Genomic DNA, 72,089 nt, shown 5'->3' with positions numbered 1-72,089 from the left:
CTCTGGTTATAGATTTTCCTTTCCTACTGTTATGCCCAGATTGTGGGGACCCTCAGAAGACCAACATGGATACCAAAACTTGATTATTAAAGGCTTGTTCTAATAAATGCACAACCTCCAATCCCTCTGGGGTCATTTATCTTTTTGATTTTGGATTAAAATCCCCTTTAAATATATCAAGTAAATGTTTTAATTGTCCAGTAGTTAATTTTAAATATGGCCTTACCCAATTTATTTCCCTTAGTAATTTTTGAAAATCATTAAGGATTTTAAGGGCTTAATATCTAATTTAAAGGTCTATGTATTATAACATCTTCTGTAATAATTTTGCCTAAATAATTATAAGGAGGATTCTTTTGTATTTTACCAAGAGCTATCTTTAAACCATAAAAGTGTAATTGAGCAACTAATTCTTTTAATGACTGCTTCAATACCTGTGTATCAGAGGTGGAAAGCAGGATATCATCCATATAACATCATATTACCACATGAAAGGAGTTCCTGAACCTTGTAAGGCATAGTCAACAAATTTTTGGCACAATGTAGGGGAATTCTTCATTCAATGAGGTAAAACCTTCTATTGATATCTCTAATAAGGTCTTTGCAATTTAATTGAAGGAAGGCTGAAAGCAAATATTTTTTATCATCTTGATGCAGGGGGATAGTGAAAAAACAATCTTATAAATCTATGATATTGATGAAAATTTTTTTAGTTATTACACTAGGGGGAGTCAGGTTGTAGGGCTCCCATGTCTTTCATAGTGGCAATTATATTTCTTAAATCCTGCAATAATCTCCATTTTTCTAATTTTTTTTATAACAAAGATAGGTGTATTCCATGGACTAGTACTTTCTTCTAGCTGTTCTTTTTGCAATTGTTACTTTACCATTCTTGTGCTGCCTGAATCTTGTCTCCATAAAGGGGCCACTGATTGACCCAGACAGAGCTGTCTGATTTCCAAGTAATCTTATCTGCTGTTAAAGTAGCAGCCTCTATTGAAAAGGCTGAAACCCTATTTCATATCTATCCAGTTTCTGATTAACAGGGACTGGTTTAATATGTCCTTGCAGGGTTTTTTCCCAATCTTTTTCCTGTTTGAAACTCCATTTTTTGCATCTGTCTGAGAATAGGGTCTGATGCAGAAATCAGATAGGTACCACATCAGATAGGGATCAAATGATCCAAGATATCTCTTCCCCATAATGTAAAAATCAAATAGGTCACCACATATAGCTGCAAAGTGCCAGCTGTTTTACCATCCTTTCATTGCAGAATGGTGGCACTCTGAGCCACACTGGATGCCTGTCCTACCCCTGTATGGGAGGCAGCAGTAGTCTGAACCAGCCATGATGAAGACCAGTCTTTTAATGAGATACAAGATACATTTGCACCAGTGTCCAAAAAACCACCTACCATTTTTCTGCCACCTCTAGGGTCTTTAATGGCCTTTTCTGTTCATTTTTTTCCACCCAAAAGATACAATCACTGGAGCCAAAACATGCATTGTCCCTAGGCTGCTGAGTAATATCTATACCTTTTTTAAGATAAGGAAGTATAAGCAATTGTGCAATTCATTGGCTTTTGTGAATCATAATAGTTTTTGAATCTGGTTGATTCATCATTTGCATTTCCCCAGTACAATCAAGAGTCAATCACCCCTGGGGACAGTTTTACTCCCTGTGTTGAAGTTGAGCTTCTCCCCAAAATTAATTCTATAGTTCTCTTAGGGAGAGATCCAAAAATTCCTGTAGGGATCTTAACAGTCCCTGAATCAGGAGTTAATATGAATGTGATGGAGGAACTGAGTTCTAATCCTGTGCTCCCTGGGAAGGCTCTATATAAGAAGTCAATGGTCCTTGTGTGAGAAATAGATTGTTGACTGATGTTTCCATTATTTGAGGGGCCTGGGACAGGTCCCCTTTCTGGTTTCCCTGGTAAGGCACAGGAGCTGCTTCCAGTGGCTGCCCATTCTTATGAAATTTATATTTACAATCTCTTTGCCAATGAACCCCCTTCTGATAACATGGGCAAAGTGTAGCAGAAACTTTTCCCTACTGGTGGTAACAAACTGAGTCCCCTGGCCTTGAGGACAGATTCTACTAATATGTCCAGTTGTTCCACACTTGAAGCAAGCTCCACATAGTCCAGAGAGTCCCCCTTTTTGTTTTAGTTGCATCCCAGGTACCCTTCCCTGGATTGCAGCTGCGAAAGTCATTCCTGTACCATAGAGGGAGAAAAATCAGAGCAGACCCTAATAAAATCATCTACCATCCCTCTCTTTCTTTTACGTTTAAGTAGTGCTTGACAAGTTCAGTTAGTATTTTCATTCACTAACTGTTTCAGTACTATATCAATGGCACCTGCATGCCCACTGATTTCTCCATAACATCAATGAGTCTAGCCCCCAAATATGCATATGGTTCATCAGCTCCTTGCTTAAGAGCAGACCGCAGCTTGGGTCAGAAATCTTTGGAGGGCAATGAGCACAATGTTTGAATAACAACAGAAGCAATTTCCTTCAGTTTGGACAATGGGATTTTAATCTGTTGGTCTACAGAAGCCAATTTTCCTCATCCCATATATAAGGGAAAGTCCAAGTCTTCCACCTAATCAGGATTAATATCTTTGGTGGCATGCAAGGCCCTTATCTCATCATCATAAGCAGACCTCCACAGAAGAAATTGTGCCCCTGTTAAACATGACCTGGCCAAAACAGTCCAATCTGTGGGTAGCATGTGGCTTCCTGGGACATTATCTATTAAGGAGAGGACAGATGGTGCTGTTGGCCCATTTTGAACAACCTTCCTTCAGTTCTTTTACCAATTTGTAGGGAATAGCCTCCCATTGGAGCTCCCTATCCATGACTATCATAGGGGAGGCCAGCAGCTTCTCTCCTCCTGCTTGAGCTTCTTTACCAGTGAGCCATAAGTGAGATTGTGGCCCAGCCATTTTCTTTTCTTTTTTCCCCTTTTATTTTATTTTACAATACCATTCGGTTCTACATATCAGCCACGGATTCCCTTGTTCTCCCCCTTCCTGCCCCCCCCCCCCCCCCCCAGCTCAGCCCCCATTCCCACCTCCTCCAGGGCAAAGCCTCCCCTGAGGACTGATACCAACCTGATAGACTCAGTCCAGGCAGGTCCAGTCCCCTCCTCCCTGATTGAGCCAATCGTCCCTGCATAAGCACCAGGTTTCAAACAGCTAACTCATGCAATGAGCCCAGGACCCAGTACCACTGACTAGATGCCTCCCTGTCAGGGACAAGGACAGAATCTCTAGTTTGTGGAAAAATACAGACCCCAGATAAGACAGGGAACTAGATCAGCTTACAGTCAGGTTGCCTAGCAACAGGACATTGAGTCAGAGCCCTTGACCCTCTCACCCTCTAAACATTCTATACAAACATCCTGTTAGCTTGCCCTACCTTATGCAGATGACAGCTTATTGCTCCCCCCACCCTGCAGGAACTATATAAACCTTTCTGAAAGGAAATAAGTGGCACCTTGATCACACTCTAGACTTGGTGTATTTTCCTTTGTATCTCCTGTCCCTACATTCCCTCCCTAGGGTGGTCGAGAACCCGTTGTAGCCCTGCAGGTGGGGCGCCTCCCAAACAGACCAAGCCAATCATCCATCTCTCCCATTCAGAGGGCCTGATCCAGTTGGGGGCCCCTCAGCCCTTGGTTCATAGTTCATGTGTTTCCACTCATCTGGCCATTTGTCCCTGTGACTTATCCAACCTTGGTTTCAACAATTCTTGCTCATATAAACCCTCCTCTTTCTCACTAATTCAGCTCCCGGAGCTCCACCCAGGGCCCAGCCGTGGATCTCTGCATCCAGATCCCTCAGTCATTGGATGGGGTTCCTAGCACAACCACTAGGTTGGTTGGCCATCCCATCACCAGAGTAGGTCAGTTCCGGCTGCCTCTCGACCATTGCTAGCAGTCTATTGTGTGGGCATCCCTGTGGATTTCTGTGGTCCTCTCTAGCAGTTTGTTTCTTCCTTTTCTCATGTGTGTTTTTAAGGCCTCTTTTTTGTTGGCTTTTATTTTGGGGGGCTGTCTCAAAGGAGGCCAGTCAGGATTAAAATACTTGGCCACTTTTTCCTCTAAATCAAAAGCATCCCCAGGATATAATGGCTCATCATCATTATTTGTGGAGTCAGATTCTGAGTCAGAGCTTGAAACCTCAACAATACAATCTTATTTTTCTTTTTTTCCTTTCACTGGTGGGGTCTCCCCGGCAGAAGCATATGAATACAAATTTTTTAACCTTTGTAAGAGAAGCTAACTTTCCCCCTACTGCTGAAGTTCACCCTCACATGGGTAGCTCAGGCAACTCAGCATGAGTCACTGTTTGTTTAACAATGAATCAGTAAAATAAAGCATTTCCTGGCATATCAGAACCACCAGTCTCCCATTTGTGCTCAGCCAGCCAGTTTCTTATATCACTTCCTACCTTTTTCCACAATTTAAAATCTAGAGTTCCTTTATCAGGTAAACAAGGGCTAGTTTTCCTAATAAAAATGATAAATTCTTCTAAACTGCCCTTTTCAAACTGAATTCCCTTTTTTAATAACAGTCTTTTTTAGTATTTTCTTGTACATATGATGTTCAGTAGATTATACCTGTCCCATTTTTATTAAATTCCTGTTGACTTTTCTCAGCCTTATTCTTTGACTGAGGGGTCCATGATTCTCCCAACAGGTCTTTACCAGGCAGTTTCCTTACCACACAGGTTTGTTACCAGGCTGGAATCACAATATTTACTGTAGGGTCTTCCCTTTCAAGCCCTACATTTTTAGGCACCAGTTGCCAGGGACCAGCCTCAGCAGTTTCAAGTGTCTCGAAGGGCCAGGATGTCTGGCAGGTGCAAAAAAGAACTAAGACACAAAAAATAACTAAGTTGGTGCAAGCTGACAAGTCTTGTCATATCTGGAGATATGGGTCTTCTCTGCCTTCTCCCGATCTGACTCAACCCCAGTCTTTTATTGTAATAAAAGAAGGAAATAGGGGATGAGAAAATTCAACAGGTGATTGGATTTTTCACAATAGTTTCAAAAGTTCTTTTTGGAAATCATCAAAATGTACCCCATGCCCTTCATTGCACATAGAAGTTCCCAGCAAGAAAGTCAAAGCACACCAGGTTATTCTTTTGCAGGTTAATAATTATCAGAAAAATCTGAGGTTATGACCCCAGAGGCCATCTACTTGTGGTTTCTCAGAAAGCACAAAAGCACAAGCAAAAATTTAAGGTGCCAGACTGCCAGCTTCCTCTCAGTCTAAGTCCTTCTTCATCACTCTGTAATTTGTCAAGTTGTCTTCTAACTAGTTCTGGACAACCGTTGTCTTTTGTTCCAACTATATGTCACTCCATCTACAGTTTTCTGCCACCAGCCTTCTGGGTTTTTCCAATGACCTGCAGAATAGCTTTAACTGCTGCCATTATCAAATCTCAATATTGTTTCTAATTCCATGGAAACCACCACGGGAGAGAGAAAGAAAATCATAAAGAACAAATAGGGTAGGAGGATTTCAAGAACCAGTAACAGTTGGATGTAGCTGGAGGGCTTCTCTCCAGGTTCCCCAAGCCCCGCAGTCCCACAATCCACTTATAAAATAATCACTCAGACGCTTATATCACTTATAAACTGTATGGCCGTGGCAGGCTTCCTGCTAACTGTTCTTTTATCTTAAATTAACCCATTTTTATAAATCTATACCTCGCCACGTGGCTGGTGGCTTACCGGCGTCTTTACAGGTTGTCTCTCCTGGCGGTGGCTGCAGTCTCTCTCCTCCTTCTTCCTGTTTCCCCAATTCTCCTCTCTCTTTGTCCCGCCTATACTTCCTGCCTGGTCACTGGCCATCAGTGTTTTATTTATATAGAGTGATATCCACAGCAGTTGGATGGGTGAGAACATGACGTGTATGCACCATAAAGTCTGCCCTTGGGACACAAGAATTGTTTTCTCACTGGCCCACAGAAGGCAGGATTAGAAGAACATCCAGTGGGGCAGGCCCAGAAAGATTGATGTCCTCATTCTCAGGTACCTCCAGCATAGATTCCACTGACGACACATCAGGCTTTTCATATGCTGTCTCCAGGAGTCAAGAAATCTCAGAGCTTTATCTCTCTGTCTGTAGGATGCAACAGTAAGAGCAGAGAGCCCCCGGGCCCAGGCAGGGGAGATTTTCATCATAGCAGACGATGGGGTGAGGGAATTTCCAGGGTTTGGGACCCTGATTGGCTGACATTTGTCTTGGGGTATAGGGAATATTTGGAATGTCTAGTACTTCCTCTTAGATGCAGGTCCTCAGGGTGGGATCAGATTATGGCTTTTCCTGGGTCCAGGTGTTGTCTGTCAGAAGCTGTGTCTGGGCCTCAGGTATTTCCCCTTAGAGGCAGGCCCTACTGGGTGTGGTCAACTTATGGCATTTCCTGTGTCTGAGTGTGGCCTGAAAAAAAGAAGAAGCTGTGTATGTGCCTCTAATCCTGTCATATCAGCTCTGCAGTCAAGCTTTTTTGGGTCCCCCACACTACTGTAATGTTTCTGTCACAAACACCATCAATGCATTCACAGAATATCTTAACCAGCAACATGGTATTGTATATAGAATTGCTTCTGACCAGGGAAATCACTTTACAGTCAGAGAAGCAGGACAGTGGGCCCATCATGGAATCCACTTACCTTATCCCACAGCATCCTGAAGAAACTGGGCTGATAGAAAGATGGAATTGATTTTGACCCGTTGAAGACATTGTTATAGCACCAATTAGGTGGCAGCATCTTGAGGGCAGGGGCATGGCTCTACAGAAGGCAGTATATGCTCTGAGTCAGCATCCAACATATGGTACACTTTCCTCTACAGCCAGGATCCATGGGTCCAGAAATCAAGGGGTGGAAAAGGGAATAGTTTCATTCACTACCTACCCTAGTGACTGACTAGGAGAGTTTTGCTTCCTCTTTCTGCAACACTAAGTTTTGATGTCCTAGAAGTTTTTGTTCAGAGGCCCTTGTACTCCTCCCATTGGCACAATAAACTTTCCATTGAACTGGAAACTCAGACTTCCCCATGGTCATTTTGGGCTTCAAATGCCCTTAAAAAAAACAAAGAAAGTAATAACACCATTAGGAGGGATAATATATTCAGATTACCGTAGGGAAATTGGATTGTCTCTCCACAATGGAGGAAAGAAGAATTATGTCTGGAATGCAAGAGATCTTTTAGGGTATCTCTTGGTGCTACTGTGCCCTGTGATTAAAGTTAATTGAAAACTTCAACAATCTGATCCAAGAAGGATGGCAAAGGGCACAGACTCATCAGGAATAGAGGTGTGGTCACTTCTCCAGGAAAAGAACCAAGATCCACAGAAGTGCTTGCAGAGGGTAGAAGAAATACAGGATGGATAGTAGAGGAAGGTAATTCTAAATACCATCTAAGGCAATGTGACTAGTTTTGGAAATGAGGATTATAACTGACATGAGTGCTCCTGTTGTATTTTAATAATGCACTTGTACTTTGTACAAACACTTGTATGTTCTTTCAGTTTCCTTATCATACATTGCAACATCAATTAAGAGAATATCAGTGGTTATCAGATGTAAGGTTGATATACTAGAAAGATGTCCCAAAATGGATATTGCCACTGTTCTAAATACATAATGCATTTGTGATTGTATGTGGGATAGTTATGTTATATTTATGCATAATCATGACCTGATTATTGTTTTTCACTTGGAAATTAATCATGACATAAAAGGATATTTATTGTGTGTCAAGATGAGAAGGGGTAGATTGTAATGGCTATCCTTGGTTGTCAACTTGACTATATCTGGAATGAACTATATCTGGAATATAATTCAGAAATGGAGGCACTGTTTTGATCTGGATCTTGAGGCAAGAAGATAACATGTCTTTGATCCATATCCTGAGGTTAGATGATACACGCCTGTAGATATAACCAACCGTCTTATTAAATAAGAAACACAGAACCAATGCAAAGAAGAAAGCCAAGAGATCAGAGCTAAGAGCCTTACCCACCTGTTGCAGATAGCCTCTTCAGCCAAGAGACCTCCCCGAAAGAGACCTACTTCCTGTCTGTTTGTCTTTATATAAACTTTCTGTTCTGCCTTCTCATTGGTTGTAAACCCAACCACATGACTGCCTCATCACTTCCTGTATGTACAGACCTCCAGGTCTTCTATGGTTGGTATTGAGATTAAAGGCATGTGTCTCCAATGCTGGCTGTATCCTTGACCACACAGAGATCTACCTAGCTCTGCCTACCAAGTGCTGGGATTAAAGGCGTGTGCCACCAATGCCCAGCTTTCACTATGGCTCTAATAGCTCTGACTCCCAGACAACTTTATTAACATACAATTAAAATCACATTTCAGTGCAAATAAAATATCACCATACACACCTTTAATCCAGACCTTGAGGCTGGAAGGCACACCTTTAATCTGGGTCACACCTGCTGGAAGTACAATGGAAGAAGTAAGGGTGTGTGTTAGTTCTCTCTCTACTTTCTTTCACCTTGTCAGCACATCCATTTCTTCACTGGCATTTAAGCCTACTTTGTTGGAATTCTAGCATATAAACAAACAACTGAGACACTCAACCTGGTGGGACTGAGCAGTTACTAGATTCTTAGACTTTACATTCACAGCTAGTCATTTTGGACTGCAGCATGTAAGGTATTCCAATAAATTCCCTCACACATATATGCACACACACACATATATAACACACACACATGCAAACACACAATTACATATGCACACAAACACTGTGTGTGTGTGTGTGTGTGTGTGTGTGTGTATACAGTCTCCCATTTGTGCTCAGCCAGCTAGTTTCTTATATTATTTCCTACCTTTTCCACAATTTAGAATCTAGAGTTCCTTTATCAGGTAAACAAGGGCTAGTTTTTCTAATAAAAATGATAAATTCTTCTAAACTGAGATAATAGAGCCCGGTTGTTTTCCTTAGAGATGATAGAGTTATTGGTCTGATGAGACCAGCAGTGGACAATTCCTATAGTGTTGGGGAGGTGGGAAGCCTCCAGCATGGCTATTATTTGTCCTGAGTTAGACATGGATCCCCCTTTTGCTGTGAGAAAGCCACGCTCCTGCCAAATAGTGACATGGGACAGGAGGATATGAAAAGCATATTTGGAGTCTGTGTAAACATTTAGAGATTATCCCTGTGCCAAATGGAAGGCACAGGTGAGAGTTATCAGCTCAGCCTGTTGGTTAGTGGTGTGTGTGGGTAATGCCTGTGCCTCTATCTCAGTATCTGACACTATGGCATAACCTGCTTTACAGGTCCCTTCATATAAAAATGAGGGGTTCCTGAAGGAATAGTGGATAGGAGAGTATAAGGGTTAGGCACTATAGAATGGAGGGGGACTAACTGCAGAGTTAATGAGCCAGAGGTCTCGAACCAGGTGGTAGGTTCCATTAGACTTTTTAACTGCAAATATGGGAGTGTTAAAAGGTGAAGAGGTTGGGTGGAGCAGCTTTTTCCTGAGAAGGTCAGAAATGATAGGCTTAAGTCCTCTTAGGCTCTGGAGTAAGAGAGGGTACTGAGCTTGAGTGATATATCTGGTAGGGTCCTATAACTGGATAGTAGTAGGTTGATGGTGCCTAGTGATAGAGGGTTTCTGGGTACCCCAGACTTTGGGGTCTACATGAGAGGCTGGAAAGGGAAAAGAACTGTTAGTCAGTAGAGTGAGTGGGTAGGAGAAGAAGAAGAGGAGCTGCTGGCACATCTGGGGTGAGGTGAATGCAGGAAGCAAAAGAAATGGACGCTCCTACCTTAGCTAGAAGGTCCCTTCCCATTAAAGGTACAGGGCAGCTTGGCACTACTAAGAATGTGTGTGAGAGGGATACCTCTGAAAATACAGTAAAGTGGTGGTGGTTCCTGATGAGGTAGATAAGGCTCAACCTTGACAATAGGGAGATGAGAAAGAGAGCTAGGCCCCCAAAACTCTCTCAGGACAGAGTAAGGAGCTCTAGTGTCCAAAAGGAACAAGATGGGGTGCCCATTTACTTGTATCACTACCCTAGGTTCCCTGTGTGAGATGGGAGTGGCCAGGGTGGAAAGTGGACAGTGTCAGTCATCACTGTAGGCCAAGCCTAGAAAGTCAGCCAGAGAATGGTCTTCATATGGCTTTCCTATGTCACTTGGGACATTAGGACAGTCAGTTGAACAGTGACCCTTTTGGCAATATTTTGGACAAGGCCCTATCGGTGCCCTTCGTGGGGTGGTGGAGCAAGCCCTGGCCCTATGGCCTTCTTTCCCGCACTTGAAAACAGGGGCCAAATGGCTTTCAGGGAGCCGGTCAGATAGTGTTTGCCAGTATCTGGCAGTTTTTTTTTTGGGGGGGGGGCGCTTCTCATCTCTCCCATGGTACACCTTAAATGCTATTGCTAGCACATCTGCCTGTGGGGTCAGAGGGCCATTCTCTAAATGTTTAAGTTTAGCCCTAATGTTGGGGAAGCTCTGTGAGGCAAAGTGGGTCATTAGGAGCTGCCTGCCCTCAGGGCTCTCTGGGTCTAAGCTGGTGAACTGAAGTAGAGCCTTGGTGAGCTGCTCTAAGAAATGAGACAGATTTTCATCCCTATCTTGAATTATCATTTTTAGTTTTTTTATAGTTTACTGGTTTTAGGGCAGCCTTACAGAGGCCTGTCAGGAGACAGGTAATAAACCTATCTCTGGTTAGAGAGCCACCCTGGGTGTTATAGTCCCAGTGTGGTTCTTAGTCAGGAACCGCCTCAGCCCCTGGAGGGCGTGAGGGATTAGTCTGGTAAACCTCATCTGCATGAGTCCTAGCTAAGTTCCCACACACACCTGTGCTCCTCAGGAAGTAAATTATTAGAAAGTACCATGTATATATCATGAAGGGTGAGACTATAAGATTGAGTTATATATTGAAACTGTTTAATAAAGGAAGCAGAATTAGAGGTATAATAACCCAGCTTGCTTTCTATCTGAGAGAGTTCTGCCAGACAGAATGGAACATGGACCTTAATCAGTCCATCCACACTGGCCACCTCTTACAAAGGGAGAATGGCTGACGGGTTTGAATGGCTGGAGTCAGGCCCTTTTGCAGAGTGACAGGAGCAGTGAAGGTTGGAGCCAGGGTCTGGAAACAGCCACTGCTGAGGAAGAAATAGCTTTAGAAGAAGAGGAATCTGGAAGAGGGGCTGAAGGAACAGACACACTAGGAGTAGGGGTGGGAGTGGAAGGTCAGATAGGTGGAGGTTTGTTAGCAGGATCTAGAGTCAGAGATTCCAAAGTCAGAGAATCATCCAGTTTAGGCATAGCTAGGAGCATATGAGCAGGAGGGAGGAATCCAGAAGAGATGGTTTAGCACTGAGAAAGAAGAAAGCTATGATATAGGGCAATACTTTCCATTTGCCTGTTCACTAGCAGAAATTAGATAATTCCTGTAAAATATCAGGATCTAAGGAGCCGCTCAGCAGCCATTTTTTGTTATTTTCTAAAGCATATTTGGGCCATCTCTTAGTACTGAGATGGATAAGCCCCAGGAATCTTTAAGTAAGGCATTAAGCTGAGAGGTTTTTGTTGGGCCCAGATTGTAACCCCCAGAGAGACCACCGAGGATGAGCATACCAGAATGGAAAAGCAAGGTTTATCTGTGACAAGGCATGACAGGGGACTCATCTCAAGCCCTCACTGGCAGTGAGGCAGGGAAGACTTCCTCTTTCTTGGGGAAGTTAGTTTTTATAGGCAAAACCCATAAAATTTCTTAGAGGGGAGGGGGTTAGTACGGGTCCATCATTGATTGGTCCAGTTTTTCCCGGGGCCTGGACTTTATCTTATTCTAGCTTATCTGTTTGCCCTGTCAGGAGTTTTACAACTCCTCTCTGGGGTCTGGTCATGTTATCTCCGTAGAGGGGAATCTCCTGGTTAATTGGTTACCATCAGACATCCTGACTCTGTTCTTTTGAGTTCCTGGGGCTGGTGCCATCATTTCTGGGGACTTGAAACTGGCCTGGGTCTATCTATATTGAGATATCTTTGTCTAAGGCCCCCTTTTCGAGACAATAGAGTGAGGGTCTTGTGCCTAGATCGCGTCCCCAAAGCCTCCACTGGAGACTTTAGGTACAGAATGCAAAAGTAAGGTGTTTTCTAAGTTTACAAGCCTCCAGGGAGGCTCTTCCAAATCTCTCACTCACAGCAGGGAGGTTGGAAGGAGTGCTCCCCTTTCTTTGTGAGGCTAGATGTTAAAGGCACAGACCATATAATTTATTTTAACCCACTTCCCTTTTTAGTCTTTTGGTCAAATATCCTGACTGTGTTTTCCAAAGTCCCTGTAGCAGATACAGCCACCTGGGGAAAAGGGGTTTAAGTTCTTATCTACACTTAGGAATCCTGGTTTAAGCTTCTCTTTGTCTGTAGGGGATAGAGTGAGGAGATTTAGGACTGATGGGGTTGGAAGCCTTATTTCCCATTTCTGGAAATAAAAAAAAAAATCCAGAAAGATAAAAGTATTTTTTAATTTAATTTAATTTTATTTTACAATACCATTCAGTTCTACATAACAGCCACAGATTCCCTTGCTCTCCCCCTTCCTGCCCCCCTCCCCTTCCCCCCAGCCCACCCCCCATTCCCACCTCCTTCAGGGCCAAGCCTCCCCCAAGGACTGAGATCAACCTGGTAGACTCAGTCCATGCAGGTCCAGTCCCCTCCTCCCAGATTTAGCCAAGCGTCCCTGCATAAGTCCCAGGTTTCAAACAGCCAACTCATGCAATGAGCCCAGGATCTGGTACCACTGCTTAGATGCCTCCCAAACAGATCAAGCCAATCAACTGTCTCACCTATTCAGAGGGCCTGATCCAGTTAGGGGTGCCTCAGCCTTTGTTTCATAGTTCACGTGTTTCCATTTGTTTGGCTATTTGTCCCTGTGCTTTATCCAACCTTGGTTTCAACATTCTCCCTCATATAAACTCTCCTCTTTCTTGATAATTAGACTCCCAGCGCTCCACTTGGACGAGCCATGGATGTCTGCATCCAGATTCCTCAGTTCTTGGATGGGGTTTCTGGCACAACTATTAGAGTGTTTGGCCATCCCATCACCAGAGTAGGTGAGTCCCAGCTGTCTTTCGACCATTGCCAGCAGTCTTTTGTGGGGGTATCTCTGTGGATTTCTGTGGGCCTCTCTAGCACTTTGTTTCTTCCTATTCTCATGTGGTCTTCATTTACCATGGTCTCCTATTCCTTGTTCTCCCTCTCTGTTCTTGATCCAGCTGGGATCTCCCCTCACTTTCCCTCAACCCTTGCCCTTCATTGTTCCCACTAATGTCCAGGTTGTTCATGAAGATCTCAGCCATTTCTCCATAATTAGGCAATCCCCGTGTCTTTCTTGGGGTCCTGCTTTCCAGGTAGCCTCATTGGTGATGTGAGTAGCAGTCTAGTCATCCTTGTTCCACATCTAGTATCCTCCTATGAGTGAGTACATACCATATTTGTCTTTCTGAGTCTGAGTTACTTCACTCAGGATGATTTTTTCTAGATCCATCCATTTGCCTGCAAACCTCATGATGTCATTGTTTTTCTCTGCTGAGTAGTATTCCATTGTGTATATGAGCCACAATTTATTTATTCATTCTTCAGTTGAAGAGCATCTAGGTTGTTTCCAGGTTTTGACTATTACAAACAATGCTGATATAAACATAGCTGAGCAAGTGCTCTTGTGGTATGATTGAGCATTCCTTGGGTATATGCCCAAGAGTGGTATAGCTGGATCTTTTGTTTAATATTAATAAAAATATTTTAAAAAAAGAGGGATCCAAAGCTAAGGCCCCAGGCATCCCTAAGGCCAAGGACGGATCTTCACCAGGCACAGGCTGGCAGATGGCTCATCAGCCGAAAAGCAGGGGCCTACACTGTTTAAAGCTAGAATTCCCCGGGAATCCAGAACAGCATCTACCACTTTGTCAAGCCAGAAAAATGTGCGGCCTTCACACATCCTCGGGACACACCCGATGGCGGTGGTCCAACAGTGAGGAATATCTCAAACTGCTGATGTGGAAGGTGGCTAGAAATCTAAGCCTGCGATAGGGACTGACCACAGCCAATAAAGACCATAGTTGGGGGTTCCCCCAGTTTCAAGAATACTCAGTGAGATGCCAGATGCTCAATGGTCATTCCCACAGATTCAGGAAACTGAGTACGCTGGCTGAAAAGTGGGGGACTCACCAATCAAAGCAGTGGTGTTGCATGTAGATTCCTGAGTCCAGGCAAATGGACACTGGTCTGTTGTGGATGGAGCAGACTCCCCAGTTTACAGGTTTCTGGGCACAGAGCACCCAGAAGCACCCATTTGGTCATGGCACCAGATGTTGGTTTATTTGCAGCGCTCTTACCCTGCAAGGAAACATCACAGAACATGACAGAATCCGCTAACAAGAGTTTTATTACAATAAGAGAAAGAGACAGATGTGCACAGGCCTGTGGAAAGACTCGTGAGTAAAGATGGGGCTGGGAATCATGGCATTGGCTTATAAAGGCTGGGCCACACCTGTGCACACAGACCCATGTGGCTATTCCATGCATGTGCATGGATCACATGGCTGCACTGGGTACTTTAAGCAACCACACAAAGCCATGGAGTCCTGGTCATACGGAAATGACTAGGTGGAAGAGACTAGGTCCCACTGGGCATGTGCAACCATGCCCAACCATGGGGGTGTGTTGTGAATCCATATCACTTATTCCATGAGTTCTGTGATTCTAGAGAACCCTGACTAATGCACTGAGATTTCTATTCAATTAAATTTTTATACTTTCAAGTTCTAATTTTCGATTTATACTCTAACCACATATCTGAAATACTCTTAGCAAATACTTTAGTACTAATTTATATACATTTGCAGAAAATACCTCCCCTATTTTATAAAGCTAAAGAACATGGAAAACTGTGAAGCATAGGGTTGGATGTTATTTCTGATGAAAATTTTATGAAATAGTATGAGCCCTTAGATACAAGGTAAGATTAGGTTATTTGTTTTGATCAAGTTGATAGACACTTGTTACTTAGTGGAAAACAATATTTAATTTAATCTAGTATGCAATCATTCTGTAATCTATTAAAATTTAAATATTAAATAAAATGATGCTTAAAGGGAAACACCAACATCAATGCTCCAATCACCAAAGAGGAGAATGTAAATTCTGTGACCAGTTCTAAAGCCACCATTTAGAATTGTAGTTATATCGGCAACTGGGGCCAGGTTGGGTGGGTGTTCCTGGGGAACTATGTTCATGGGAGCATTATTTGTAATAGCCAGAACCTGGAAACAACCTATATGCCCTTCAACTGAAGAATGAATAAAGAAAATGTGGTACATATACACAATGGAGTACTTCTCAGCAGAGAAAAACAATGACATCATGAGGTTTGCAGGCAAATGGATGGAACTAGAAAATATCATCCTGAGTAAGGTAACCCAGACTCAGAAGGACAAATACGGTATGTACTCATGTCGTGGTATTGTGTTCCCCAAAATATTGTACACCTTAATAAACTTATCTGGGGTCAGAGAACAGTACAGCCATTAGATACAGAGGCTAGAAAATGGTGGCACTCACACCTTTAATCCTAGCCTTCTGGAGGCATGGGTCTCAGTGAGTTCAAGGCCACACTGGAAAGAGCCAGGCATGGTGACTCATGCCTTTAATCCCAAGAAGTGAGCCTTTAATCCCAGGGAGTGATGGCAGAAAGCAAAAAGATATATAAGGCATGAAGACCAGGAACTAGAAGCTTTTGACTGGTTAAACATTCAGGCTTTCAAGCAGCAGTTCAGCCGAGAGCCATTGGGATGAGGACACAGAAGCTTCCAGTCTGAGGAAACAAGACCAGCTGAGGAACTGGCGAGGTGTGGTAGCTGTGGCTTGTTCTGCTTCTCTGATCTTCCAGCATTCACCCAATAATTGGCCTTAGGTTTGATTTTATTAATAAGACTTTCTAAGATTCGTGCTACAGACTCACTCATAAGTGGATACTAGATGTAAAGCAAAGGATAACCAGACTTCAACTCACAACTCCAGGGAGGTTACCTAGTAAAGAGGAACCTATGAAAGACACAGGGATTGTCCAAATGACAGATAAATGGATGAGATCTACATGAGCAAACTGGGGGTGAGGAGGGTAATGGAGGGCAAGGGTCGAGGGAAAGAGAGCTTAGGGGAGCAGGAAGTCCCAGCTGGATCAGTAATAGAGTGGGAGAACAAAGAAAGAGATACCATGATAAAGGAAGACCCCATGGGAATAGAAAGAAGCAGTATGCTAGAGAGGTGCACAGAAATCCACAGAGATACCTCCACTATAGCCTACTGACAATAGTTGAGAGAGTGCCTGAGCTGACCTACTCTGGTGATCAGATGGCCGAACACCCTAACTGTCATGATAGAACTCTCATCCAGTAACTGATGGAAGCAGATGCAGAGATCCACAGCCAAGTCCCAGGTGAAGCTCCAGGAGTCCAATCAGCGAGAGAGAGGAGGAATTATATGAGCAAGAGATATTGAGACCATGATTGGTAAAAGCACAGGGACAAATAGCAAAACTAGTGGAAACACATGAACTGTGAACCAATAGTTGAAGAGCCCCCATGGAACTGGACCAGGCCCTCTGGATAAGTGAGACAGTTGATTAGCTTGAACTCTTTAGAAGGCCCCCAAACAGAGAGACTAGGACCTGTCCTTGGTGCATGAGTTGGCTTTTTGGAACCTAGGGCCTATGCTGAGACATTTTGCTCAGCCTTAGTGTAGTGTGGGAGCCTGTTCTCGGGTTCCTCGTGGCTTTACCCAGCAGGTCCACATAGAGGATGATTAGGACCATGGGCCTGAGTGCAGGTGTCTGAGATGGTCTGCACTTGGATGTGCTGGGGGAGGAGGTCTTTTGCTCAACCCCTTGGCATCTCTATAAAAACCATGGGTCAGAGACAGTCGGGGCCCATTGGAAAAGGTTCCAGGCCCTCTCGAGGCTATCCTTTATTTTCTATCTGTTTATCTCCACAAGATTCTCCACAATAAATCCTTTTGTCTAATATTTCTTGCTGCTCACACTCAAGAAAATTCTGGGGAGCTGTGGGGTTGGTGGGTAAATGCCCCACAGAATGGCACCATAAACAGGGACTAAAGAAAAAGAAAAAGAGGACTAAAGAAAAAAAGGGGGGACTAAAGACAAGTGAACAGGGACTAAAGATAAAGTAATAGGGACTAAAGATAAAGGAAAATAATAGCTTTATTACAGAGTTTTTGGCAAAAGTGCTGAGTCAGCCCTGCCAGTGGAAAGGTATGCCGGTGTTATGGAATATATATATATGTTATGGAATATATATATTATTATTGAGAGGCAGGGATTTTATCCTCGAGAGAAAAGAAAAGCAGACTGGAAGGATGTCTGATGCTACAGTGAAATTCTCTTCTGTCAAAATTTTCTATCTTCTATCCTTTTCTCAATTTCTATCTGTGAAAAATAAGTATAAGGTATAGGGTAGTAATATAGTATAGGAAAAACAGAAATGTAAGATCGTGTAGAAAAAAATAAGGCAACTAAACAGAAAAACTCCAATTTTCTAACTTTGGGGGCTATGAATGCAAACTGGGGGAAAAATCTTTCTTTGGGCTTTTCCGGTAGTAAAAAAAGCTCTTCTTTGAGCTTATGGGGAAGAAAAAGTTTCCTATGGAAGCTTTTGACCTGGGGACAGCTGAAATGCTAAGTCCAAGCGGCAGGAGAAAGTAATTTCTCCCTGAGGCAAAAATGGGGGTGTAAGAAGTCAAAGTTTAAAGTTGGGAAGTTTTGGGAAAAGTTGGTCTTTCTCCTGGGGGAAAAAATCTCTTAAACTACAAAGCTTTTCTTGGAAATTTTTGAGAAAAAAAATCTCTCTAAAAAGCCTTACTCTTTCTCAAGAGCACTTAAATTTAAAAATTAAAGCCTTTTTCTCTCTCAGAAGAACAAATTAGAATCACCTGAAGATATTAGTATGGGTACCACCTGTGATTAGCTCAAAGGGAAAACAAACCTTTTTTTTTTTTTTTTTTTTGGTTTTTCGAGACAGGGTTTCTCTGCGTAGTTTTGCGCCTTTCCTGGAGCTCACTTGGTAGCCCAGGCTGGCCTCGAACTCACAGAGATCCGCCTGCCTCTGCCTCCCGAGTGCTGGGATTAAAGGCGTGCGCCACCACCGCCCGGCCCAAACCTCTTAAGATGGCAAAACCTCTCCAAGTTCTCTTTCAAGCTTTAAAAATCCTCCCTGCAATGCAGGAGGCAGGGACAAGTTCCTAAAAACCTCTCTTCTAAGCTCTGTCTCTTCAAGCTAGTAAAAGACAGTGGGTCAGAATACCATGAGGGAAACACTTGGTAGAGTGTGGGTGAAGAGCTACAGAGAGCCCCAAAGGGTGGGAATCTTTACCTGAGAAAAGCAAAAAAGCCAAGCTTTTCAGTTACAGCCAGCTGAGGCATCAAGGGTTTTGTTTCTGAATGAGCATTTCAGAATGAAAAGGTGCTCCTAATCATCCTAATGCAAAGATCCCCTGAAGCAATGCAAACTGTTAACATTGTATCCTCGCTTGTGACCAAAAACCCAGAAGGCCACTGGCCAGCGTCTCTGAGTTGGAGTGCATTTCAGGGATACTAGGGTTCCTACAGTGGTAAACTTCCTGGAGCACAGAGCTAAGGCAGGAAGGTGCAGGACCCAGGGGAAGACTGCTAATGAACAACTAAAGCTAAAGCCAGTGGGAACGGCACAGTTGTCTGCTTTCCTACAAGTCCCGGGTTGATAGGTCCACAGCTGCAAAAAAGGAAAGCTTTCCTATCAGAGTAAGGACCTTTCTGGGAAAACAGTAAAGCTGAACTGTGTCTAAAGCAGTTGTGCTGCTGAGTCAGAATGCTGTCTGGGAAAAGAGCCCAGCCAGGGCAGAACAGAACTATCCAGGAGTAAAGCTTTCTCTTCTGTCAGAGAAAGCATCTCTTTGAGAAAAGCTTTGTTTCAACTGACTCCTGATGAGATGAGGGAGTGTAGCCCTGAGGGGGGATTGCCTCTGGCATAAGCTCTGTCCTTGAGCACCCAGACAAGCAAATGCAACCCACTGGGGGACTGGGCCAGGTGAAGGCCTGATAGGCAAAACACCTGTCCTAATGGGAGTTTAGAAATGGCAAAAACCTCCCTTGTTAGATTTTCAGTCTGAACGCAAACCGAAAACAGACAAAAAGCCCCTACCTTCAGTAGCAGGGAAAGCCACCACTGTAGTGTCAGAAACTGTTTCTGGGGTAAAGGGGATGAACTGAAACCAAACTGGATACTGTCAGGGAGAAAGACTCTGAGGAAACAGAGGGGACAGATTCCTCCCCAGAAAATGCATGACCTGACAAAGCTGCTAGAGTTTGAGGCAGATTCAGGAGGAGAAAAAAAAGCCCCTACCTCCAAAGGCAGCTAGCAGAGGTACAGAGCCACAGACAGATAGCTGAAGCTCTGCATCTGGGGGAGGGGGAGGGAAGGAACAAGCAAAATGAGAAAAAGATCAGTGGGAGAAATTGTCTTTGAAGGAGCTATGGAAAAGCTGTTGTAAATGATCTTGTTTTTCACTGACTGGCTAAAACAAACACAAGCCCTGAGGAAAGTTGGTATCAGAAATGCCAGCCTCAATGTGCACTAATGAGGCATGTGCAGTTCTGATCCGGGGCCATTGTCAAATGAAGAAGAGACACCTGTTGAAGCCAGCTGAGGAGAGAATAGAAATCTCCCAATTTGCCATAGCTGAAAATGTAAAATGCTTGTTCAAATCTCCAGTTGCAAAGGCAAGAGACTTTGTTCAAACCTCCCAGGCAAGTCTAGTAAAAGAGAACCAGTTGACTCTTAAACTCAAAAAGAAATATGGGAAATGATATAAGGGAGTGATATTATTATGGACTGATATAAGGGAAATACATTCGGGGAAAGGTAGTTTTTCTGCTAAAGATGGCGACATTGCCCTGAAACACTTTTGTCAGCTCTAAAATTAAAATACAGCTTTTAAAAGAATAAGGAGGAAAATCATCTAAGGGTTTAAGTGTCAGTGCCAATGAAAAATTGAAAGAATACTGAACTAGGTGCTTCACGGTTTGGGGCTCCATTGGTAAAATGCCTTATTTACCCTAATAGCTGTGCAAAGTTTTTATGTAGTTATTTGACAAAAAGCTACCTTTAAGAGCAAACAAGCCACTTTAAAATCCTTAAAACAAGGGAAAGCAGTTTATACACTGAATGTTGTCTTAGATATGAAGAAACTTATGTTGAAATTAAAAAATTTCTTTGCCTTTTGAACAAACTGCCTGCAATGAGTAATTCCTTTGCAAATCTAATAAGGTGACAAGGAAACAGGATTTCAAAAAAAGAAATGACTGCTTTATAGATGGGAAACAAACTTCAGAAAATCTAGCTGTCTTACAAAATAGTTGCTTCACCTGAAAGTTCCTTATAAGAAATCAATGTTAAATATCACAGCTGCTAATAACATCAGGAGTTAAAGCTAATGAAGTGAAAATACTAAATCCTGGAAATGCTTTTTCTCAAAGTAAGCTAATGAAGCATATGTTGCATGAAAGAACATCTATGTTTGTGACTCCTTTAAATAATAACAGTCTTGGTGAAAATATTGGAACTAACAACAATCAAGTCAAAATGTTTCAACAAATTCAAGACACTATTCACAAAAGAAAGCTGCCATGCTTTGTGGGCCATATTGGAGCTCACTCCAATCTTCCTGGTCCTTTAGCTGAGGGTAATGCAATGGCTGAGCATTATCCCAAGTGGAAATGGCTCAACAGTCACATGCTCTTCGTCAAAATAGCAAAAGCTTAAGAAAGCAATTCAATCTTACCAAAGAAGCAGCTCGACAAATAGTTAAATGATGTGGGATATGTCCAAAATATTTTCCTACCCCTCACATAGGGGTAAACCCTCGAGGTCTTCTTCCCGATCATCTATGGCAAATGGATGTTACACATATTGCAGAATTTGGCAAATTAAGATATGTACATGTGACCATTGACACTTATTCAGGATTTTTAATGGCTAGTGCACAACCTGGGGAAGCTACAAAACATGTAATTTTGCACTGTTTTGGAAGTGTTTTTCGTATATGGGTATACCAAAAATTATTAAAACTGATAATGATTCTGGATATAGTAGTAAGGAATTTCAACAATTTTGTACCCAACGGGAAATCATACATAAAACAGGTACGAACTTTTTGAATATGGATATCTATGAACAGTCTGCCGCAGATAGATTTTGGCACAGTGGCACCCAAGCAACTTTTGCTCAAGTGAGATGGAAAGATCCCTGCTTGGGATTATGGAAGGGTCCCGATTCTGTTTTAATATGGGGTCGAGGACATGTTTGTGTTTTTTCACAAGAGGAGAATGAAGCACGGTGGTTACCGGAGCGTCTGATAAGGAGCGTGGAACTAAGAAAGGGTCAGCTCCAATGACATTTCCTATAAAGGAACCAAAACGAAAGTGGCTCGATTAGTATTTCTGAGGTTTTGTCATTGATGAATGCAAACAGTGAAGAAATTGAGTTCAGAGCTGTGCCGCTTTTGGCCTTACTAGCTCCTTTAGAAAAATACTTTATATCACCTAATAGCTGTGCAGTGTTTGGCGAAGAGCTTGACAGCAGCTAAATACGGTAATTTCACCCTCAGCATGAAGTTTTTCAGTAGAACAAACCAAGAGTACTGCTGTAATAGCAACGTTTGTCTGAATTGAAGCACTTAGGGGAGCTATTCTGAATTTGGGTGAATGGACAGCCTCTAGTTAAAAACTGTTTACCACTAACAGTACATCTCTGCCGGTTCGGAAAGACCGAGAGAACTCGACAACTTTGGGGTGTGGCTTTGTGTGGAGAATGTTACAGTCCCCTAGCAACAAGTACCACAACTCTATAATGACAACACTCAATAAATCCCAGTGTTGTATAGCAAAGCTGACTATAAGCTCTAAACTTTAGAAGTGATGTACATACTTCCTGTCTAGTTAAGAGAATCTTTCTAATATAGTGATAATAGTAAGAGTAAGAAGTAGAAAAAGATGAAAATAAGATATGTGAGTTTGTAAAAATTATTCTCTTAGATCTCTGTGTTAAGAAATCTTTAGGTGTTTGCTTAAGTTAAATATATGCTAATGGTAGCCCTATATGAGTTTGTAAAATAGATCTATAGAGTTCCTTTAAGAATATAAGCTTGCAAGAAGTATCTAAGGTAGTCTTAAGACATGTAGTAATAAGCTTGTAAGATGCTAGTTGTAAATGTAAGTTTAAATAAGAATAAGATGGAATGAATAATAAATATATTTGCTAAAGTAGTTCTATAGTTTAAGGACTATAAATAAGTAGATGTTAATACGTTATATGTGAGTTTGTAAAAATGTGTAAATGTTGAATGTGAGTCTAAATGCTTTGCAAGGCAAAATATGTTATATGTGAGTTTGTGAAAAAGTGTAAATGTTAAGTGTGAGTCTATTAATGTATATGGTGAAAACACCTGAGACACAGGAGATAGTGTCCTAATAGACTGCGAAGTAGGCAGTCTGAATGGTTTCAAAAGCTCCAGAAGCAGCTAAGAAGCTAAGAATGGTGGACACCAGAACCAGCACAACAAGATCCAGCTGAGATCTATGGAAAATTGATGCAACACAGAAAAACCTGAGCTAACATCAAAAATGGTGCGGTTTAGAATACTACTGTACCTAAAAAGGTCACTGGCTTGAGAATAAAAGTTCAGAGATGCTAGTTTGAACAAAAATTGTTAACTGCAAAATGTTTTGGTTGTAAAACATCTCTTCATATTTGGAAGTGAAAGCCTGATACCAGAATTTACTTTTTTTTTTTTTTAACTTAAAATGAGATAAAACTACAGAAAGAGGGCTGGAGATATGGCTCAGAGGTTCAGAGCTTGCTCTTACAAAGGTCCTGAGTTCAATTCCCAGCAACCACATGGTGGCTCACAACCAGCTGTAATGAGATCTGGTGCCCTCTTCTGGCCTGTGGGGATATGTACAGACAGAACAATGTATACATAATAAATAAATAAATCTAAAAAAAAAAAACTACAGAAAGATTTTGGTTGTGGGTTTCTTCATATTTGGAAAGCTAGTACCAGAATTTATCATTTGAATTTTTGAGACTTAAGAAATGAACTGAACAATTGAGATTTCATTGCAATGGGACAATTTTGAGCTTACTTAAAGTAATGACCTAGGAACTGTTTTCTGGAATTGGATTAAAAATGGAACTGTTTGCAGGGCGGTGGTGGCTCACGCCTTTAATCCCAGCACTCGGGAGGCAGAGCCAGGCAGATCTCTGTGAGTTCGAGGCCAGCCTGGGCTACCAAGTGAGTCCCAGGAAAGGCACAAAGCTACACAGAGAAACCCTGTCTCGAAAAAAAAAATGGAACTGTTTATATGAAGAAATTTATTGTTTCTACCTTGACTCAAGATGCAGTTTTGTGTATGCATATATGCTGGTGATTCATGTATTGTTCTGTGTTAAGAATGCAATTGTTTTGTGGAACTGTTTATGTAAAAATGGAATTACGTACAGAACTGGTTTTGTGTTACAAATGGAACCGTTTAAATATAAGTTTGGGTTCCTCTAACTAGGTTTGAGATTTTGTTTAAAAAATTATAAAGAAAAGGAGGAGTTATGAAATTAAATTATGTTCGCAGAAACCTATTGATATTAATGCACCCTGGTTTTGTGGAGTTAAGGAAATATTTAAGTTTGATATGAATACATCGAAGTTTTTCTTATGTTAACAAGAAAATTCAAATGATTGAGTTAAAGTTGTAAGATGGAAAAAATTGTTAACTAAATATAGCACCATATAATAATTCAAATGGTTCTGTTAAGAGTTTGCTTTGAGTTGTAAGATTGAGAGAATCGTGACTATGTATAGTGATATTTATGTTAACCTGTTAATGGTAATGATGAAGCTAAGAGATTCTTTAAGTTTGTAGTTGCCTTAAGAGTTTTTGGTTTAGAAAGGGCTTGAGGCAGCTAAGACGGCTGTAGTCTCCTTGGATCTAATTCAAAAGAAAAATACCATCTATATCATGCTCTACTCCCATACTGGGAGGTGTAACAGCTATGGAGATTACTGTAAGCCATTAATAGTTATTTTTTATGTATTAAGAAGGGGGGACCTGTGGGAGCCCATTCTCAGGTTCCTCGTGGCTTTACCCAGCAGGTCCACATAGAGGATGATTAGGACCATGGGCCTGAGTGCAGGTGTCTGAGATGGTCTGAACTTGGCTGTGCTGTGGGGAGGAGGTCTTTTGCTCCACCCCCTTGGCATCTCTATAACAACCCTGGGGCAGAGACAGTCAGGACCCATTGGAAAAGGTTCCAGGCCCTCTCAAGGGTATCCTTTATTCCTTTATTTTCTATCTGTTTATCTCCACAAGATTCTCCACAATAAATCCTTCTGTCTAATATTTCCTGCTGCCCACACTCAAGAAAACTCTGGGGAGCTGTGGGGTTGGTGGGCAAATGCCCCACAGTGTAGGGAGTGTGAGATCAAAATGAGCTATCTTAGAAATAAGACCAAAATGCTTTCACCCTAAAATTAAGGCCTAAGACTTCTCCTTTTAGGAATAGGCCATTAGTTACTGAAACCAGTCAGTTTGGATTCCAGAAACAAGGAAGTGTAGAAGTTCAGAGTCACAAGATAGTCACGAGGTAATGTGTGTCAGAGTATGGAATGTCCTCTTCTTGGTTTCCAGGGTAACTGACCATAAAAATGCCACCACCTGAGGGCAGCCAATGAGAAATGGTGGCGGGCAACCACTCCCTTAGAAGTAATTTCTAGAAGTCCCAAGAAGCGAGCCAATCAGAATTGTACCCATACTAGCACCTCTAAATGATGTAACCTTGTGATTTTTCCCTTTAAAAGCTGAGCTTACAGATAGGTGGGCACTTCCTCCAGCCTCCACTGCATTGGATGTATTGGAAAAAGTCCCTGTCTAGGCTTGTATATGCAGAATTAAACCTTGCTTTTGCATTCCGGCATGCTCGTCTTTGGTGGTCTCTCTGGGGGTCACGATCTGGGCACAACAGGGAGTGGGGTACTGGACTAACCTCAACTGAATCTACCAGGCTGGGCTGTCTCCCCAGGGGAGCCTTTGCCTTGGAAGAGGTGGGAATGGGGGTCAGGTTGGTGGGGAAAGTTGGGGTGGGAGGAGGGAGGACAGGAAAATCCCTGGCTGATAAGTAAAATTAAATTAATTATAAAATAAAAATATTTTTTAAAAATAGAATTGTAGTTAACGAACTGAATGAGGGAGCAGGGAGATAGCTCAGTGGTTAAAGAGCACTGACTAACTCCTCTAGAAGATCTGGATTCAAATCTCAGCACCTTTATTATAGATCACTACTATCTATAGCACCAGTTCTAGAGGGCAAGACACCCTCACACAGATACCTGGCAATCTTGATCTATTCTTATGTAATGGTTGGAATGTTTGGAATGTCAGGTACTTTGCCTTAGTTGATGGCCCATCCTTGGGTGGTTGCCTGTATGGTGTCAGTTTACAGATCCAAATGTTGTCTGGATCAGTAAACCTGTCTTGGCAGCTGTGTCTGGATCCCTTGGATCCCTAATCCTGTATAGGCAACAGTGTGGCCAAGCTGTTTTGGGCCTCCTACACCCTTGCCTAATATCTTTCAGTCTTGTCGCCAAATGGGGTTGAAATACTGCTGCTCTCCACTTCTGGATGGTGTCTGCATGATGTACAGAACCATCAATTAACACTAGTCTTCTCTTATTCAGTCAACCAATCACGGGGAATACCCCATGAGCCTATGGGTGCATACTTGGCAGCAGAAGGCACTGTACCATGAATAGAACCCATAGGCATTTGGGCACCTTCATGTAGCTTGCTTGTGCCTTAAGGACCCACTTGGTTTAATAACAGATTGCAACTGTGCATGTCCTAATTTATGAGTTGGTGGGTCTGAAAACACCCAGCTCATGATGAGCAGTTTAGTTCATGTGGTAAGGTGGTGGCCCATATTCAAATGTTCAGTTTTTCTCAGTGGCTAGAATTGATGGCATGTGTTTACATGGTAGGCCATTTTATTTTTATAAATGATTCTGTGGTTACCAGTGGCAGACACTTGAAATGACTTTAATAGGTATTGTTATGTTCCAATTTTCCAATGCTCCTATTCTTGTATTTAAAAGGTTTGTACTTTTAGTGTGTGTGTGTGTGTGTGTGTGTGTGTGTGTGTGTGTGTGTGTGTATGTGTGTGTGTATGTTTAGAGTATGTAGCACAGGCTGTAAAACTCACAGTGATCTTCCTACCTCTATTTCTGAAGTGCAGGTGTGGAACCAAAATAAGACCAAAATGCTCTCACCCCAAAACTAAAGGCCTAAGACTGCTTCTTTTAGCTACAGGCCATAAGTTACTGGAACAGGCCAGAAGTTACTGAGACCAGTCAGTTCAGATTCCAGAAACCAGGAAGTGTAAAAGTACAGAGTCACAAGGTAGTCAGGAGGTAATGCCTGCCAGACTATGGAATGTCCTCTCCCTGGTTTCCAGGGTAACTGATCACAGAAATGCCTCCACCTGAGGGCAGCCAATGAGAAATGGTAGTGGGCAACCACTCCCTTAGAAGTAATTTCTAGAAGTCCCTAGAAGCGAGCCAATCAGAATTGTACCTGTACTAGCACCCCTAAATGATGTAACCTTGTGACTTTTCCCTTTAAAAACTGAGCTTGCAGACAAGTGGGTGCTTCCTCCAGCCTCCACTGCGTTGGATGTATTGGATGAAGTCCCTGCCTAGGCTTGTATTGCTTTTGGATATCCAGAATTAAACCTTGCTTTTGCATTCCGGCTTGCTCGTCCTTGGTGGTCTCTCTGGGGGTCGCGATCTGGGCACAACACAGGTACTAAAAAAATGCACTACCACATATAGCTTGATAAATAGCTTTTGTGGCCTAAGTCTCCTCTTCTCATGGCTGCCAGGGAGACCAGGAGATTGTGTCATAACCCCTGATACTGGAGTTACAAATAATAGTAATTTGGGGGGGGGGTTTCGAGACAGGGTTTCTCTGTGTAGCTTTGGAGCCTGTCCTGGAACTAACTCTGTAGCCCAGGCTGGCCCTGAACTCAAAGAGATCTGCCTGCCTCTGCCTAATAGTGATCTTCTATACGTACTAGGAATGGAAGCTGGATGCTCTGAAAGAATCTTCAGTGCTCTTATATCACAAGCCATTTTCTACCCTAAGTTTTCTATTCTTAATTATGTTTCCTGTCCAAGGCAACCTAGACAGGATCATACATATGATACTGATTAAAAAGTAGAAGTCTCCTCCATTTGAGATAATAAGGCAGGGATTAGCTCCCTAATTATCTGTCCAATATAACTTGGTCAGCCAATTATCCATATATATACAACCAACAATAATGGATGCAGTAGGTTGTATTCATGTATGTCAACATGCTTATTTTCCCACACTTAACAAGGAAAAATTGAGATGGGATTGGGGAAGGGACTACATGAAGAGATAAAACGAAAAAGGGATGTAATAGCTTTTAATTAACAATTTATGGAAATAATTTTTTAATAAAAAGAGGGGCTAGAGAGATGGCTCAGCAATTAAGAGCAACTATAACAACTGTAACAACTGGCTGTTGTTACAGAGGACCGATGTTTCATTTCTAGAACCTATATGGTAGCTAACCATTTGCTGTAACCTTAGTCCCAGGCATCTCCTGGCTTCCTCTGACCCCTGTAATTACTGTGCCTTGAAACATTCATGGAAAACACCCATAAAATATACATTTTTTTTAAGTTAGAAAAAGGAAATAATGGAATTTTTACAGTGATATCCCAGTCTTGAGACAGACACCTGCCAAGGCTAGTTATAATGATGTCCCTATGGTCTTGCATGAAAGGAGCTATGGTCGTCCACTGATCCAGCCTTCTCAGAGGAAAAGCAGCTTCATTCTGAGGTCAATATAGGTCATCCTAAACATTCTTCTAAGAGCAGAGTATACAATGCTGTTAAGTGACATTTCCTTGAAGTTTTCTGTCCTTGTGCTATTTATTTTTTCCATCTGTGAGAATGGTATTTGTGAAGTTATCTGGTAGATTGAACACCAATGTTGACAGGTTACATAGGCTCCAAAGCAATATTTTTTCACTCTGTCATTTATTGATTTTCAGCTAAGAACTATTGGTACAAGATGAACATGCCTGTGGCATTTATTTTCATCATTTTTGTAATTTACATTAGTTTCTGCATGACATTCTTACATGCATTGCAGTAATAATACCCCTAAATGTCTCTGCTTTTACATTATGATCATGTTCAGAAGTGTATTTGTTTACTTGCCTGTTTAGGAATAGGGAGAATTCTACATGAACCTGTTCAGACTTCTAAGTAAAATCCTTCCTTTGTTTAGGAACAGCATGCTTTCCGTGCCCCTGCTGGTAAGAAATTGTTCACATTTCTTCATTCTTAGCTGTTTTGATGATTATTCCTGGCAGTCAAACTGACTACTACTGATATAAACTAAAAATCCAAAGAGTTGGGTATACCTGTGAAGGATTTTCTTTTAATGTTTTGAAATTAAAGACACATCTTTAATTTGGATCATTTGAGGTAAAATTCAATTACAGCTGCTTGTTGGCGGTGTACACCTTTAACCCAAGCATTCAGGAGGCAGAAACAATTCGATTTTTCTGTGTTTGAGACTGGCCTGGTTTACAAAATGAGTTCCTAGGCTACACAGATAAACATCTTGAAATCACCAAAAAAAAAAAAAAAAAAAAAAAAAAAAAGGTTTAAGATCTATCTTTAATCTGGATTGTACCTCAGTAAGCAGCCTACATATATAAAGTATATTAAAGAAGGAAGCTCTGTCCCTGCTTGCTTTAGTACTGGACACCAAGTTCATTCTTTTACCAACATTAGAGCCTACTTTCATGTTATTTTGTTGTATTCTGAAGACCAGCTGAGATATCTAACCCCATGAACTGAACAACTACTAGACTCTTCAAATTTCCATTGATAGGCAAAAATTGTACCACCTGAACCACAGATTGTGAGATATTGTATTAAATTAACTTTCTACACACATGGAGAGATTCATTCTACCAGGACTCTTCATGTAGAGAACCTTGAATATTACAGTTGTGTTTTTTTCACCTGCCTACTGAGGAAGATGTGCTAGCTAACAATGATGTACAAAAAGACTTTCTTCCTAGCTCCATTATTCTCTATTATTCAACTTTCCATTAAGACTACTCTTTATTATTTAATTTGCCAACACTTTTCCCTAAATTTCAGGAATAAAATTCCTTAAGCAATGGAGCCATCATCCAGATTTCTGATGGGAGAAAGACCTATTATCTTGCTTCTGATCTTGTTTCTGCTTTTCTTTCCTGGTTGTCTGAAGTCCCTGTGACAAGCAGGTAAAAAGTACCTTCAATTCACCTGACCCCAGTGTGAAGACTCCTAACAAACACCTTCTTTTGTGTCTTTAAATCTGTCTTTAGTTGTTAATATTCCTGGTACCTTCCACCTGCATGACAGAGAATCACTCCACCCCACATAGTATAGTGGGCTGTACAAGCTAGCTTGTACACATTGTGTCCAGGAGGATGAAGGGGAAGTGCCAATGGAGGGCAGGAAGAGGGCAGGGTCTGCTATTTGAGCCAGGGGTAGGTGCTATTGAAATGCAAATGTCTGATAGCTCAGAACATGTCTTGGTCTAGGGTGGAAGACAGGGTCAGCAATCATTGTGCTGTGTCTTTAAGCACACTGTAGCCCTATGGGAGGTGCTCTTGTCACTCAGGCCTCACTAGCCAATCAGGCGCTCCAGGTGACCTGCCAGTCAGAAGTGGTTCAGGTTCCTTCCGGTCATCAGCTTCAGGCTTGGCTTTGAAGAGGAGCTGGTGCTAGTGGTTTTGTTTGCTGTGCTGTGAGAGCTGCTGCAGGAAACTGAGCAGAGAGTGTGAACAAGCTGGAAAACCACAACATGGTGAGCGAGGGACTGCTGTCCCCAGACTGGGAGGAGTGGTCATTTTGGTCATGAGAGCCAGTCTGGTGAGTCCTTCCCTAGCTGGGTGGGGAGCCAGTGGCTGAATGTGGACTTCCGCATGTTCTTGCCTGGTCCTGCATGATCCAGCGTGGTTCTGCTTGTCCTGCATAGTCCGGTGTGTTTCTGTGTGGGTCTCTGTAGTGTTTGCAATTCCTGGGCTGGCTGGCAGCCTCTGTGTCACTTCACTCCACTGGCTGTGGGTCTGTGCTTTGAAATAACCTTGTTGTAGACATCGCTGTGAAATGCCGGCCCCCTTAGTGTTTATGTTGTCACTGTGGAACCCAGGTTTGCCATATTCAGAGAATCACGGTCTGGTATCTTCCAGAAGTACTGCACTTTGAACCTTTTACATTTAGTTTTAGGATTCATCTGGAGTTAATTCTGTGGAGCTCATAAACAGTATCTCCTGTGTAAAGTAGCAGTCCACTGCTAAACTATGATGTAGAAAAGTAGAATTGATAGAAAAGGGCCTTACCAGTTCTTAGAAGACATTAATTCACAAAGTAAAATTTAGGTAAGGGAGGGGTGCATAAAAAGTACCCCCAAAATAAGTAGTATGCTAACCATGCCTGTTAGAGATTAGTATGATAAGATGTAAATATGTTTCCCCCAGGATTAACCAGCTACATTCCCATAAAAAAGGAAACAACCCTGATTTATAACCAGCAGAAAGGCCCATCCCTCCATTAAAAAAACTGGCTTATAAATGCTGCTCAAATGACCATTACAAGGTTACAGCAAACATTAAGCCCTGGTGTGCCACAGAGGTATATTAGTTTTAGAACAAGGGTGTCTCTAGTCTTTTTGAAAAGCAGTTTGGAGTCAAGGTCTCCTACATTGGTTGAGGTGGACTTGAACCCTCTCTGTAGCCTGACAGAACATTGCCATTGTGATCCTCCTGAATAAACACCTTAAATTCTTGGATTACATGTCTGCAGCACCACAGAGTTCTAAAATGACCCATTTGAGTCACATAGTGCAATATCCATTGCAGAACATGGAAAATATTTGCATGTGGACCACAGCTTTTCCCTTCAGACCAGAAGAGGAGGAACAGTATACTGTGTACACTACAGGAGGAAACAGACTAGATAATAGCTAGATCACAAACTGGAGTTAAGGGCAGTGTGCTTCAGGGTTCTCCATTACATAGAAGGACTGATGTGGCAGGGAGAGTGACTTTCTCTGTAATTTTTCTGCATTATTAATTCCTTTCATGTGAATAGAAACAGATAGAATTGGTGGGTGTACAGTTTAGGGAGAATAGCTTAAACTATAAAGTATTCAGTTTCCAGTTAGTGAACTCTCCTGTGCAGATATGTGTAATCCTAGTTGACACAGTTAAGTCAGCTCAGAAGTTTGAGACATAAGCCAATGGCTGTAATTCTATGTGTTACCTTATAACAATCAGAGGCTAATACTTTACATGGCACAGTCTTGTATTAATGGTATTTACTTTATCATGGAGGTGCCTACTCCATTTCAAAGTCAGTATAGCTAAGTTTTCTTCCAAATATTTTTATCATTTAAAAACACCAATTATTGATATCATTTTAAAAAATTCATTTTTCTTAAAAGCATTGCTGCTTTTTTCCTGTTTTTCAATGTTTCTCCATTTAAGAATTTCATTCCATTTTTTTCTTAAATTCTGTTTATTTATTTATGTATTCATATCAATTGAGAGCAGTGATTCTCAACCTTGGTCATGGCTCCATTTGGGGAATCAAATGATCGTATCACAGGACTGGCCTGAGATGATTGGGAAACACAGTTATTTATATAATTCATAACAGTGGTAAAATAGTTATAGTTTATAGTTATAAAGTGGCAGTGAAAATAATTTTATAGTTAGGGGAATAACTGCATCATTAGGAACTGTATTAAAGAGTCACAGCATTTGGAAAGTTGAGAACCACTGGTTTAGATCACTGATTCCTGTAGCTCAGTATTGTCTCACACCATAAAATTAAAAATGGCTTTGAACACTAAATCCTGCCTCTGGGGCCCAGTGCTGGGAAGACAGTCCTAAAACTCCTTGGCTGGGGCTTGACTGGACTGTGGGAAGGAAAAATAGATCAGTGAATGATTATCCTCCAACTTCTCTGGATTTTATTGTGAATGCATGAATTAACTGGGTCCTGTGTAAAAATTGAGTTCACTTGCTAACTTTAAAGCAGGTGTAGTCACAGCACAGGAAAGGAAGAACAAGAAAGAGGGTGAAAGCTTTCCTGATGTGACAGCAGTTGCTATGAAATATGGGTACTAAGGTAATCAATTTTAGACTATAAATAAATATTCTGCTGGCCATTTCTTGGGTCCACAGACAAGGCAATCAAGAATCTGGACAATGAACTGAATTTTTATTAAACCAAATTTCTGTAGCTACACCAGTACAAAGTTAATAGATGAAATGGAATAAAATAGTGTAACCTTGTCTAATATGACTGTGTTTTTCAGGTTTAAGATGTATACCCCAAGAGAAATGATGTGAATAGAACTTGGTGTGCTCTAATACAAATCACTAGTCTCTGAAGCAAATGGCCATACCCTGTTTCAACTTTTTAACAGGATGTTTTGGCATTATAATTACATTATTTCCATACTCTCTCCTACCTTTAAGCCTCTCATGGACCCTTCTGTGTATTCTAATCCATGGCCTCTTTTTGTTTTTACAACAGTTACCATTTGAATGTGACTTGACTTTGGTTGTCACAGGCTTGGCTTTGAAGAGGAGCTGGTGCTAGTGGTTTTCCCAGCTGTGAAGTAAAGTGTTGGCTGTACTGGATACTGTATATGTTATTTTCAAAATGTGTGAAATTTAATTTAGGTGTATGACTTTTGCCTATGTGTATACCAAGTGAATGGCAGGTACCAGTGGGTGTCAAAAGGGAGTGTCTGATCCCCAGTACCTGTAGTTACAGAGAGTTGTGAGTTGTCTTTTAGGTGCTGAGAAACAAAGTCAGGCCCTGTGGATGACAGCAAGTGCTGTCATGTTGAACATTCTATTCAGCCCCATGAACATGTCATTATAGCAATAAGGTATGAATGGATGGTCCTGATTTCATCTTTACCTCAGCCCTGATCACCCAAAAGAAATACAAGTTTGACAACATCCAAACCTAATATAGACATGGTTTTTAAAGAAGTTCCCAAGCCCAAATCTCCAGAAAATGAGGGAAGAGAACAAAAAATGATCATGAGAGAAACTGACAAGCCTTTAAAGTGTCTCATGACTTGATCAAAGCCAGAAGATTAAATTTATCTTCAATGCCAAAAAATGAGCAGCAATGTGAGTCCACAAGAACAATTGTCAGGTGAATGAATGCTAGAGTTTTTACTTCCTGCAAAGAGAGAAGAGGAATTTGAAGGCATGAGACTGACTTGTCTGAATGGGATGGTATTCTGCTTTCTTGATGCTTATAAAACTTTCAGTTAGGAGCCCTGAATGGTGGTGAGTCCACATGACATTGTCAGGAGATCCTGAGACTCAAACAGAAGTGATTTTATGTCTGGCGAAATCAGGCATTTACAAAGAGGTACAGAGTATGAAAAAATCATTAGGGAAGGAGTTTTGGGTGTGAAAGCTCAGGATTAAATGACCAGAGAAAAATGCTTTGGGTGTACCTAAGGTACCTGAGAATAAGCTGGCTTCTATTGTGCTCTCTGTATCCTCTCAGCTGTGGTAGATCACTACCCTCCAAGTCTTCCACTCTTTCCTGTTTTAGACAAGTACATGTAGCTGTCAGTGACAAGTTCCTGCAGGTTCCAACTGTGGGGTCCACACTTTTGCCTTAAAACCCATCCATCCCCACCCTGTCAGTCCCTGTAACCTGCATTCCTTGTAGAAATAAGGATATTTTAAAGAGACATTTATATCTCTCCCTTTGGCTAACAACTAGTGAAACAGTGGACCACATGAAATTCTAATTTCACTGGGAATCTCATTGTGAAAAAGGCCTTGAATCCTCCATATGAGGATGTGCGAGGCATTTAAAGATGGAAAAAATTAATTACATGGCTTCATTAAATGACTTAGTTTTGCATATCTTTTGCCTTCTATCTAAACTGCTTAGGACCCCAAGGATGTATTAATTATCTTATATTTTCTTTATTGTTCCAACTTAGTCAATTTGATTAAATATCATGTTTTAAATTTACATTAAAGTTTGTTTTATTCCCTTTTCTCTTTTTTATTATTTGTAAAGAATAGTATTACTATGATTCCCTGGCTGGCCTGGAACTTGCACTATAGATTATGCTGTCCTAGGACATCAGAGAGATTTGTCCACCTTGCCTCCAGAGTTCCTGCATTATAGGTGGGCATGTCACTCACTGGATAACTTGGTTCATTTTATTGGCTTACTGAGGATGAATGGCTGAGCTTGCCTAGTTAGAGTAGTCAGGGGAGAGGTTCTGGTCCTATCTCCAGTAACCAAAAAAGGTTCCCATCAGATGTAGCCTTCCTGTCTTATTGTCCACTGTCTTCCAACTATGACAAATTTTGTTTTTCTTTATTATTGAGTCTGTTATAACTCATCAATGACCTAGGAAGAGTTCTTTCCTTATTTTGCAGATGGTAAAACTCAGACTCACAGAGATAAGTAGTTTTTAATATAGTTAAGTATAACTGCTCTTGTTATTAATACGTTATTGTAATTCCTCACTAAATGCAGTTGAAGCCATCTAACCCAGGCATGGTGGCACAGGCCTGTAATCATGGTACTTAGAATTTGGAGGTAGGAATTACTGGATTTCAAAGTCATGCAAATAAGAATGCTTTTTGGTGTATTATGTGAGGACCATAGAACCAAGGGAGACTGTGATTGGCTGAGGACAATGTTCATAGTTTTCCCTGCAGTTCCAGAAATTCAGGGCCTTCTTGATAATATTGTCTATTCTTGATAATGTTTCCTGGCCAAGGCACATAAATCACTTGGGGTAAAGACTCTTGTTGCTCATTAAATAGTGGAATTCTTCTGCAGGTGGGAGAATTAGCCTCAGACTGGGATGAGCTCCCTAATTGCATATTCAATGCGATGTGTTCATCCTTGAATCCCTATAAACATAACCCAAAAAAATGGACTCAGCAGGTTTTATTCATGTTATTTGTGCAAACATATTCTCACATGCCTAACAAGTAAGAAATTGGAAGGGAAGAATTAGGGAAGTGATGGAGAAAAGACAAGTGGGGGGAATTGATTAATACATATTAATTAAAATGTATGAAAACAAATTTTATTTTTTATTTATTTATTTTTTGGTTTTTCGAGACAGGATTTCTCTGTGTAGCTTTGTGCCTTTCCTGGAACTCACTTGGTAGCCCAGGCTGGCCTTGAACTCACAGAGATCTGCCTGGCTATGCCTCCTGAGTGCTGGGATTAAAGGCGTGTGCCACCACCGCCCGGCCAACAAATTTTAAATAACATGTGGCCTAGGGAGATAGCTTAAAAATTAAAAGTAGCACCAGGTGTTGTTACATAGGACACAAGTTCCATTATACCTGACCATCTCCTATAATTCTCTTCTGGCCTATGCAAGTACTCTGCACAAATGCCTATAGGCAAACACCCTTATACATAAAATAAAATAATTAAAAATAAAATTATCTGCCATGATGTCATAGCCCTGAAACAGACAGCAGGCAGTGCTAGTTAAAATTATCTCCTTCATATCCTGCATGCTTGTAGCGAATTCATTCTATCAAATAAATTTTCTGCATACATGAAGAGATTCATTCTATCAGTCCTAATCCTGTGCAGAAGCTTGAATAAGACAGTTGAATTTTGTTCTTTTTTCACCTGCCTATGGAGGAAGATGTATTGGCTAGCAATGGTGCTCATAAATATATTCTTCCTAGCTCCATTATTCTCTAAGTATTCATCTTTTCATGTAGACTACTCTTTATTATTTAATTTGCCCACAGTGTGTTCTGAATTTCAGGGGTAAAATTCCTAAAGCAATGGAGGCATCATCCAGCTTTCTGATGGGAGAAAGGCGTATTATCTTGTTTGTGATCTAGTTCCTGCTTTTCTTTGCTGGTTGTCTGAAGTCCCTGTGGCAACTAGGTTAAAAATACCTTCAGTTCACCTGATGTCAGTGTTAAGTCACACAACAAATACTATCCTTGTGTGTGTTTAAATCTTTCTTTAGTTGTTAATATTCCAGGCACCCTTCTACCTTTGTGGCAGAGAATCACTCCAGCCCACATAGTATAGTGGTCTGTATAAGCTAGCTAGTCACATTCTGTCCAGGAGGAAGAAGGAGAAGTACCTATGGAGAGCAGGTAGAGATCAGGGTCTGCTTTTGCAGCCAGGAGCAAGTACTATTGATATGCATATTTCTGCTGATCTAGAAAAAGTCTTTGTCAGAGGTGGAAGGGAGGAACAGGAAACATTGTGCTGTGTTTTTATGCACTTTGTAACCCTATGGGAGTTGCTCTTGTTACTCGGGTCTCACTAGCCAATCAGGTCTAGAGGTGACCTGCCAGTCAAAAGTGTTACAGGGTCTTTCCTGATGCCACAGGCTTCAGACTTGGCTTTCAACAGGATCTGGTGCTATTGGTTTTGTGTGCTGTGCTGTGAATGTTGCTACAGGGAACTGAGAAGAGAACATGGCTGACCAGAGAAAGCATGACATGGTGAGTGAGGGGCTACTGTTTCCAGATGAGGTAGAGCAGATGGTGAGGTGTAGGATCCAGTGTGTTGGGTTCTCCCTGGATCTGGGTTGGAACCTGCCTGCATGTCCTATGAGGTTCCATGTGATACTTGAAACTCCCTGGACCCAGGGGCAAGACTCTGAATAACTTTGTTTTGTGGGCTGAATCTGCTCACAGAATTGAAAGTAGGGAGCTGTGCTTAAAAACATCTTTGAAGCTGGGCAGTGGTGGTGCATGAGCTGGGCAATGGTAGTGCACACCTTTAATCCTAGCACTCAGGAGGCAGAGCCATGTGGATCTCTATGAGTTCAAGGCCAGCCTGATCTACAGAGTAAGATCCAGGACAGGCACCAAAACTGAACAGAGAAAACCTGTCTCAAAAAAGCCTAACCCACTCCCCTCAAAAATCTTTCAACTTCAACATACTTTTGGTGCACCCATGGAAAGCAGGTTGCCAAACTTGGAGAGTACCTTCTAGTACCATATAAAGGTTCAGTATTTTGCATTTAATTTTTACATGCAAGGTCCATTCATAGTTAAATTTGTGAGGGGTTGTAAAATGCATCTCATGCATTGGGAAGCACTCCACTACTAATGTGTGATGTAGATGAATAGAATTAGTGATTTAAAAGATTTATTAATCTTAGGAGATAGAAAGTCTCACAAAATAGAACTTAGCAGAGGGAGGACTTCCTCTAAAATACTCCAGAAATAAATATATTCTAGCCAGGCATGTTAGAGATTAGGACAGAAGGATATACATTTGTTCATCAGGATTGTCCAGACATTTGGCTCCAAAACACCACAAAGAAGCCACTGCTTATGTATAACCAGACACTAGGCCCAAACCTTTACCAAAGCATGAGATTCTAACAAGCTGCTTATTGAGGCATTACAGGGTCACAAACCACCAAAAGGCCTGCTGTGGCATAAAGTTCCAGTTTTCTTTGAAAAACACTGTGTGTTAAGGACTGGCCTGATCAAGCAAGGCTTTCATTTAGGCCTTCAGTCAAGGAGGAGAAACATTCTTGGGAGAGCTAGTAATAGCTTAGGGCCTAAGCCTTGGGAGCTTTCCCTAAGTACCTGATTTATTGACAATAATACAGAGCTCCTTCCCTAAAATCAGGAATATGTTTGAGTGAATTTTTAATGGTCTGGAACCAGGGCTTATATGGTGGGGTTGCTTCACATCCCACATATATCTATGGTTATCAGTCCCAAGAATACAGGTGGGCTTGCTCAATAATAATCTTGAAATGTCCTGTGTTCCCTTTTATGGCATGCAATATTCAGAACTTCGAGAAACCAGACATACAGTTTTCCAGTCTGTCTTCTCCCTCATAAATGTATTTATGAGCACCATTGTTAGCCAGTACACTTCTGTCTTCAGAAGCTTACATGACATACAACATAGCTTAGGCAAGACCTCCCTAGTCTGGCTGTTATCTTTACTATTTCCACTTTTCCCATCATTCTCAACCCCTGTTAGCTTCACCCCAGCACAATGTCACTAAAGAATGATCTGCTCTTTCAGATCATTGGTATAGTTAAGAAACAATCCTGGGAATATTTTTGATGTCTAACTCACCCATCTGCCCATATGATTAGACCTACACATTGCCTGTCTTTATTTAAATTGTTCAAAGTACAACTTGGATCATGAAGCTAAAAGACACAATGATGACAGCATACACATATGCTGAATGCAAAATGTGTCTGGGCTGTCTCCTTTCTGAGCATTTGCCAGAGATGGATGCGTACTATTATTAAAGGTATTTTTCTTTATTAATACCCTAAGTGTGATTTGTGCCTGGGAAATCATATTAATTCTAGAACAACTGCATTTCCATCCTGTCAATAAAATGCTTCTGAGACAAGCTCTCTTATGCTGACTCCAGTGGCCTTGCTTCTATTCTCTTGCTTTCCAGGCCAATAATCTCACTGTCCTCTATACTACACCTTCAAATTCTTAAATTAATTGACTGTACCACCTCAGAGTTTTAAAATTATCCATTTGAGTCATGGAGTCAACTCTTCAATGCAGTGACAGGAAAAGGTTTCACATATGCAGCATTGCTTTTGACTTCAGACCAAATAGAAAGAATTGTGTACACTGCAGGGGAAAGCAGGGTATGCATTCAGCTACTGGGGTCACTATTATGAAAAAGTATGTGACTGTGGTAGCAGCAGTTATTTTGTAACTTCTAAGCATGTTTTAATTCATGTCAGGTGAATGATCACAGACCAAATTGTAAGAGTGGGAAGTTTGGGAAGGTTATCTTGAGCCAATGAATATTGAATTTGTAATTAGGCAACTCTTCTATTCAGATGTGTTCAATCCTGCTTGACACAGTTATGTCAGCTCCGAGGTTTGAGAAACAGGCCATTGACTGTGACCGTATGTGTTAAGTTATAGATCTCAGCAGTCAACATATTCATATGGGCAACATCAATCTACCTCATATTAATGGTATTCCCTCTATTAGGGAAGGACCTATTCTTTTTCAAAATCAATATAGCTGAACTTTTTTATCTTAAAAATACATGATTTTTATCATTTTAAATATCACTTATTAGTATAATTTTTAATACCCGTTTTAGTGCATTACTGCTCGTATCTCTATTTGTTTCTGTTCTCCAATGTCTCTAGGTAATCAATAGTTTTAATCCTTTTCTCTCAAGTGATGTTGATTATTGATTTCTGTGTAGAGTAATGTTTCCTTTAGTTTAGGTTTGCCTCATTGTACGTAAGTGAGAATTGGTTTGAATACCTATACCTGCCTCTGCTGTGAAAAAAGCCTGTGCTTGTGAAAAAAGTCCTGCAACTCCTTCCATTCTGCACCTTGACTGGTCAGTGAGAAGGAAAAATAAGTCATTTAACGAGTGACCTCCATCTCTCTGGCTTTTAGTGGAAAGTTATAAATGAAGAGTGACATGTGCAAGAATGGAGTTCATTGACCAACTTTGAAGCTGGTGGAGTCATAATTCCTAAAGGGAGAGGCAGGATGGGGGTTTACAGATTTCCTACTTCAACAGTACTTAAGAATAGCAATGTGGAATTAGGTAATCAATTTTAGGTATTTTATAAATATCCTGATTGGCCATTTCTTAGGTTCCACAGACAAGGGTAATCAAGAATCTGGATAAAGGACTGATCTTGTCTTGAAAAAAAATTGCTATAGTTATAGTAGTTCAATCAGAATAGATATGGATAAAATGTTGTGGCCATGCCTAACAGGGCTGTTATTTTTCAGGATTTAGATGTACAGCCAGAGATAAAATGTTTGAGAAGTCTTTCATGTGCTCTAATGCAAATGTTTATACTGTGGAGCACATGGCCATAAAGTCTGTTTCAACTTTTCAAATTAATGTTTTGAGATCATTACTGCTTCATATCCACATTCTCTTACCTGCCTTTTAGCCATACCATGACCACTCATTGTTTTCTAATCATGGCCTGTTTGTTTTTGTTGTTTTGTTGTTGTTTTGCCTGCTTTTCTTTAACAACACTTATTCAGTAACAACAGTTACTGGGTGAATGTAACCTTTGTTTGGCTACACAATTTCCCAGCTATGAGTTGATGGGCTGGCTGCATTGCACATTGAGTGTATAATGGATTGTGCACACAAAGAAACCTGTGCTTTGGATGAGAAATAGGATATGCTCTAAGAGAGTAAAAGAATGTCTACAAAAAATAGATACTCTCTAGACTAGGTCCCTGTCTGCTGGGCTGGAAGGGCAAAGCTGGAAAGACTCTGCTTTCTGATTCATTTGATCTCTGATCACACAGTAGGTGAGCTGTTAATATTCTGAGGCCTAGCTGAGTGGTCCTGGCCAATGAGGAACTCTAAGAGTGCTTTGCAATCAGTATTAAGAGTGGCGGGTAATTTGCAGATTCTTTCCTAGATTACCCTCTGCTTCTCTCATAATGAGTTGTAAGGAAGTCCACAGCTATGCCATGGTGAGTATAGGGTATTCAGAGAAGGTGTGTTGAGCTGTTATTTCTGTTGGGATTTGGATGGACCATGAGCCAGACTGTGGTTCTGTTGGTCAATGTGATGAACTGGGTGGTCCTCGTACTTTGAGCCTGAATGTCAGTGAATTTCATGGGTAGGGAGAGACTGCAGTTCTGGCATGGGAGAATATGATGCTTGTAATATCACTGTCCAGTGTGCACACATGGGCACTGTTTATGGTGCGCAATTGGAAGACAGATTGGAAAACTGCATGTCTGGTTTCTCAAAGTTCTGAATATTGCATTCCACTTTCAAGTTTGACTTTATAAATATTTCCAGTAGTTTGATGTGGATTGTCTTTCAGCAATTAGTGATTAGAATGCTTCTAGTTTTTTGCTACCACCTGCTGCAATGGTTTGATTTAGTCAAGTTTAGTTCCAAGGATAACAGGTGTTTCTGAGCTGCAGAGGTTTCTCTGGTGTACATGGTGTTGGTCAAGTAGATAGGGTAGAATCCATATCTTGTATCATAATTCATGTGACAGAAAGCAGATTTGAAATTATTCTTCTATGTTGTTTTGGAATTGAGCATCAGTGGGGCTGGGTTTACCTGAAACCACAAGGAGGCAGCAAGAGATCACCTCCTTTTGCAGCTAGAGCTCTAGAGCATGGGCTTCTGTAGCTTGAGGGTCAGAAACAATTGTTCAAGAGTCACTTTGAGTTAATTTTGTGCTAGTTGTAAAGTCTGTGCTTATTTAATATCTATACACACAGAATCATAGGTAGCTGGGTAACATTGGCTAAGATCACATTTTTCTTGGATAAGTTTCCTTTGGTCTTTTGATTAATAGTTGACTATATTTTCCTTCCTTTCTTCTTGACTTTTTCTCTCTATCCTCTTCATTATTTTACAAATACAGTAACACATTATTGATTGTTGTAGCTTTGTGGTAAGGATAGAAGTCATATTATATCAATATGTGTACTATTTTTTCATAACTCCATTGATTGTTCTGAGTGTTTCCATTGTCAATATAGCTTTGTAATCAGCTTTCCTGCAATAAATTGTTGGGTATTGTTATTGGATTGTGGTCATTTTATGCTAGAGTTTTACCATAAGCAACATCTTAATTTTGATGCATCATGTTCCCAAGGATCATTTAGTTGCTTCTTTATTTATTTAGGGTTTGTTGTTCTCATTGTTGTTAATCTGTGAAAGACTTGGTTTATTGGATAAAAAGTCCTATGTGTCTTGGCAGGCAGCTCAGCACATCTTCTTCTTGGGGATGACTGGGTTCAGATATCCACACTCAAGTTGGGAGGCTCATAACTTTACGATTCCAGATCTATGGGATCTGATACCCTCTTATTTTGTATGTCACCTGTATACCTATGGAAGACATTCTCTCTCATGCACAAACATAAACAAAAATAGTGACAAACAATGTGCTTTCAGAAGTGCTTATGACTTATAAAGCAAGTAAGGTAAACCAAGTTGCTATAGGTATACACTGAATCTTAAAAATCTTTTATCTTGTATTTGGTTTGGAAAAGACTTTATTTCCTCACTCTGATGCAGGCTTACCACCAGTCATTAGTCATAGGAAACACAATGTTGTCCAAATGATCCTAACAAAGTATCTTTTTCTTTATTATAAGAGAATGAGATTCTTTTAATAATCAGAATTATTTTTTACAAAGTTAAAACATCAGAAATCTTTAAGCAAATCTCTCCAACTTTGGTGGAACAGCTCTTATAGCCCTATCCATTTTCTATTATTGACAAAGGACAAAAAAGAAATGCAGAGGGTGAGTGCTGGCCAGTAACTTCTTATGGTTTAATTTACATTAGAATCTTGCTGTTCTTGTTTAAGAGACCATAATATATATTTCTAGGTCTGTCTTTGTATCTTATATGGTCAGTGGTGCCATCTATGTTGTTGATTTTAGTAATTATAATTAAATTATATTGTTCATTTTTTTGAAAATGGTGGAGTTTCACCAATTTTATATTCAGAAAATGTCTTATGTTTTGAGTTCCTTGAGTTTTGTTGGTTTGGAAAGTTTCTGTGGAGAGACAGTTTTAATTTTCTCTTTTTGATCTTAGATGCTTGCCTCTTCCCCTTTCCTGGCATATCTGTGTTTTGCAGTTGTTGCTATTTTCCTGTTTGTTTTTGCTGCTTAGTGATTGATATGATTAGTACATTGGCTTTGCATCTTGAAAACATTCTTGTATATTTTTGTCTCTTTTTCCTAATTAGCCTCAGCTGTCAGCATGACATAGCATAGAGTCATCTGAGGTTACATCAATTGAGGGTGTGCCTAGATCAGATTATCTGATTTCTGAGATAAATTGAGGTGGTTATGATTGAAGTCTCTTCCACTGAGTTGTCAACATCTATAAGCATGTTGGCTTGGGCTGTATAAGAGAGTGAGCTGAGCAGGAGACAGTAACAAAGTAAGAGAGAAAGCAGGAAACAATGTTTCTCTGTGTTTTGCCTTTAGGTATTAGCTTGAGTTTCTATCCTAAGCTCCCACAAGGAGTGACTGTGACCTATGTATATTAACCAGATACTCCTGTTCATTACCTGAGTTGTGTTTGGTTAGAGAATTTAATCACACAAACAGAGAAGAAAGTTGGAGCAATAATATTACCTCAAATGTGATTTTCTTACTGCAAAGGACTTGAAATTTTTTTGCCTACCCTCAGTATCCTGAATGGAATTGTTTTGTCTTTTTTTTTTAAATCTAGCCCAGGGTGGCCACTGATTCATGGCATCTTTCCTCCCAGCTTCTGAATGATGTGGTTATATGCCATGTACTCCTACAAATCATAAGAAGTTAGTATTAGATCAGAAGAACTAGGTTTACTGCATTTTGTAGAGTTAGAAATGAAAGTGGTTCAGCCAATGCAAGCTATATAACAGAATCAGCAGAGACTGAGGGCATTTGTTCACATCCATTCACAGTATTGTGGGTGGATAAAATATGGGATTTCAATACTCAATAAGTGTGGGGTAATGGTAATCAAGTTTGGCTGCTTGTCAGGATTGCAAGAGGAGCTTACTCCAGCTTACTCAACCCCATCTGAGTTACTCCAAATCACAGCAGTTAGGAGATGAATCCTAGAAAATGGAATTTTAAATAAAAATGATGTAATGTAGATATTTGTAATTTGCAGTTCTAGAGAGTTTCACAAAAGGAGGAACTCTCAACATGGCACCATGTGAAATCTCCACACTAGAGTGATCATTTGCTAGTACATGTAATCTGTGTATTTTAAAGTATAAGGACTTCCCTGTCACCCGCCTATACTAATGGATGGTGTATTTGTATGCATCTTCAGTTGCCAACTTTGTCCTGCAGCAAAGGCATCTATCTAATGTTTAGTACTAAATAAGTTTCAAACTGGTGTTAGCAACTACATAGACCAGTAGATATAGTGAATTTGGGTAATCATAGCCACCTTTGCTTTAGACAAAATTATTTTAAGCAATAAAAATCTCCCTACTCATGAAGTTGACCTAAGATGGTTCAGTAGTAAACCTGAGTTGGTTCTTGTATGTTTGAAAAGTAATTTGCACTGACTTTAGGTGCCAGCAATTATTTTATTTAATTTTATTACTTTTTTGCTTTTTTTTTCTTTATTTAGTATTTTTTTATAAATTTTACATACCAAGCTCAGATGCCCCTCTCCTCCTTCCTCCCACTATCCCCGGCCTTTCCCCACAACTGAGCCTTCATTCCCTTCTCCAAAAAGTAAGGCTTATCATGAGGAGTCACTAAAGCTTGGTACATTCAGTTGAGGCAGTTCCAAGCCCCTCCCCCATTAATCAAGACTGTGCAAGGTGTGCTGCCATAGATAATAAGCTCCAAAACCCCAGCTCATGCACCAGGGATAGATCCTGATCTGATCGCCTGCAACCCCTTAAACAGATCAAGCTTCACAACTGTCTCACTTATGCAGAGGTCCTCCAGTGCCATGTAGGCTACACAGCTATTGGTGTAAAGTTCATGAGTTTCCACTAGTTTGGTTTGGTTGTCTCTGTAGATTTTCCCATCATGATCTTGATGCCCATAGATCATAGAATCCCTCTTCTCTCTCTTCAACTGGACTCCTGGGGTTTGGCCTGGTGCTTGGTTATAGATCTCTGCATCTGCTTCCATCAGATATGGATGAAGGTTCTATGATAACAGTTAGGGTATTCATCAATATGCTTAGCAGGGTGGGCCAGTTCAGGCACCTTCTCCATTATTGACAGTAGTCTAATCTGGTGTCATCTTTGTGGGTTCCTGGGAATTTTCCTAGCAAGAGGTTTCTCTCTTATCCCATAATGTCTCCTTCTATTAAGATATCTCTTTCATTGCTTTCCCTCTTCACCCTTTCCTAGCTTGACCATCCCATTCTCTCATGTTGTCATCCCCCATCCCCTCCCCTCTATTTCCACCCCATTCTCAGTTTATTCATGGAGATCTCTGTTTTCCCTTCTCAAGGTGATCTGTATCCCTCTTAGTAATATAGCATTATTAAAGAGAAGGTTCTCAGCATTTGACATCTAGAAAGGTACTACAAGGGTAAGACTCCATCCATCTAAGCTCTCTATTTATGGAAAGAATAGGCAACATGATTTCTAACCTGAAAAAAGAACTTCATACAGAACATGTTGTGACTCAGTCCAAGCATGGTAGAATTCCATCACAACTTAGAAACTAAATTTGAGGAGTTAACCCATGTTGTACTGGTCCTGGAAACCAGAAATATACAAAATTTATAGGTCATAGATTCTTTCTCTGTGGTTTCAGTTAAGCACTGTTGTATCCATCTATGTTTGACAGAGTCAGAAACCCGGTGAAAAGACTTCATTGCATGAAGCTGTGAAGATGAAACAAGTGTTGTTTTTTGAGATGATAGGATGTTGTAATACCCACGCTATGAGACATCTGACAAGGAGAGCTGCATCCAGGGAGTGGAAGTAGCAAAGAAGAGACATGTATTGAAAATTTCAGGGATAGAGTTATCTAAACCTTTTGAGAATGAAGCCACACTTGTATGAGACAGAGCTACATACAGGATTTGTTTGCCCTGATGAGTTTTAGTCTTGCCTTCATTCAATCCTCTCTCACTGTGCCCACATCTATTTCTTTATTTGAAAATTTTTTCTTCTTTCATACAATACATTCCAAGTGTATTTTCCTGGAACTGCCCCAAAGGTCCCACCTTTAGAACAGCACTAAGGACTAAAAGGGAAATCCACAGAAAGGTGAAACTATGACTTTTCTATCTGAGGGTTATTAGGGAAAGTAAGAACACTCATGTACTATCCTGATGGTTTCTTTTTTGTTCTGATCATGCTGATCTCTATCATGTTGTTCTCTTTCATTATTCTGTCTTATCATGTCTTTTACACTTTTTATATTCAACAAACTTAGGAAATAACAGTCATAAAAAGTTGTATTCATAGATTAAGGCATAAGTGAAAACAGAGACATCCTGACAACTCTCAGGCAATATATCTAAGTAACCTCCCATGAGCAAGCAAGGGGCTGTGTGTAAGCTTCTGATTATCCAAGAAAACCTGGAGCCTCTCACAGCTTAGGCTTGAAGTTAGACCAGTCATTGATTGGGCACTACAGAATTTCTGAGCCACCATTGCCCCAGCATATCTTATAGGGAAGACAAGTGTCAGCTGAATGTTTTGTGTCTGCCTTGGGGTGCCAGCCCCACAACTGGGAACCTTATGTGGTTTTAGAAAACTGCTGGTTCAGTCTCTGTTTTTCTTTCTTTTTTTTTCTTTTTTTCTTTTTCTTTTTTTCTTCTTTTTTTAGTTTTCTGAGACAGGGTTTCTCTGTGTAGCTTTGAGCCTTTCCTGGAACTTACTTTGTAGACCAGGCTGGCCTTGAACTCACAGAGATCCACCTGACTCTACCTCCTGAGTTCTGGGATTAAAGGCGTGCTCTACCACCACCCAGCTCAGTCTCTGTTTTCAGTCTCTGTTTTCTAAATTACTACTAGTCCTCACTGGGGTCACCCTGATAGTTTTCAGGAACTTTGCCCTGTACTGATTCCATGTCCCCTGCTAAAATATAGCCTTTTCCAGTCATTTTTCCATGTCTTTTTTCCCCTTTGCCCCTTCCTTACTCACCTGACCCTATGTGTTCCCATTCCCTTCTGTCTCAAGTGAATCCAGAAAATGTATTCTATTTCCTCTTCTCAGGGAGATCCATGCATCCCTCTTAGAGCCATTCTCATGATTTAGCCTCTCTGCAAATCTACAGATTGTACTGTGATTAACTGTGTTTACTGTGATTGGACTTTACTTAACTGCCAATGTCCACATATAAATGAGTATACCATGTACTTTTTGGTTGCCTCACTCAGGATAATGAAGAAGTCAAGAAACTAGATAGCAGCAAACCAAATAATCCAATTATAGTGGGGTACACCTCTAAACAGAATTCTCAGTAGAGGAGTATAAAGAAGCTGAGAAACACTTGAAGATCTGTTCAGCATTCTTAGCCATCATGAAATATATATCAAGAGTACTTTGAACTTTTGTCTTACACCTGTCAGAATGGTTAAGATCAACAATACAACTGACAGCTAATGCTGGCAAGGGGATTTATTGCTGTCGCAAGTGAAAACTTTTACAGCCACTGTGAAAATCAATATGCAATCCTCAGAAAATTTGGAGTCAATCTATACCAAGACCCAGCTATGCCAGGCAGTGGTGGTGTACACTTTTAATCCCAGCACTCAGGAGGCAGAGCCAAGTAGATCTCTGTGAGTTCAAGGCCAGCCTAGTCTAAAGAGCAAGAGCCAGGCCAGGCAGCAAAACTACACAGAGAAACCCTGTCTTGAAAAACAAAAAAGACCCAGCTATACCACTCTTGAGCATATACCCATATGATGGTCCTACATCTTACCACAAGGAACACTGCTTAACTAGATTCATAGTGGTTTTATTCATAATAGCCAAAAACTCTTTTGTCTGAGAGATTTTGATGATTGATGATTGAAATAAGAAGGCTCCTCTACCTAGGGTAGCAGGGATGGCTACTTCACCTGGGGTAGCAATATTCTTAAGAAAGTGGACCTGGACCCAGGTGGTGGTGGTGCATACCTTTAATCCCAGCACTCAGGGGCCAGAAGCAGGTGAAGCTCTGTGAGTTTGAAGCCAGCCTGGTCTACAGATCCAGGACAGGCACCAATATACACAAAGAAACCCTTTCTGGAAAAATCCAAAAAAAAAAAAAAAAAAGAAAGAAAAAAGAAAAAAGAAAGACCTGGGCTAGACAGTGACTAGGCAAGAGAGAACACCAGGAAGCAAGCTTTACCCATGGGTTTTGCCTTCATTGTTAGCTTGAGTTTCTATCCTAAGCTCCCAGAATGATGGAGTGTGATCTGACACAGTCAGCCAAACAAATACATTCATTGCCTGAGATGTTTTTGGTTAGAAGATCTAATCACAGCAGCATAAAAAGTAAGTTAGAACAAAACATGGAACACCAAAGGTAATTTTGTTCCTAGGTAGGACCTGGGAATGTTTTCTTTTGGAAGAATGTGAAAGATATCAGGACTTAAGGTGGCAAAAAAATCATAGAAAGTTGCAAAAAGAACTTTATCAGCCTGTCTTGTATGACCAAGAAGATGAGAATGTTAAGAATAATGGCAGAAAGTGGAGATTGAGATTATAGAATTTCAGTTTAAAATAGAATCAATAAAAATTAAACTAGAGGTCATTTGTGTGATATTTTTGGCTCATAAATCTTATTTGGCCCATACCCTGAAAATTTAGTAATGCATGATTAAAAATTAATGGACTAGTTTCTTAAATAGAATCTGCTAGATGGTTATTGCTGATGAGACATTCAGGTCTACAGTGGTTAAAAAAAAAAACAAGTGTGGTAGAAATAAACAAAAATGAAAAGGTAGTTTCAGATAGCATTCCAGTGCTGAAATAGGTGGCAATTTTCTAGGAATTTATGGCTATTACAGAGAAGGCCCTTGTTATGGAATGGAAGCCTGGCAGGGTGCTCTAAGGGTAAGACTGCATCCAGCTAAACCTTCAATTCATGGAAGGAGTAAGCAAAGTAATTCTTAATCCTAGAGAGCAACTTCATACAAAACCTGTTGCACCTGTGGTCCAAGCATGATAGATTCCATCCCAATTAAGTCAAATTTTGGAGGATCACCCATCATCTACTGGTCCTGGAAACAAGAAGAAATCAAAATTTAAGCTATGGATTCTTAGTCTGGGGGTTTGGTTCAGCATTGTTGCAGGCATCTATGTTTGGCAGAGTCAGAAACCCAGTGAGGAGATTCTGAGAGTCCATTGCATGAAGCTATGAGGATGTGGCCTGGTGTTGTTGCTTTTAGTTTTTTAACTCTTTATTCTTTTGGGGGCCTGCTGCTCAGCTCTCAAATAAATCACACATAGGGAGGCTTATTCCTTCTTATAAGTGCCTGACCTTAGTTTGGGTTGTTTCTAGCCAGCTTTTCTAAACTTAAATTATCTCATCTACTTTATGTCTCTGGGCTTTTATCTTTTTCTATTGTGTATATCTTTCTTCTTACTCCATGGTTTGCTGTGTAGCAGTGTGGCTGGCCCCTGGTGTCCTCTCCTTTCCTTGCTCCTTCTTCCTTTTTTCTTTTCACTTTTCTCATCCCATTTATTCCCTCTGTCTGCCAGCCCGGCCTATCCTTTCCTGCCATGCTATTGGCTAGTCAACTCTTTATTAGACCAATCAAGTATTTTAGACAGGCAAAGTATCATAGCATTAAAGAGTTAAAAAATGTGACATAAAAGAATGCAACACACCTTTGCATAATTAAAAACAATTGTTCCACAGCATAGACGAATGTAACACATCTTAAAATAATATTCCATAACAGCCTGGATTGCATTTTATGACCAGATGATGTTGGGATACCTAAGGTATGAGACATCTCCCATGGAGACCTAGCTGCATATAGAAAGTAGAAGTAACCAAACAGAGAGATGTATAAGAAGTTGAATGTTGGCCGGGCGTTGGTGGCGCACGCCTTTAATTCCATCACTCGGGAGGCAGAGCCAGGCGGATCTCTGTGAGTTCAAGGCCAGCCTGGGCTACCAAGTGAGTTCCAGGAAAGGCACAAAGCTATACAGAGAAACCCTGTCTCGAAAAACCAAAAAAAAAAGAAGTTGAATGTATAGGACCATCTGAGCCATTTGAAACTGAATTCCCATGCATATGAGACAGAGACAGAGTTATTTAATGTTTGTCCTGCTGTGCTTCTGGCCTGCCCTGGTCCAATCTTCCCTTGCTATGTATCCACTTCTCTGTTTTGGAATGTGAATGGTATTCTGTGCCATTGTATGTTGGAAAGATATAACTCAGTTTCTGATTTTACAAGATGTCACTGTAAAGAGTTTGTCTTGACTTTCAGAAGAGACTTTGGACATTTGAAACAGTGTAGGGGCTATTGCAGACTATGAGGATCATTGAAGTGACTAAATACATTTTTTTCATAGACGACCATGAGCCTATAGTCAGAATGTAGTTGACTGAATGAAAAACCTCCCAGATACAATGATGTATATGAACATGTGTCTCTCCTTGGTGACTTTCTTTTGATTGCAGCTTTAGTAGGAGGAACCTTTTGGGATAATATTCTTCACCAGGTGTGTGATATGCATGTCTATAGCCTCAACCAATTTCCTGTTCATTGTGTTTACTGTGTTGTGGTTGAAACTAATCAGATAGCTTCCTTGTATTGTCATGCCTTCACCACCATTATAGACTCTATTTCTAAATCGCATAAGATGCAGTAGAAACAAATGCTATTCAGTGCTAAGGCAGTTTGTTAACCTGCTCTTTTATTTAATTTTTTTGGTTGTTTTTGAATACAAGGTTTGTCTGTGTAGCCCTAGGTGTCCTGAAAGGAGATCTGTATACTAGGCTGGCCTGGAATTCAGAGTTCCTCCTGACCCTGGCTCCCAAGTCCAGGAATTAAAGTGGGCCAACATTCCTGACTGTTTTATTTTTATATTATTGGGTGATGGGCCTGGGATGTAGGTTTTTGTGCAAGTCAAGCTTATGCTGTTGTACTGAGCTTCACACATATCTTGAATTTTAAAATTTGGCAGAGAGAATCATTCTGTTTCCCAGAATGACATGTATTCATAATATTAATAGTGCCTGAGCCTTCTGAGTCATTGGTTTGCAGGTGCATGAACTTCTTCCTGCCCATTGCATTTGTTTAGAATTTTTAAATAAATGAGTATTTTACCTGAATGCATGGATATGCGCTATGTTGGTTCCAAGTCCTCAGAGTGATCAAAAGATGGTCTCAATAACCCTGAACTTGTAGTAATGGATAGTTGTTATCTCCCATATAAGTACTGGTAATTGAGCCTACCTCTATGCAAGACCAGGAAGAGCTCTTTACTGCTTAGCCACTTCTCTTGCTCTGTGTTGATTATTTATGATCAGCATTTATATGGCTAATATTTTCACTTGTTCATTTATAACTGTTTAAAAATGCAGTGCCTTTTAGTAAAATCTTATTGATGTTTTTCAGTTTGAATTTCATCACTTCAGTTTTCTTGAAGATGAATACAGAACTGGAGTGAATGCATAACTCTTTGTAGGAACTTCAGTAAAAAACCTGAGTTCTTTCTATCTTTTTTGTTCTACTGACATTGCCTGGGAGCAAGGGTCTTAATATGTCTTTCTAGGCTTTCCTAGACCTGATTGCATAGAATAACCTGGCATTCAACTCAGAGTCAGATATACCTGCCTCTGCCTTTTGAGGGCTGGGTTAAAAGCATGAGCCAATACTCGCAGTTGTCCATCTTATTTTTCTTTTCTATAGTTAGTAATTATTCATATAATTTCTCTGTACTGTTGATCTGTTTACTTCTCTGTGTGTTTGTTGTTCTATTCAAAGGGTACAGAAATGACATCGATGAATGTCCCATTCAGTTTCCTTCTAAAGTGAATTGTTGATTTCATTATCATGTCTGTGTCATGAAACAAGTATAGGGACTACCAGTATTATATGACTATACTGTCAAAGAAGTACACATTTACACTGTTGTCAATTTCATGCTTTCTGTTGTATACATGTATGGAATATTTTAGAATGCAGTGACCTATGATGATTTGCATGTTGACTTTACTTGGGAAGAGTGGACTTTGCTGGATAATTCCCAGAAGAATCTCTACAAAGATGTGATGCTGGAGACCTATAGGAATCTCACGATTATAGGTAATACTGAATTTTCCTTCTTGTTTTAGTAAAAGGGGATAACAACTCCATGATTATTGATGCTCATCTGTAATTTGATTGAGAAAAAAGGATGGGGTGAAGAAATCAGTCATGGTTCTTAGATTCACTGAAAATAATGACTTAAATTTTGCACAGTTTTCAATATTATAACATAATTTTTTGGTACTATATTTTAGGATACAGTTGGAAAGACCATAATATTGAAGAACATTGTCAAAGTTCTAAAAGACATGAAAGGTAATTATCTTGTGCAAGCTGATAAAAATGTACCTGTGAAGAAATTGTAATGTGTCCTGGAATTTTAAACAGAAGCAACAGTGTAAATGAGCACAGCTTAAACTTCATTGATAATTATTAAATTCTCACAGACCATGTATTTCAATTTCAGGTAGGTGACTAGCATTTCCAAGGCATTCTTTTAAGAAAGAAGACAAGGAAACAGTGCCTTAACATTTATCACATTTTGAATTGTAGCAACATTAGAACTATGCTGTAGAACTGTCAGTCCATTTATTTCACACTACTCACATTACAAAAGGTATTCACATTGAAGAGGTGATAAGTATATCTCCAAAACCTTCTAATATGCAAATAGTCCATAGTAATGCTAGTGTAACTCATAAACTTGTTGTGACTTGCTTTTAGTGAGAGGGGAAGTTAGAGTCAGAGTCAAGGGGCATTGTTGGGGAGAAACCTTAATCCCTATACCACAAGTCTATGAGGACATAAAGTCAACTGAATTCAGTGTGGAAACCTTTTCTCTTGTCATTCTTCCTTTACTAGGTATATCATATGTCACTCTGGATACAAGCCATATCAGCATAGGCATATTAAAGATATAACATCTCCATGTCTCAGAACAATTAGAAGATACATAGCAGTCCCCATGTTGAGTATTCTTGTTGAATTTGATTCAAGTATACAAGTTATTGGTTTAATCATTAAAACATCAATAAACCCACACGGCAGACAAGCCTTATGAGTATGAGGACTGTATAACTACCTTTGTTTGTACTAGTTAACTTAGCAAATGCAGTATAACTCACAGGACACGAAAATGTATGAATGTAATAGCATGGTAAAGCTCTATGTTTTTCCAGTTCTCTTCAAATATGTAGAAATTCTCATATAGAAATAAAGATTCTGTAAATGTGGATGATGTAATAAAGGATATTACCACCAAAGGCATCGTAAAAGGTGCAGAGCAACTCTTCATGAAGGGGAAGATGATTGAAAACACAGCAATAAAAGGTTAAGATCTAATTCCTCTTTATAATTAAATGTAAAATTACTTCATGCAGATATAAAGATCAAACAGTATATTGAATATGATAAAGCATTTACATGTTCCATTATTTTTTCAGGCATGAAAGAAGTCAAACTGGAGAGAAAACTTCTACACATACTCAATGTGTTAAAGACTTTGGCCATCATAGTACACTTCAAATCCATAAAAGAAAACATACTGGAGAGAAACCCTATGACTGTAATCAGTCTGGTAAAGCCTTTGCACAACACATTCATCTTCAAATACACAAAAGAACACATACTGGAGAGAAATACTATAAATGTAACCAGTGTGGGAAAGCCTTTGGATATAATAGTCATCTTCAAATGCATAAAAGAACTCATACTGGAGAGAAACCCTATGAATGTAATCAGTGTGGTAAAGCCTTTGCACAACACAGTAATCTCCAAATGCATAAAAGAACACATACTGGAGAGAAACCCTATGAATGTAATCATTGTGGTAAAGCCTTTGCATGTCACAGTAAACTTCAAAAGCATAAAAGAACACATACTGGAGAGAAACCATATGAATGTAATCAATGTGGTAAAGCCTTTGTGTGTCTTGATACTCTTCAAAGGCATAAAAGAATACATACTGGAGAGAAATTCTATGAATGTAATCATTGTGGTAAAGCCTTTGCATATCATAGTCATCTTCAACTGCATAAAAGAACACATACTGGAGAGAAACCCTGTGAATGTAGTCAGTGTGGTAAAGTCTTTCCATATCTTAGTCATCTACAAAGGCATGAAAAAACACATACTGGAGAGAAACCCTATGCATGTAATCAATGTTGTAAAGGCTTTGCACAACACAGTCATCTTCAAAGACATACAAGAACACATACTGGAGAGAAACCCTATAATTGTAATCAGTGTGGTAAAGCCTTTGCACGTCACAGTATTCTTCAAAAGCATAAAAGAACACATACTGGAGAGAGACCCTATGAATGTAGTACCCTTTGGGTGTCACAGTCATCTTCAAATGCATAAAAGAACACATACTGGGGAGTAACCTTATGAATGTAATCAGTTTGCTAAAGCATTTGTATGTATCAGTAATCTTCAAAATCATGAGAAAAAAACATACTGTAGAGAAAATCTGTAAATATTGTCAGTGTGATAAAGTTTTGAAATTTATTTGGGAATAAAACTTTTTGTGTGCAATCAATGTGTTCAAGCCTTTTCATACTACAATAATCTTTGTCTATCTGAAAAAGGGGGCATCTTATTAAGCATTTGGTAAGATCTTTAATCAAACACTTATCGTCAATTACACAAGAGTATATATTCTGTAGAAAAATATTTGACATTGTCTACAAACTGTTCAAGCATTATAATGTCCATTTTCATGTTTTTTTGCACCAACAAACTCATTGAAAAAATAAATTTATGATGAAAGCTTATGTATAGGGTAAAAGTGCCAGCTACAAAAACCCACTCTGACCCAGAAAATAGAGCCAGTGAAAGATGACCATGAAATCAGAGAGAAAAACACACCCTGACTTGGAAACCAGAGTTTAAAAAAATTCACTGTCTCTGAATTCGGAACCAGTAGGGAAACACACTCACTCTCAAACAAGGCCCAAAATGTTAAAAGGGACCAGTGAAAGAAACACACTTTTTTTTTGTAGAAGTAATCGTCTTATTAAATAAGAAACAGAGCCAATGCAAAGATGAAAGCCCAAGAGGTCAGAGCTAAGAGCCTTACCCTTCACTGCTGCAGCTATCCTCTTCAGCCAAGAGACCTACTTCCTGTGTGTTTGTCTTTAAATAAACTTTCTGTTCTGCCTTCTCATTGGTTGTAAACCCAACCACATGACCACCTCGTCACTGCCTGTCTGTACAGACCTCCAGGTCTTCTATGGTTGGTATTGAGATTAAAGGTGTGTGTCTCCATGCTGACTGTATCCTTGAACACACAGAGATCTGCCTACCTCTGCCTCCCAAAATCTGGGATTAAAGGCATGCACCACCACTGCCTAGCTTCTGCGATGGCTTGCTATTAGCTCTGACCCCCAGGCAACTTTATTTATTAACATACAAATAAAATCACATTTCAGTACAAATAAAATATCACTATACTTTTTCCCTGAATCTAAAACCAAAGAAACACTTGACTAAGCCCAAATCCAACTAATCCCTGAGCATGAAGTCAAGCTAATATCTGAGCTTCTTCAAATTCCAGGATTGAAATCTGACCATTGCTCACCCTGGAACTCTTCTCCCTGGAATAACTTTACCTCTTAAGTGCTGGATATAAGCCCTATGCATGTTAAGTTTGCAGCTGCCCTTTTCCATCTTTGCAGAGACAGTTTCTCTCCTGGATTCCTCCCTCCCAAATAAATGTCTTGAATGAGTTTTAGTGAAGACCTTCTTTTGCTGGAACAGATCAGAAACTCCCTAGCGGATTGCAACAAAGAAGCAATTGACAACTCTCCTGGGAAAGTTCATTAGGACAGTGGAGAATCCAACTGTAAGTGCTCTCTCTCTCAGAAAGAAGTATTGCTACATCCTGTGGAGAGGTAATCCCTCACAGGAACACAGCTTCAAGTATAATTTCACTTACTGATTGTCAAAAATTCCTTTCTCCTCACAGATATAGGTATCCAGGATACCTTCCCTTCATAGCTGTAGCTATATCCTGACTTCTAAGTCAATGTACATTTATCTCCAGAGCTGTAACACTTGCACTGTGAAGTTAAACAATAATGCAACCCTTTTAGATTTTATACTACTATTCAATTGCATGAAATAGCTAATTCAGGTGTAAAACTTTATGGATTTGCATTAGTTCCTTTTCTTTTGTGATATATTGTCTGGGTCAATTTATAAAAGAGTTTAATTTGGCCCTTGGTTCCATAGTGATACAGCACCAACATGAAAGTGACATGGCCACAAGTGTCAGACAGAGCAGCTAAAGCAGGAAGTTAAGAACTTACATACTTAAACTGCAGCATGAAGCAGACAGTGGGAACTAGAAGTAGTGTGTGGATATAATTTCTGAAAGCCTACCCCCAGTGACATATTTCATCAGCAGGACAGCATTTCCTACATCCTGACAAATGATACCACAAACTTAGAAGGATTGATTTCTCTGGCTTTAATCCCACATGTTAGCTTTCTGTTACATGGTCCAATTCATGATGAAGAAAAACTCTGCAAGCCTTTAGATGCCTCAACACCTGTTACAAGAATTAATGCTTACAAGAGAAAAACTTTCATGTACAGTTATTTGTACATTATGTGTACATTATGTGTACAATTGTAATTATGTGATATCACTGTGTTTTTGTGTGGGTATGTGATCATGCATTCTGCTTCTGGGAATATTAGACCCTTGTATCTGGTAGCAGGGATTACAGGGAGTTGTCAAAACTCAGTCCTTTGTACTGGGAATAACCATTTCTTAACTTCCCAATGATGTCTCTAGTACTGTAAATATTTTAAAGCCTGTTTAGATCATTTTGAAGTCAGAAAATAGGGAGAAGCTCATACAAGAGAAAAACCCTACTTACATAAATGATTTGGTGAAGACTTTAGACATTACAGTTGTCTTCAGCTTCAAGAAAAAAATCACATTTCACCATTGCCTTGAAGGAATTAAATTAACAAGTTCACTCAAAACTAATAGTGGAGATCATTGTATTGTGGTTTTTATTTTGAAACATGTGATGTAGATATTAAGGTGTGGTATATGTTTGACAAATATGTTTAGTGAAGTTTATTTTGTGGTCTTTATATTTCTTCTCTGGCTTTTCTTCATCTTCCATTGTGCTTTTACGTAGTGATGGGTATTTTTCTGATATATAGAATGAGATTCCCATACCTAAGTTTGTCCATTGCTTATTTAAATATCAGGCAACCTGTGATCATACATTTTAAGTAAAGGTGTCTGTGAAAGGATGGTGTGTTGTTCTCCCTGGTTTTGTTTTTCATATTTCACAAATTCCCTTGAGATTTTGTTGTTTGTTATTGAGCCTGGCTTGGATGTCAGTAATGATTTAGGGATACATTTGAATTCATGATCCTCATGTGTCCTGCAAAGTACAAGTCTAACTTTAGATGGTGTACTCCCATTGTGTGTACTTTTGTTCCAACACAGTTTAACAATGTTAAAATGCTTAATAGAAGAGAATATAAGAAGCATTAAAGGCCTCATTGATGGAAACTCTTAGGAATCCAACCTCTAATAGTCTCCTTCCCCAGGTCTCCAGAAAAGATGCTACCAAGTTTGAGAATAATCTGACAGAAAAAAATCTAAGTACAACAAGCTCTTTCATCCATACAACAGCCTGTCTTCAGGTATTCTGAGTCCTCTGTAGGTGTTCTCTGCCCTCAGCATGTGGCCTTGTTAATTATTAAGTGTCCTGTGCCCTTAGCAGTGAATCCTGTTCCTTAACATGTGTCCTATTCCCTTAAGAGGTAACCCTAATCTTCTTCAGGTGTCTGATTCCCTAATGAGTTAGCATCTCCTCTTTGCAGGTGTCCTGCATACTCTTTAGGAGTCCTGTGCCCTCAGCAGGTGACACTTGCCCTCTGTAGGTGTCCTGTGCCCTCAGAAGTTGGCTCTGCTCTTCTACAGGTGCCCATGTGTCTTCAGCAGTGGCCCTGCAACTTGTCAGGTGTCATTTGTCCTCAGAGGGTGGCTCTGACCTTCTGCAGTTGTTCTGTGCAGTCAGCAGGGGTCTTATGTGGTCTGAAGATGTCCCCAAGCCATTTGCAGGTGTTCTTATGCCCTCAGCAGTTAGCTGTGACACACTGAATGTGATTTCCCCTCTCTTCAAGTGTCCTGTGATCTTATCAGGTGTCCTGTGCCCTGAGTAGATGTCCCAGGTACTCTGGATATATTGCATTCTCTGTGTATGCCCTCATGTCCTCATAAGGTGGCCCAGAATCTCAACAGGTAGACTTGCATCTTATCAGGTGTCCTGTGACTTCAGATGTTTTCCTGTGACTTCTGCAGCTGCCCCAAACCTCTGATTTTGTTCTGTATCCTCTGTAGATGTCCCCAAGCCATCACCAGTTTGCCCTGGTCCTCAACAGGTGTCCCTGCCTTTTAGAATGTGTCCTTTGCATCCAGCAGATGCCCTTAGCCCTCTTTTGGTGTATTCTGTCTTCATGTAAGTATCTACATGACCTCAGTGGGTTTTGCTCATCCTGAATAAGCATCCCTGCTCATAAGACATGTCCTGCAACCTCAGCAGGTGCTCCTGCCCTTCTTCACATTTCTTGTCTCCTCATAGGTTTTTCTGTCCATCTTCAGGTGCCCTTTGCCCTGTATAAGTGTCCTGTGACCTCTGCAGGTTTCCTTTGTCCTCTACAGATGCTCTGTGTCCTCTTCAGGTACCCCTACGCCTCAGGTTTCTAAACCTGTCCTGTGTCCTCTGCAGGTTCAACTGCCTCTATAGAGGTATCCTGTGTCCTCTGTAGTTTTCCTGTGCCTGTACAGGTAGCCTTGTCACTCAGCAGGTGTGCCTGACTTCCTGCAGATGCCCTCTGAGGTCAGCAGGTGCTTGTGTTTTCAGATGTCCCCAAGCTATTGACAGGTGTTCCCATTCCCTCAGCAGGTGGCCCTGCCACTGTGCATGTACCTTTGCCTCTCTTCAGGTGTCCTGTGCCTTCAGCAGGTGTCCCAGGTACTCAGCATGCCTTGTGTCCACTGTAAGTGTCCCCATGACCTCAGCAGGTCCTCAGCAGATGGCATTTCTTTCTTCTTGTGTCTTCTGTCTTTATGTAAGTCCCCATGATCTCAGCAGGTGTTTCCATTCCTTAAATAATTATCTCTGCTACTTAAATGTGTCCTGTTACTTCAGTAAGTGTCCCAGAACATCTGCATGCTCCCATATCTTCTATAAATGTCCCCATTTTTCTCTCCAGTTTGCCCTGGTCCTCAGGTGCCTCTGCCTCTTAGAATGTGCCATTTTCCCTCAGCAGATGCCCTTGTCCCTCTTTGGGTGTCTTCTGTCTTTGTGTGTGTGTGTCACCATGACCTCAGTGGGTGTTGGCTGCTCCTTAAATGTGTTCTGGGATTTCAGTAGGTGCCCATGCACTTATTAGTGCATACATACCTAATACTTTAATTTATTCTAATTAAAAACTACAGAGATAAACCCAAGCTTGTCAGGGTTGTACTCATACAGAGAGCCAGCACCATTTCACCTGCTGATTCTGGTCATTCAAAACAGCATTTCTGCAGTACTTACTACCTATTGCTGTAAGCCATTAGAATTCCACTTAAAACATAAACAGAGACACATTTGATTTAACAGCAAAAGGCAGAATGCCATTAGAATTATTTATTTTTTAGTTCAATTATAGTTTATCAGTCATAGTACTAAGTTATATGCAGTTCTTCCTCCTGAGACTGTGATTTACAACTCACACAGTAACATGTATCTTAATACAGGGATAGCTCAGTGACTGTAAATTTCACATAAACCCCGGGTCTTGTCTATAGTAAGATATGAACTAATTTATACTGTGGAATATTACTTTAAGATGTGTTACATGTGTTTATGCTGTGGAATATTTGTATAATGGTGCAAAGATATGTTGCATTCTTTTATCTTGCATTTGTTTAACTCTATAAGGCTGTGTTAATTTGCCTGCTGAAAACAGCTGATTGGTCTAATAAAGAGTGACAGAGACAATAGTTAGGAAGAAACTGGTGAGGATGGTGGGCAAAGAAAATAAAGAAGATGCAATACCTCAAAAGAAGAGTAGTGAGAAAAGAAGGAAAGGAGGACTCCAGAGGCTGGCCACCCAGCCACCCCACCACCCTGACACCCAGATAGCTACAGAGTAAAAAAGAGAAAAAGAAATATAGGTTAAGAAAAGGCAAAAACCCAGCAACAAAATGTAGTTAAAGAGAAATGGGATAATTTAAGTTTCAAAAGCTAGCTAGTAACAAGCTAAGTTAAGGCCAGGCACTCATAATTAAGACTAAGTCTCTGTGTATTTATTTTGGAGCTGGGTGGCAGATCCACAAAAGAAAAACAACCAACTACAAATTTATGCACATAGAGAAATCCCTGAAACATAGCAAATATTTCAAACATAAAGCAAAAGCAAATGTCAGCAAATACCCATTAAATGACAAGCTTTGTGTGTGTGAGAGAGCATAGTAGAGATTTTGGGTTAAAGATGTCAAAGTTATTTTACACTTCCAAAGTAAAATAACATGTGAAATAAATTTCATTATTTACTTCCAAAACAACCCAAAAACTTTCTTGTGCATATTGTTTGTAGAATCCAACTGCACTACTATCACATAGTTTTAACACTTTTATGTTCCAATTTTATATCTTCATGCCTAGCAACTGAACCATATAAACATACCTCTGGGAAAGGTGTTAATTCAGGATAATACTAGAATAAGATACCTCCACTTACAAAGTGACATTAAATTTCAGTAAATAATTTATTTTTTTTTTAATTTTTTGTGCGTTGGGGTTTGTCGGTAGGTATGTCTGTGTGAAGGTGTCAGGTCCCCTACAACTGGAGCTACAGATTGTTGTGAGCCACCATGTGGGTGCAGAGAATTGAACCTGAATCCTCTGGAAGAACAGTCAGTGTTCATAACCACAGAGATATATCTCCACTCCATAATGCACTCTTTTAACTACAATTCTAAATTCTACAGCTTTAGAACTAGAGATAGGGTTTACTTTCTCCTTTGTTGGTGATTGGAGCTGTGATGATGGTATTTCTCTTTTAAACATCAACTTACTTAATTTTTGAATTGTAATAGGTTTAAAGCATGAATGACTACAAGACTGAATCAATAAATAAGTAGCTTTCTTCTAAGTAACAAGTACCTATCAACTTGGTCAAAGCAAATAACAAAGTCTATTCATGGATCTAATGGCTAATACTATTTTATAATTTTTTTATCAGAAATAACACAACCCTATGTTTCAGTTTCCCATATTCTATAGCTTCATACAATAAGAAAAGATACTTTCTGCAAATGTATGCAATGTGGTGTTGAGGTATTTGCTAAGAGTGTTTCAGATCTGTAGTTAGACTATAATTGAAAATTTGGACCTAAATGTATAGGTATAGAAATTTAATTGACTGGAAATCCTGATGTATTAGTTAGAGATTCTCTCTCTCTCTCTCTCTCTCTCTCTCTCTCTCTCTCTCTCTCTCTCTCTCTCTCTCTCTCTCTCATATATATATATATGAATGCCTTATAGGCTTCATTCCAGCAATAGCTAGCTGTGAATGGAATGTCCATAAATCTATTAGCTGCTCAGTCCCACAAGTTGGGGTGTCTCCACCACTTTTCTTTGTATATCTTGGAATCCCAAAGAAATAGACTTTAATGCCAGTGAAAGAATGGATGTGCTGACAAGGCTAGGGAAAGCAGGCAAATGATTAAACCACCACCTTTGTCCTGTCAGCAGAACGAATGTGATAATCCTTTTTCATGTGCCATTATCCTTGCAGAAATAGAAAAAGTCAAACTGGAGAGAAATAATGTAAATTCTTAATGTGCTAAAGCCTTTTCATGTCATAGTACTCTTCAACTGCATGAAAGAGCAAATACTAGACAGAAATCCTAAGAATGTAATCAATGTGGTAAAGCATTTGGATATGACAAAATTCTCTCTCTTTTTTTTTTTTGCCTTTTCAGTGTTCTTTTAATCATTATATATTTGCTGGCGGGCCATCCAGACTCCCTTCAATTCATACTATCTTTTCCAATATGCCCAGATGTGTCCCCTTTGCTCTGAGATTCACTAACTCAGAGCAGGTTATGTCTTTTGGACCTTCCCCATGTGTCAACTGAAAAGCTTCCAGCTCTGACAGCACAGAATCACCCCCAGCTGGCCTCAGGACACTGCACTCCAGGAGGCAGGCACTGTGTGGCCTCCATTCTTCTCTGCCTTCTCTAGGAAGTCTTCTTCATGTCACAGCTGAGGTAGATGCTGGTGATAGTGCTTCAGGAGGCCTGCAGCTTTTCCAAACCTGTTTCTCATTCTGTTTCCAATCCAAGTTGTGGCAGTGTATAAGATTTTAATGTGGCTACACTGTACTTTTGGTCAAGTTTGATATCTTAGGCATACCTAATTTTCTCTCATTAAGTTTCACTACATATGCTTGTCAAGTTCTTTTCTAGAGAAAATCTTCCTCTCTGCTGTTTTTCTTCCTAGCCCCCACACTACCCTTCTGGAACTGAGTGGAAGCCACTGTAGGGTCATCTAAAACAGGAGGCTGGGGAAAGGGAAGAGTGCCACTCTTTATTTCCCTCACTTTGCAAACATGAGTGCTACAAATGGGCCTCCCCTCTTGAATGCTTTCAGTCTTGTTACTTTTTTTTTCATTTTTCTTTATTATGAAATTTTCTACTCACCCCACATACTATCCAGAGATCCCCACTCCTCCCTCCTCCCACCCCCCAGGCCTCTTTCCCAAACCATCCTACATCCCCTCATCCCCTAATTCGAGATCTCCCAAGGGGAGTCAGATCCCAGCACACTAAGCCTAGGCAGGACTAAGCCCCTTCCCATTGCACCAAGGCTATGCATGGTGTCACACCACAGGAATTGGATTCCAGAAGCCTTCCCATAGACCAGGGACAGATCCCAATCCCGCTGCCTGGGTGCCCACCAAACAGATCAATCCAAACAACTGTCTTCCTTATCCAGAGAGCCTAGTCCAGGCCCATGGGGGCTCCACAGCCACCAGCCCACAGTTCATGGGCTTCCACTAGCGTGGCCAGTCATCTCTGTATGTCCTCCCATCATGATCTTGACGTCCCTCACCTGCAGTATCTCTCCTCTCTCTCATCAATTGGATTCTTGGAGCTCAGCCTGGTGCCTGGCTGTGGATCTCTGTATCTGCCTCTATAAGTCACTGGACAAAGTCTGATGACAGCCAGGTTATTTGCCAGGCTGGTCAACAGAATAGACTGCTCCAGGCACCCTCTGGACCATTGCCAGCAAACCAAGGTGGGGTCAAACTTGTGGATTCCTGAGAGCCTCCCCAGCACCCTACCTCTTCCTATTCCCATGCTGTCCTCATCTATCATGGTATCTTCCTCCCTGCTCTCCTACTCTGTCCTTGTTTCTGCTTGACCTTCCTATTTCCCTATGTTCTCATCCCCCACTCCTCGCCCTCTGCCACCACCCCCACACCCAGTCCATTCATGAAGATCTCATCCACTTCTCCTTCACTGGGTCATCCATGCATCCATCCTAGGGTCTTTCCTTGTTAGCTAGCCTCTCTGGAGTTGTGGGTTGTAGTCTGGCCATCCCTTCCCTCACATTTAGTATCCACTTATGAGTGAGTACATACTTGTGGGACATTTACCCACCACCCCCACAGTTCCCCAGAGTTTTCTTGAATGCAATCAGCAGGAAATATTAGAAGAATTTATAGCGGAGAATCTTGCGGAGATAAACAGATAGAAAATAAAGGATAGCCTCAAGAGGGCCTGGAATCTATTCCAACGGGCCCTGACTGTCTCTGGCCCAGGGTTTTTTATAGAGATGCCAAGGGGTGGAGCAAAAGACCTCCTCCCCCAGCACAGCCAAGTGCAGACCATCTCAGACACCTGCACTCAGGTCCATGGTCCTGATCATCCTCTATGTGGACCTGCTGGGTAAAGCCATGAGGAACCCGAGAACAGGCTCCCACAAGTCCCCCCTTCTTAATATATAAAAAAAGTAACTATTAATGGCTTACAGCAATCTCCATAGCTGTTACACCTCCCAGTATGGGAGCAGAGGATGATACAGATGGCATTTCTCTTTTGAATTAGGTCCAAGGTGACTATAGCAGTCTTAGCTGCCTCAAGCCCTTTCTAAACCAAAAACTCTTGAATCCCTTAGCTTCATCATTACCATTAACAGGTTAAGATAAATATTGCTATACATAGTCACAATTCTCTCAATCTTACAATTCAAAGCAAACTCTTAACCGAAGCATTTGAATTAGCATATATGGTGCTATATAGTTAACAATTTTCTCTGTCTTACAACTTTAACTCAGTCATTTGAATTTTCTTGTTAACAGAACATAGGAAAAACTTCGATGTATTCACATCAAACTTAAACATTCCCTTAACTCCATAAAACCAGGGTGTATTAATATCAATAGGTTTCTGCGAACATAATTCAATCTCATAGCTCCTCCTTTTCTTTATAATTTTTAAACAAAAACTCAAACCTAGTTAGAGGAACCCAAACTTATACAATTCCTACAAACCCATATTGAAAAGCAATATTTTCAATCTAACCATTAACACTTTGAAAACTTTTAGCAAAACATCCAAAAGCAGTTTCTTAATAAAACTCTTTACACACTTTAAAAGTAGTCTCAGTATACCCCATTTGCATTTCTTACTAACAAAACATGACATTAATCCACTCAAACAATTTAAATTAAATAGACTAAGGAATATTAACTCTCCCTTTTCTTTATAATTTTAAGCAAAAATCTCAAGCCTAGTTAGAAAACCCAAACTTTTCTGTTTAAACAGTTCCATTTGTAATACAAAACCAGTTCCATAAGTAATTCCATTTTTACATAAACAGTTCCACAAAACAATTCATAAATCACCAGTTAATAAAGTATATATGCATACACAAAACTGCATCTTGATTCTAGGTAGAAATAAATTTCTTCATTTTAACAGTTCCATTTTTAACCCAATTCCAGAAAACCGTTCCTAGGTCATTACTCAAAACTGTCCCATTGCAATGAAATCTCTACTGTTTATTTCATTTAAGTCTTAAAATTCAAATGATAAATTCTGGTACTAGCCTTCCAAATATGAGAAATCCATAACCAAAATATTTTTGTAATTTTATCTCATTTTTAAGTTCAAGATTTCAAACAAGAAATAAATTCTGGTATCAGGCTTTCACTTCCAAATATGAAGAGACGTTTTACAACCAAAACTTTTGCCGTTAACAATTTTAGTTCAAACAAGTGTCTCTGCAACTTTTGTTCTCACAGACAGACCTTTTTAGTTATAGTAATATTTTAAACCGCACCGTTTTTGCTGTTAGCTCAGGTTTTTCTGTGCTACGTTGATATTCCATGGATCTCAGCTGCGGATGCCTTGTGCTGGTTCTGGCACCCACCATTCTTAGCTTCTTAGTGGCTTCTGGAGCTTTTGAAACCATTCAGACTGCCTACTTTGCAGTCTACTGGGACACTAACCTTCTGTGTCTCGGGTTCTTCCACCATATACATTAAGAATAGATTCACACTTAACATTTACACTTTACAAACCCACATAACGTGTGCTTAAGCATAAACTCACTCAACATTTACACATTTTTACAAACTCACATATAACATATTAACATCTACTTATTTATACTTTAAGGAAACTATAGAACTACTTTAGCAAATATATTTCTTATTAATTCTTATACACTCTGAGTTAATTTTGAGGGAGTTGGGAAAACTGTGTTTATTTTGTTTCTATAGACATAGAATGAAAGGTAGCTGGGTAACATCGGTCAAGGTGACAGTTTTTGTGGCTGAGTTTCCTTTGTTCTTTTGATTAAAAGTCAGGTATTTTTTTGTAGTCGGCAGCCATTCCAGCTTTGATCTGGGAGTTCCAACCCCCCATTGAGGCTTCAGCAACTGTCACACCTACACAGCAGGGCCAAGGAAGGCACCTGGGGACTCGAGATCTGGATGGGTGAGCGCTCTCTCCATGCCTGGACCCTTGATGGTGGAGGTGGACCGAGCAAAGCTCCAGAGAACACCGCTGACCTGCAATACACCTTCCCCAGACCCTGCGACCTACCTATCCTTTCATTTGTAAGTTATCCACTAAATAAATCTTCCTTTTAACTTAAAAAAAGGGGGGGGACTATTGTCTTCAAGATTCTAATTCTCTCCATGCTTACTCTTGATTTCTCAGAATCCTTTCTTACATGTCCTCTTTAAATCCAAACTTTCCATTTTGATAACAAATAAGTTTTTCCAATAGCAATCTCTGAAGTCTCCACAAGGAAGATGGGGCCCCAACAACAACAACTCTACCTAATCCAGAATGATACCATGGTAATCATCATCATACTACACTTCTTGCCAGAATTTCAGGCAATCTTACCTATCACTCTAAGACTTGCTGCAGAACCTACAGTTAGTCTAACTGAGATTTAACTATTTGAGCTTTCACACAGTACCCAACAGAGATAACATCACCCCCTAAACAGCAGGGAGCAATTCTAAGAAAACTATGCCCCTTCTCCCTTAGGTTTCATAATTCTCAGGGTTATGGATGATGATTATAGGGTTGGGGGTAGAAGAAAATATTAGCCTCAGTATTCTCCTAATTGAAAAAAAAGGGAAAAGAAAAATGGAATGGATAGATATAAGATATTATGGTAGATTATTGTATATACTAGTAAACAAATTTAGTAAAATAGCAGCCTTAGATAATTTGCACTGTAATTTACACTGTTATGGATTCTTATATGTTGATACAAATGTAAACTATTTTTATATTCCTGTTTAAGATAATTTGTATATTGATACAAATACAGAACTATATTTGTTATAATGTACATATATTTTTACTCTTCTTTGTAATATTATATATTGATACAAATGTAATTTTATATCTGTCATACTTTATGTATGTTCTACTTCTGTTTAGGATATTTGGTATATTGATATATATTTAAGATTATTGTCATATTGCATATCTCACGATATATTCCTACCTCTGTTATAAATACCTTGTGTATTGTCACAATTTTGAAGTCATTGTTCTTTACCATACATTTGCTTATAGACTGTTTACCTTGTTTACATGAAGCCTTAGTCCTTAGGTTATTTCAGTAGATAAGACTTATAGATTTATAGTCACCTATGCTTGTCATCTCTATAGTTACATTAGTTAGGTTATCCAGATTTACAGATGCATAGGTAAGATGGACAGGTAATCTTCAAACACTTCATAGACCTGGAGAATATGGCATTTAAATAACTTAGAATTCTGTTGATGTGAGACACAATTGCTCCTGGCTGCACCAATTTGATCCTGAGAGAATGTTGAGCTTCTAAGACATTTCCATTTGGAAGTTTGTCTTCTTGGCACAAAATGGCCTACTGGGCAAGAACTGCCTTTGCCTCAATGGCTGACAGTATGAATACAATGCTGTCCTTTCTAGACAAGCTGGACACAAGGAAAGCGACCACTGTACTCTGCCAAGACAAGGTAAGATGGTCTTTCAGAATTCCTGCTTCTGAAAATGGTCTGTCAGATACTCTAAGCCTATAGTCAATTTGAATGCACCAACAATGCTGAGAAACATTAGGTGACTGTCCAGGCTGCCAGCTGTCTTGGTCTACTCTTGCAAGATTCCCAAAAGTTGCTTGCATCCATCTACCATTTCTCAGGTACCATTACATTCCTTCTCAGGTCTTTGATGGGATTGAAGAATAGCAGTTATAGTTACAGTCTTCTTGTATCTTAGCTAGAACATATTAAATATTAGATTCAGGTTCTTTAGGATAGGACACCTTTTGGAATGATCTTTGTAACATGCCATTTACCTATGCTCTATACTTCTCTGGATTTTAATATGTGTTTCTTGCTTGATATTGTTGCATTAGTTATAGTTCCATCTTATCTAGGTCATTATCCCTCATTATTCCTGAACAATATTTGATAACCATTCCTTTGTATTTAGTCTTGTATTAGGTTAGAACCTTCTTATTTAGACAAAAAGCGGGAGATGTAGGATAGTCATTCCAGCTTTGATCTGGAAGTTCCAACCCCCATTGAGACTTTGGCAACTGTCATGCCTACAAGGTGAGGCCACGTGAGGCTCCTGGAGACCAGAGATCTGGATGGGCCAGCACTCTCTTGGTTCTGGGACCCTGAACAGTGGAGATGGACTGAGCAGAGCTCCAGAGAACACTGCTGGACTGCGATACACCTTCCCCAGACCCCGCAACCTACCTATCCCTTAATTTGTAAGTTGCGCTATTAAATAAATCTCCTTTTAACTACGTGGAGTGCCTTAATAATTTCACCAATATATTTTCCTGCTTTTGTTTTTGGCTTTTCTCTCCTTCCTTTATATTCTTTCACAACTATTGTACACAATCTTCATTATTGTATTTTTTGTGGTAAACATAGTAGTCACACTGTGTCAGTATGTGTACTGTTTTTTCATAATCCCATTGAGCATTCTGAGTGTTTCCATTTTGCATGTAGCGTTGTAGTCAGTTTTTCTGTTATAAATTGTTAGGCATTGTCTTTGGATTGTATTTGATTTATGGTGCAAATTGACCATACAATAATCTTAATATTGATGAATCATATTCCATAGGATTATTTATATACTTTATTTATTTAGATTTTGTTGTTATTAATCTGTGAAAGACTTCTAGATTATTGGGTAAAAAGTATTACTAAGTTTGGCAGGAGACTCAGCACATGTTCTTCTTGGGGATGACTTAAATTCACATTTAATCCCAGCATCCAAATCAGGAGGTTCATAACTACTTGCTACTCTAGGATCAGGGGATCTAATAACCTCTTTTCTGGTGTGTTACCTCTAAACATATGGAAGACATTCTTTTGAACATACAAACATACACAGAAAAATTGGGATAATTTTTTTTTCAAATTTTCTTATGACTTATAAAGCAAGTAGAGCAAAACAATTTGCTTTAGGTATATAATACAAATCATACATTGTTTTTCTCTAAAAATCTGTTATCTTGCATTTGGTTTGTAGAAGTTTTCCTTTCTTCACTCTGATGCAGACTTTTATATAATCATCAGTCATAGGAAAGTGATCCTAACTTTGTGAGCAAGGAGGTAGATATAGTTGCATAGTTAGTATATCAAAAGTTATATTTTATTATTCTAATAGTCATCACATAAGGTTCACAATGTAAATTCCTAACTATTGTCCTAAGTCTGCAATGTATGTTGGCTGAAGTTCAAGCCTAGTCACTAACAGAAGTCTCTAATTTAAGGGTCAGGATCCTGGGAGAGTTGCTCTAGACAGGGTTTCTGATCAAGGTGATCTTTCTCCATGTGCAGAACAGAGCATTGTTTTTGGTCTTTGCTTATATACTGTCTACTGGGCATCATGGGGGTTCTAGGACTGTGTCCAGTTATTTTATGTGAGTGATATAGCTGGGTTCTTGTTATCAGATACAGCCTTAGTATAGCAGGGTTCATGACTAAGCTGTTTTTTACATGTCTAAATGTAAATGCTCGGATAGTGTGTGTCTTCTTTGTTATGGGAATGAAGCATTAATCCTGGTTAATAAACATTTCCATCTTATCATACTATTCTCTAACAGGCATGATTAGCATATTACTTATCTTTGGGATAATTGAGATGGAGCCCTACCTTACCTAAATTTTACTTTGTGACTTAATGTCTTTACAGAATGAGTAAATCCTATTCTTATCAATTCTATTATGATCTATTCTACTCTTCTACATCACAGTTTAACAGGTAGTGCTAAAGTAAACCCAAGATACCATTTACAAGCTCCACAAAATTAACTCTGAATTGAACCTAAACCTAAATGTTAAATGTTAAAACTGCAGAACTTCTGGAAGATGCTAGAGAGACCAGTGGTCTCTGAGTTTTGTAAATCTGCCTTCCATAGTGACAGTACAAGCACTATAGGCAACATCATTTCACAGTGATGTCAAAAACAAGAATATTTCTAAGCACAGTCCTGCTCCCACTGCTCTGCACAATCACAGCCATCAGAGTGAGGTTATTCAGAGGCTGCCAACCTGTCCAAGGGAGTTTCAAGAACTACATAGGACCAGCAGGAACATGTCAATTTTTTTTCTAGCCACTGACTCCCACCCAACCAGGGGAGGACTAATCATATCAACTCCAAATGCTCAACAGGCCCACCCAGTCTGAAGACAGCAGCCCCTCACTCACCATGGCCAGTCACTCCTCCTGACATGGGGACAATGGTCCCTCACTCCCTAATGCCAACCCCACCCCCTGTCTATGGAATGCAGGTCTTCACCCACCATAGTGCAGCTGGCAAGCTGACCTGCACTCTCCCCACAATAAAGGCCAAGGCACAACACACAGGACAACTTCTGACTTCCTCAGGTGATGAGCTGAGTCAGAAGCATGACTCCTGGAAGTGCCCTCCCATTTGACTGGTGGGTCTGCTGGAGGCTCTGATTGGATAGTGAGGCCTGAGTGACAGAACCAGTGAGCTGAAATCACAAAGCACACTAGTTCCTAGCCCTTGCTTCCAATCTAAGGACAAGTATAACCCAAGTTGGCTGAAAGTTTGTACCAAATTCAACAGCAAGTTACTTGTTAATGTAACACAATGGGTATAGTTTTAAAATGAAGTATATAAATTCAGAAGGAGGCAAATCAGATAATATTGCACAGAGGAACACAGGATAACTCAAGGACACTATATACAAAATCCACCATAGCCTTGGCACTGATAACCACAGCCCCATGTGTAGAAAGTGGTGGGTTCTCATGATCAGAAGCTACCCCTTGCCCCAAAGACCTTTGTCCCAGACATTTATCAGCTCTACACAAAATATTCCCTGCTGTGGATATTGCTCTGTATGCTGTGAATGTGTTGCTCTGATTGATTAATAAATAAAATGCTGATTGGCCAGTAGCCAGGCAGGAATTATAGGTGGGAAAAGCAGAGAGAAGAATTGTGGGAATAGGAAGCCTGAGTCAGGTGTTGCCAGCCAGACACAGAGGAAGCAAGATGTGAAGGCAGAACTGAGAAAAGGTACTAAGCCATGTAACTAAACATAAATAAGAATTATAGGTTAATTTAAGTGTAAGAGTTAGTCAATTGTTAGCCTGAGCTAAAGGTGGAATAGTTTTAATTAATATGAGCCTCTGTGTGTGTACTTGGGTCCAAGTAGCTGCAGTACTGGTAGGTGAGAAAGATTTATCCAGACCACGGGCCAGATGAGACACAGGAAAACTTCAGCTGTAATTCCCTGTTTTAGAGAAGGAGCTCTGTTTCTTTCTCAATATATCAGGGACTTAGAGAAAACTTCCACAGCCTATACAAGTTGCCAAGCTCAAAAAGGCCCAGTTTCTAGTCTTTTTTAGAAGGTATATACATTGAATTTGACAGTTATATGTAAGATTCACTTGGAGATAAATACTCATCTCATATACTGGATATCACTCTCCTACTAAGCTGTAATATACAAGGGTTGAATTGGTGATATAAAGAATTTACCAATGATTAGGAAATAGTCACAAGAAGTAGAATTTAGCTAAGGGTGGGATGCTTCTAAAATAACCCAAACGTAAGCAGTATGTTAGCCAGGGCTGTTAAAGATTAGATTGGTAGAATATGAATATTTATTCAAATTTTTTGTATGCTCTTATTGATCAGATGTCTATAATAAAAACAGGTAATGGGATGCTTATTCATGGAGAAGACAGAGAGACCCTCTATGTAAAGATCTCTCTATAATAAGCTAGAGCAATATATTTTAAAGAAGTATTTTTAGTTGTGTTGTACTAGAGGGTGTATATATCAATTCCATGAAGTTTGGTTATGTATTTGCTGTTTCTTTTTTTGTGATATATATTTTTTATTTTACAATACCATTCAGTTCTACATATCAGCCATGGGTTCCCCTATTCTCCCCCCCTCCCATGCCCTCCCCTTGCCCCCAGGCCACCCTCCATTCCCACCTCCTCCAGGACAAGTCCTCCCCCGAGGACTGTGATCAACTTGGTAGACTCAGTCCAGGGAGGTCCAGTCCCTTCCTCCCAGACTAAGCCAAGTGTCCCTGCATAAGTTCCAGGTTT

At 40.2% G+C, this 72,089-nt stretch overlaps 1 protein-coding gene across 2 annotated transcripts; it reads left to right on the top strand.

The window, feature by feature from the left end:
- The first annotated feature begins 29,930 nt into the window (after positions 1-29,930).
- Positions 29,931-54,462, top strand: LOC114700702 (zinc finger protein 844-like). 2 transcript variants are annotated; one of them, XR_005090053.1, is made up of 5 exons: positions 30,109-30,127; positions 51,858-51,984; positions 52,182-52,242; positions 53,106-53,256; positions 53,370-53,530. XR_005090053.1 is itself a non-coding variant. In XM_037199435.1 (3 exons), exons 1-3 carry the CDS (start codon positions 30,113-30,115, stop codon positions 54,308-54,310), a joined length of 831 nt encoding a protein of 276 aa, XP_037055330.1. In that variant the 5' UTR covers positions 29,931-30,112; the 3' UTR covers positions 54,311-54,462. The 2 variants fall into 2 exon arrangements, 1 of the variants encoding a protein (XP_037055330.1); XM_037199435.1 differs by lacking the exons at positions 52,182-52,242; positions 53,106-53,256; positions 53,370-53,530 and adding an exon at positions 53,622-54,462 and having other exon boundaries at positions 29,931-30,127.
- The last annotated feature ends 17,627 nt before the right edge of the window (positions 54,463-72,089 follow it).

Source organism: Peromyscus leucopus, chromosome X (assembly GCF_004664715.2).
Source record: "Peromyscus leucopus breed LL Stock chromosome X, UCI_PerLeu_2.1, whole genome shotgun sequence".
In the NCBI taxonomy this organism is placed as follows: domain Eukaryota; kingdom Metazoa; phylum Chordata; class Mammalia; order Rodentia; family Cricetidae; genus Peromyscus; species Peromyscus leucopus.
This window is presented reverse-complemented; position numbering and strand designations above follow the sequence as displayed.

Excerpts from the sequence above, each read along its gene's own strand:
- LOC114700702 (XM_037199435.1), top strand. Across the intron at positions 51,985-53,621 it reads TAGGAATCTCACGATTATAG|GCATAAAAGAACTCATACTG; the intron begins GTAATACTGAAT and ends TCATCTTCAAAT.